The sequence below is a fragment of the Phaseolus vulgaris genome, chromosome 11, assembly GCF_000499845.2.
Source record: "Phaseolus vulgaris cultivar G19833 chromosome 11, P. vulgaris v2.0, whole genome shotgun sequence".
In the NCBI taxonomy this organism is placed as follows: Eukaryota; Viridiplantae; Streptophyta; class Magnoliopsida; order Fabales; family Fabaceae; genus Phaseolus; species Phaseolus vulgaris.
The window spans coordinates 28433234-28505322 of NC_023749.2; the positions used below are offsets into that span (position 1 = coordinate 28433234).

Below are 72089 nucleotides of genomic sequence, written 5' to 3' on the forward strand. Positions count from 1 at the left end.
GTGACTACCTGGGTGCCAACTCATGCGCCCCAGCCTCTAGTCACTCGCCCTGCGAGTGTATCAGCCTTCCTCTCGTACCATGCACATGGATTACCCCTGGGTGTGGCCCTCTCCCGGGTCCTATCTATCCCAGGGATTCTCCAGAGGTGGCGTGGGTACTTCACGAGTCAGGTTACTCCCTACTGGTACTGGGGATATGGCCTTGAAGCCACCTTTCTCCTCTCTTGATTACTGTTCTGTGGTACCGGGGCCCGAGGCCTCCTCGCCCGTACTGTGGCCTCTTATTGTGTCGTCCCCTCCACGGTCTTCCTTACCCGTGGGTATCGGGGGATGGCAGTATCGACGCCTGAATCTGGTGACGCCCACACATGGCGACACCCACACCTGGCGATGCCCACACCTAGCGATGCTCAAAGCGGTCAACTCTGACTTTCCTCCTTGGAACCCCCCTTGGTGGGTCCCGCCATATGTTTGACTTTGACTTTGACTTAGGTCAACGCCTGGGGACGGATCAGTACAATCCCTAACGTCGATATCCGAAGACATGTCGGTAATATATATATATATATTATCGACAAGAAGCAATAAAATTAAATTGGTTTACTTCAAGAATTGTCCAACTTTTACAGAATAATAAAAAAGTAACTTTCAATATTCATATCTGATCCGGTCGGTCATCGGTGGTTGATGACGTCAGCAGAAGATGATCACGTGGGCCACCCGTAGGGTGACGCGTGGACCGGGTGACAGAGAGATCAGGGAGCAGATCATCCAAAGAGGTGATCGGTGGTCAGTAGCCAAGTGGCCACCGACAGATCAGTCGGCAGAGAAGTCAGGGGACAGATCACCCAGAACGGTGATCGGTGGTCAGTAACCAAGCGGTCACCGACAGATCAGTTCCCAGATGAACACCTGGGGGCAGAACGCGAGAAGCAGTAGGGCACCGATTAGTCATCGAGTGCATGGTCGTCAGGGTCTCATGTCACACGCAGTTAAGCTGGGACTGAGGTTCCCAGCGAGAGCGTTACGCACGAACCTCGCATGAACATATCTCAGAGAATTGTGCATGAGGGTGGCATGAGGGAGCTAGCGAGTCGGTCAGTGATTGGCGACTCCCTCAACCCGTTACGTGCATGACATCGTGAAGGGGGAATCGTCAACGCCAGAGAGCAATGCTTGGTGAGTGTGCCTAGACCAGCCACACCTGGCGTTCTCCTGAGAGTATGCGATTTACCCAGATAAAAGGAATGCGCTAAGTTACTCCGCAAGGGAATAACTTAGGCACACAGAGAGAAGTGCTAGAGCCCCTCAAGTAGTGACACGTGTGTGGTTAGTTGCATGCCTCCACGTGTCATCATCCGAGAGGGGCGCGGTCCAGACAAAGGTGCACTCCGTACCGCTATAGGTACAGACAAGCGCAGACACGCGCAGACACTCCCGTTCTACTGATTCTGGAGGTACGTTGCCACAGAAAAGCACAACAGGGTTCTGACACATGACAGAGAGGCATAACAGAATTCTGTTAGGCGCAGATACAGAGGGAGGCATAAAAGAGAATCAGGGGGAGATTGAGGAGAGAGTTTTTTACACACGCTGTTTTTACACACATTATTTTCTCTAGTGATTCTGTGATCTAACTTGAGCGTCGGAGCGCCACCGGCCGCAGAGGCGCCACTGTGTCTTTTTCAGGTTCTCAGAGAGGCTATCTGTGGAGCGGACTTGGAGGGCACGTGGTGTCAAGCTGGTGAGGAAGATCGTGACGAGGCAACGCTCTTGCGCTAAGTCAACAGGCAGGATCATTTGGCGCCCACCGTGGGGCACGTATAAAACGTGATTCCCAACCATAGTTTGTGTTGGTGGTGCTTCGAGTGTTTTCTGTTCAGCTGCTCGCTATCTCAGTCGACTCCTGGAGTTTTCACCGTTTGTTTGGAGTTCTTTGAGCTGCTGAGTTTGCTGAGGAAGGATGAGGACAACGCGCTCCAGTTCAGTTGCGCCATCAATCGACGAAGATGTTGTGTCCATGACGCAAGTGATGGACATGATGAGGACGCTACAGGAGAACGTGGCTGCATCGCGTTCTGAGCAGGAAAGGATGCACGAGGCGCTGGTGGCCTCGCAGGCAAGGAACGAAGAGCTCAACAGGATCAACGAAGAGCTGCGAAAGGCCCTTCAGGAGCGGGAGGAGCGTGCGGCAGGGGACAGATCTGCGCCCCCATCCCCACCACGCAGCTTTCCTATGCCATTTTCCCAAGAGATCATGGACTCAGTAGTCCCGGCTAGCACTGTGGCAGTGAAAGCGTCTTTCACTGGGGTAGAGGACCCTGAAGCCCATCTCACGGCGTTTCATACTCAGATGATGCTCTCAGGGGGCTCAGACGCGGTGTATTGTAAGGTGTTCATGAGCACCTTGAGCGGAACGGCGTTGGACTGGTTCGTCAGTATACCCACTGGCCATATTACCACGTTCCAACAGTTTTCCAAGATGTTTGTTGAGCGGTACATAGTGAACAAGGCGCCACCTCTGGTGTCTTACGACTTGTTTGATATAAGGCAGTACCAAGGGGAGTCCTTGAAGGATTTCCTGAACAGGTTCGGGGCTCGGATAGTCCGTTTGCCAGGAAAGGACGAGGAGATGTTCGTGCACGCCTTCAAAAAGGGCGTATTGCCTGGGCCCTTTAGTGAGTCGCCCATTAGGAGCCACCCCGCCACGTTCGCCGAAATCCGGCGACATGCTATGGCTCACATCGCCGCCGAGAGCGAAGTCACCGAGAAGAGAGGAAATGTGGCTCCCGCTAAACCGCGCACCCAAGCAAGGGTACAACCTCAGAGGGTAATGGAGGCGGCGGCGGGAAAGAGGGATCAAAGGGCGCGTCACCCTTACGACCCTAAGAAAAATAAAAGCAAGGGACCAGGGCGCCCCAGGGAGAGTAATCGCCCCCCCAGGTATGAGTTTGTGATGGGTTTGGCTGATTTGATCGCCATCCCAAACATAGCTGCCAGGATCAAAGTGCCTGAGAAAACGACAGAGAAGATCTTGGGGGCAAAACCAGACGCATGGTGCGAGTTCCACAAGAGTTTTGGCCACTCTGTCAATTCGTGTTTGGCTTTGGGGCACCAGCTCGCCGAGCTGGTCAAATGTGGTTTCCTGAAGGATTACTTGCTAGAGAAGCAAGCGGACCAAGCATCAGGGTCTCAACCAGCGAGCAGCGGAGGGCAACAGCACGAGGTGCCTATCCACGGCGAGATCCACACCATAGCTGGCGGATTCTCCGGCGGGGGGTGCACAGCATCGCAACGAAAGAGGTATGCGAGGTCGATAATGTCGGTAGAAGTCTTTGAAGATCACTCGCCTGATGTGGACATCACGTTCACCAAGGAGGACCGCAGGGACGTGGTGCCTCACAACAACGACCCTATTGTGATCTCGCTTGTCACGGCGGGAAGGACCGTCCACCGGGTGCTGGTCGACCAAGGAAGCTCAGTAGACGTGATGTTTTAGCCAACCTTTGAGAAGTTGCAGTTGTCCCCTGATCAGCTAAGACCATATGGAGGCTGCTTGTACGGTTTTGTCGGCGACCAAGTAGAGGTGAGGGGGTATATCGAGCTAAGGACGACCTTCACTGACGGTTTGGCCTCACGAACGGAGAAGGTCAGGTACCTCGTTATAAACGCCCCATCAGCATACAACATACTGCTGGGGAGGCCAACGCTCAACAGAATAGGAGCTGTGCCTTCGACAAGGCACATGAAGGTCAAGCTGCCATCTATGGAGGGTATGATCATCACTATTTGCTCCGACCAGAAGGAGGCAAAGAAGTGTTATGAAAATAGCCTTAAGAAAAAGAGGTCCGTATGCCACGTAACCATGACGCCTCCCCCTGGCATGGAGCCGGAGCGCGAACACCGACGAGCTTCGGATGCGGCATTAGAGGTGGTCACTGAGGACGACGTGCCAATGGGGAATGTAGAGGCGAGGTCGGAGAGGAACTGCTCAGAGACCGCCAGAGAAACCGATATCGCGAGGGCGCTGATCGCCAGCGAGAGGAAGCCTCAGCCGGTAGAGGAATGGCTCGAGAAGGAGATCAGTGGTAAGGTGTTTAAGTTGGGAAGAACCCTGGATAGCAAGACGCAAGACCAGATCGCCGAAGTAATTAGTAGACACTTGGATGCGTTTGCGTGTGCTGCTTCTGATATGCCGGGGATCGACCCCGATTTCTTGTGCCATCGTTTGGCAATGGACCCCCAAGTCAGACCCATCCGCCAAAGAAGAAGAAAATTCAATTAGGAGAAGAGACAGGCGATCAAAGAAGAGACACGAAAACTACTTGCAGCGGGCCACATCAGGGAAATCCAATATCCAGAATGGCTCGCCAACGTCGTCCTGGTCAAGAAGAGCAGCAGAAAATGGCGGATGTGCGTTCACTTTACAGACTTGAACAAGGCCTGCCCGAAGTACTCTTACCCTTTGCCAAGCATTGACGCCCTGGTAGACAGTGCATCAGGGTGCAAGCTGCTCAGCTTCCTGGATGCCTTCTCGGGGTACAACCAAATCAAAATGCACCCCATGGACGAAGAGAAGACCGCTTTCATGACGGAAAGGTCATGTTATTGCTACAGGGTGATGCCCTTCGGGTTGAAGAATGCAGGGGCCACGTACCAAAGGCTGATGGACAAGGTGATCGCGCCCATGCTCGGAAGGAATGTGCAGGCATACGTCGACGACATGGTCGTGACGTCCCTGGAGAAAGACAAGCACGTCGCAGACTTGGAAGAGCTGTTCACCACAATAGCCAGGTACAAGCTAAAACTGAATCCTGAAAAGTGCGTTTTTGGTGTAGAAGCAGGGAATTTTCTGGGGTTTCTTCTGTTAGAGAGGGGAATTGAGGCTAACCCCGAGAATTGCGCCGCCATTTTGACAATGAAGAGCCCCGCCAATGTGAAGGAGGTGCAGCAACTCACGGGGCGGATGGCCGCTCTGTCTCGATTCGTGTCGGCAAGCGGAGAGAAGGGCCACCCATACTTCCAATGTTTGAAGAGAAACAACAGATTTGTTTGGACAAAGGAGTGTGAGGAGGCCTTCGTAAAGCTCAAGGAATATTTGGCGAGCCCTCCAGTTCTGTGCAAGCCCCAAGACATAACACCCCTCAGGCTGTACTTTGCCATAACTGAGAGGGCGATCAGCGCAGTGCTAGTGCAGGATCAGGACCAGACCCAAAGGCCTATATATTTCGTTAGCAAGGTGCTGCAAGGCCCGGAGGTAAGGTACCAGGCCCTGGAAAAGGCAACATTAGCGGTTGTATTCTCGGCGAGGAGATTGCGCCATTACTTTCAGGACTTCACGGTACTGGTGATGACTGATCTGCCGATCCAAAAGGTTTTGAAGAAGCCCGATGTGGCTGGAAGGATGGTGAAGTGGGCGGTCGAGCTTTCGGAGTTCGACATCAAGTATGAACCCTGGGGATCAATCAAAGGGCAAGTCTTCGCCGATTTCGTGGTCGAATTGTCCTCCGAGGTGGCACCAAACGTCGAGGGTGACTTTCGCTGGGTACTCTCTGTTGATGGGTTGTCCAACCAGCTGGGCAGCGGGGCTGGGGTTATCTTGGAAGGGCCCAACGGAGTGTTGATAGAGCAGTCATTGAGGTTCGCTTTCAAAGCAAGCAACAACCAAGCAGAATATGAGGCTTTGATCGCTGGAATCTTGCTGGCCAAGGAAATGGGGGCGAGAGTGCTGATGGCCAAGAGCGACTCGCTGTTGGTCACGGGACAGGTAACTGGCGAGTTCCAAGCCAAGGACCCGCAGATGGCAGCCTACTTGGAGTACGTGCAGGAGCTAAGAAGATCTTTGGCTTCGTTTGAAGTGGTGCACGTGCCAAGAGAACAGAATGCCCGAGCTGACTTGCTAGCCAAGCTCGCCAGTTCGGGCAAGGGGGGTAGGCAGAGGACTGTCATTCAAGAAACTTTGAAAGCGCCTCGAGCATTCGTGGCAGACCACCAAGTTCTCCACGTTTGTAGATCAATGGGGAAGACCGGCGAGAAGTCATAGGTCCCTAACGCAGGAAACTCTGAGGGCGCCGAGGGTCAGAGCGCGCCCAGCAGAAGAAGGGGGAAGACCGATGCAGATTTGCGCTGTCCACGAGCCAGACACGTGGATAACGCCTTACCAACGTTATTTAGCGGATGGTGTGCTTCCAGTGGACTCAGCTGAGGCCAGAAAAATAAAGAAGAGCTCCAACAAGTTTACCCTTATTGACGGCGAGCTGTACAAGTTTGGATTCACGCACCCTCTTCTTGTATGCATACATGGAGAGAAGTGCACGAGGATTATGGCTGAGCTCCATGAGGGAATTTGCGGGAGCCACATTGGAGGTCGATCGCTGGCGACAAGGACTATCCGTGCGGGCTATTACTGGCCCACGATGAGGGAAGATTGCAAGAGATACGCCCAGCGTTGCAAGCAATGCCAGCAGCACGCCGATTGGCACAAGGCGCCCCCAGAAGAGCTGAAGTCGATTTACAGCCCCTGGCCGTTCCATACTTGGGGAATTGACATTCTGGGACCCTTCCCATTGGCGATCAGGCAGATGAAGTACTTGGTGGTGGCAATCGAATACTTCACCAAGTGGATCGAAGCGGAGCCAGTGGCCCAGATCACCGCACACAAGGTCGAGAGCTTTGTATGGAAGAACATAGTGTGCCGGTTTGGTGGGCCTAAACGCTTGGTGTCAGACAATGGAACTCAGTTTGCAAGTCACCTCTTGAAAAAGCTGTGCGAAGAGGTGGGGATACAACAGGTGTTTGCATCTGTCGAGCACCCACAGACGAATGGCCAAGTGGAGTCTGCCAATCGGGTGCTGCTGAGAGGTTTAAAGAGAAGATTAGAGAAAGCTAAGGGATCGTGGGCTGAGGAGGTACCCCGCATAGTTTGGGCATACCATACCACTGAGCAGTCTGGAACCCACGAGACCCCCTTTAGTCTGGTTTACGGATGTGATGCGATGATTCCAGTCGAAATCCAGGAAAGCTCGCCGAGATTCCAGAACTTCGTGGCGGAAGATTCGAACGAAGAAAGAAGAATGAATCTGGATTTGCTGGATGAGGTCAGGGAGGAGGCGAGAATGAAAGCCGAAGCGGTAAAGAGAAGAGTTGAGCGAAGGTACAACTCTAAGGTAACGTCAAGGCAGTTTAGAAGCGGCGACCTGGTGATGAGGAAGGCCCATCAGTATGAGATGCAGAACAGGTTATCGCCCAAGTGGACGGGACCGTTCAGAATAACCGAGGCGCTCGGGAATGGCGCCTACCGCTTGGAGACGTTAGAAGGAGGGGCGATTCCTCGCACTTGGAACGCAACACATCTCAAGTCGTATTACAATTAAAGCCTTGTAAGTAAAGACGAATATGAAGAGATTCGAATAGTTTCTGTAAAAACAATTTCAAGGGGGCACTCTTTTTTCCCTAAGGAGGGTTTTTAATGAGGCCACCCAATAAAGAAGAGTTTTTCAAAGTTTAAAGCTTCTATGTTTGCATGCTTACGGCTTCGAGAGTTTTAGGAAAAAGGCCTTATTATTCGTATGTGATCTAGGGCAACAGTAAAATCGTATTGCATGCTCTCAGTTAAAAGTTTAAAAGTCCCCATCGCTCTTCGGCGATCGGCGGCACAGTTAAAGTTTTAAAGTCCTCATCTCATCGTCTTTCGGTGATCGGAGGCACCAGCAATGATTAAAGACCTCAACGCCCTCGCGCGTCTTGAGGCGAGAAAGAGATAAAGTCCTCCTCGACTTTGTGCGAGTGCAGGCGAGAACAGATTAAAAGTCCTCAGTGCATCCAGGGAAGAGGAGATGTAACCCCTGGGCAAAGTAGAGGCACCAGATAAAGTCCTCCTCGACTTTGTGCGAGTGCAGGCGAGATCAGATTAAAAGACCTCTCTGCACCAGCAGATAGAGGCAAGATTAAAAGTCCTCAGTGCGTCCAGGGAAGAGGAGATGTAACCCCTGGGCAAAGTAGAGGCACCAGATAAAGTCCTCCTCGACTTTGTGCGAGTGCAGGCGAGATCAGATTAAAAGACCTCTCTGCACCAACAGATAGAGGCAAGATTAAAAAGTCCTCAGTGCATCCAGGGAAGAGGAGATGTAAACCCTGGGCAAAGTAGAGGCACCAGATAAAGTCCTTCTCGCCGTTGAGCGAGTTCAGGCAAAATGAGCTGAAAGGTCAGGGGTGTTTGTGACCTTAGATGGTGGGAAGGGAAGGAAAGTGCCTTTCCCCCTTTAAGTGAAACGTCAACGTTGACCCAGTAAAACTAGATCATTGTTCTGAAACTCAGGGAGGTAGAGAAGGATCCGAAAGGTGCCTCTATCCCCAGATGAAGGAACAATGATCAGGTCAGGAAAAGAAGAAAGGTAACGTCGCCAAAACCTTATGGCGTGAAAGTTGAGACAGTGAAGGGGTTGTGCGGCGAGTACCAGATCAGAAGAGTTCCGGGCGATGACAGAAGTAGGGGGGACTTCACTTGGCAGATCAGGTAAACTGTATTTTAATACTAGTTTGAGTCAAAACCTGCTGCCTAGTAAGTGATTTCATGTTAAGGTTTGTTGCCTTAAGTTCACAAGTTTCATTGAACGTCATCGCCGAAGAGTTGATAGTTGCTCAAGTTTACTTTGAGTTAACAGTTTGCCAAGTTTGTTATAAGGCTAAACAATTCGCTCGAGTTAAAAGCAGTACATGGAGGGTCAAGTTCAAGTATTGCTGAGTTCACGCAGTTGAGCGAGTTTCACCGAACAAGGTATCACCTCTGACGATCGATGTCCTCTACGCACTTAGCGCTAGAGCGACAGAGAAGCAAAGTGAAGTACGAAGACTGATTAGTTGTCGGTGGGTACACTGCCCGAAGAACGACGACTGATGAGTTGTCGGAGGAAACTTTTCCAAACAAATTCTCACACAACAAGCTGAGGCAGACAGACTACGCCTAGTCAGTCATCTAGTACAAAGCTATGCATAAGAACTGTTAAGTATAAAGCTAAGGGAGTAGCTAGTCGTGATCAAGTAAAGGCCAAGATCAAAGAGTACCAGATCGCGCTAAACCTAAGTTAGTTAACAGTTAGTCGTGTGCAAAGAGGAAGACAAAGCTTAAGAAAATGTGAAGAGAAAGGTATGCGGCTGAAACTAGTATATATTATGCAACAAAGTTTATACAAGTTCCCAGTGCAACAAATGGTGCAAAGGTGTAAAATTACAAAAAGAGGAAGAACTCAAGGAGGAGGGATGAGTTTTCCATCTACCACTTCGTGATAGATGCTGAACTGGGAGAGGTCCAGATCCGGAAGAACGCATTTGATCTGCTCGAGGGCCAGCTCGAACCCATCGGCAAGGGCTTCAGCGCCCACACCCAAAGGTCAACTTTCTCCACTTCGAGCTTTTGCTTGGAGGCCTCTGCAGCATTCTTCTCGGCGGTAAGGGAAGCAATGGAAGAAGCAGCTTCTTCCAATTGGCCCTTTGCCTCAGACAGCTTGCTCACCACCTCCTCAAGCTTCTTCTCCCCAGTAGTGGCTGTTTCCCTGGCAGACTCGAGATCCCCCGCCAGTTGTGAGTTCAGTTTGCGTAGGGAGGAAGTCTCGGCCTCCAGGTGGGTCACCTTGCCCCGGAACTCGCAGTCCAAGACATTGATGGCTTGCCCCATCAAGATCTCAGTCTTGATAGTCTCTTGGACCTGCGCTAGGTACTCTCCCTTGGCTTTCTCCACCATACCCCTCATCAGCTCCACAGATCCTTGGGCAGCCTCAAAGTCACTTTGCAGTGACTCCTTGTCATGCTCAAGCTCCTTAATCCTTTTCTCCATGATTAGCTGCTTGCGGTGCTGGGTGGAGAACTCCAGGGAAAGCACTATCTACTTCTCCAGATGCATGTCCACCTCCTCCCCATTCCACTCGATGAGCTCCCGGCTGCGAATGAGCTGTCGAACCAGAGCGATGACCCGGCTGAAGTTCTCATTGGTTGCTCCAGAGCCGCTTGGTCGAGAGCTGGCCCCCCCACCTTCAGCGGTAGCGGCGGAGGTTGGCAGTGGTGGTGGCGACACGAGAGGTCCCGGGAGATCCCCCGAGCGAGCAGAATCGCCCCCAGCAGGTGGAGTGGATTGACCAAGTGGTTGGCCTGCTGGGGAAGGAGATGGCGATCGGGGAGTTGGGGATGGCAGTTGTTGGGGAGAGGGAAAGCACGATGGCACTGGGGCAGGTTGAATAGAGGGGGGCGAGGGTGAACCTTCCTCTACCTCCACTACCTCAATCTCCCCAGGCTGAAGAGATGAGGACCCCCCAACAGCTGGAAGCTTCCTCTTGCGGTGAACGAGAGGAGAGCCAGAGCTCTCCTCTTCAGTTGAAGGAGCGGGAGCAGCAGCAGCAGCAGATGAAGGAAAGGCCTTCACCAGCTTCCTTCTTTTCCTTCCTGGCTCGGGGCCTTCAGCTGGCGCGACCGAGAGAGGAGGGGCAGCAAAGCTTTCCTCCTTTCCTTCCCTGACATCGTATCTACATCGAAGGGAAAAGAGAAGAGTTAGATGGCATGGTTATACAAGTGAGTCAAAATGTATGCAAGCAAGCATGAGGATATGCAAGTACCCTAAGAGGTGAAAGAGGAAGAGCCTACCTATGTATTTTTTCAAAGCCAGCACATCAAACTCATGTTTGATGAGAAGGGCAGAATTGTACTTGGCCCCCAGGAACAGCCCACATAGCTCGCGCTCGTAGGGGGCCATGGCTTCAAGATCCCGGGGTTTCTTGAACTCAACCCCAAGAACCCAGTAGAGGGGGTACCCCTCGGGCAAAGTTGGACTTTGTGGGGTGGCAGATATCATGTAGAACCTGCCTTTCCAATCTTTGAAGGATTGCTGATACAAGCCCAAGAGCACCCGTCCAGCAACCCCATTCAGACTAACCCAGGACCTGTCCCCAGGGTTCTTCGCCTCGAAGAAGTAGAGGAACACATCCACGGAGGCGTTATGCCCGAAGTAATTGCAGAGAATTTCAAATGCCCGGATGAAAGCCCAGGCATTTGGATGGAGTTGGCAGGGTGCGACGTTCAGCTCCATCATCACCTCCTTCTCGAAAAAGGTGAAGGGCAGGCGCAACTTCAACCTCTTGAAGACGGCGGAGTAGACGAAGGTGAAGGGCACCCCATTGGTGGCCCTATCGTCCGCGCAGATGGGCATCCCACGAGGAGGAATGCAGACGCGGATGTTGAAGTCATTTTCCCGATCAATGGCACAAGAGGGCTCATCCGGGTCGCTGCTCAGGAGGGATTTTAGGTGCCCCTGCGGCAATAAGGTAGAGGTTTCGGCGAGCAACGCCAGGGGAGCCCAGTCATAGACCCTGGCGTTGTCATGGTAGGAGGTGGCAACGGGTGGTGGCGGAGCTGGAGCACTTGCGGAAGGCTATGCACCAGAAGACGAGGCCATGATTCGAGCGGTTTGTTTCAAGCGAGCCATTGATAGATAGCTGCAGTGGAGGAAAAGTGAAAAGTCAGAATGAATGGAAGGTGAGGGAATGATGAATAGTTCGGTGAAAAACAGAGGAGGGGAAGGAGAAAGAAAGGTCCAGGTGGGAAGAAGGAGAAGCACAGAGCGGAGTGAAGAATGCGAAAACCCTAGCGTGGGTCGAGAAGAGGAAAAACGGAGAAGACGAATGCAATCGATGAAAAGAACCAAAATGGACCAAGAAAGAAGAAAAACCATACCTTAGAATGATCGCGAAAGTTCTGAAGGTAGAAAGCCGGAAGAAAGGTGGAAGCGCAGAGAGAGGATTCGCAGAGAGTTTGGGAGTTGATTGAAGAAGATGAAGAAACAGTAAAGGCGCGCGCCTATTTGAAAGAAGGGAAGCGCTAGCGACACTCCACGCTGACCGTTGATGCGCCCACGTGTCGCGAGATTAAGGGAGGTAGTCGTAACGTTAAAGGGCAGCACGTGAGGTAGCACGTGATGTGGCCCCACTTGCCACGTGGACCGAGGGCGCGACCACTTAGTCTCTTCGCTGAGAACGAGTTCACAGCTCGAGACTGAGGGGCTTGTGATCCGGTCGGTCATCGATGGTTGATGACGTCAGCAGAAGATGATCACGTGGGCCACCCGTAGGGTGACGCGTGGACCGGGTGACAGAGAGATCAGGGAGCAGATCATCCAAAGAGGTGATCGGTGGTCAGTAGCCAAGTGGCCACCGACAGATCAGTCGGTAGAGAAGTCAGGGGACAGATCACCCAGAACGGTGATCGGTGGTCAGTAACCAAGCGGTCACCGACAGATCAGTTCCCAGATGAACACCTGGGGGCAGAACGCGAGAAGCAGTAGGGCACCGATTAGTCATCGAGTGCATGGTCGTCGGGGTCTCATGTCACACACAGTTAAGCTGGGACTGAGGTTCCCAGCGAGAGCGTTACGCACGGACCTCGCATGAACATATCTCAGAGAATTGTGCATGAGGGTGGCATGAGGGAGCTAGCGAGCCGGTCAGTGATTGGCGACTCCCTCAACCCGTTACGTGCATGACATCGTGAAGGGGGAATCGTCAACGCCAGAGAGCAATGCTTGGTGAGTGTGCCTAGACCAGCCACACCTGGCGTTCTCCTGAGAGTATGCGATTTACCCAGATAAAAGGAATGCGCTAAGTTACTCCGCAAGGGAATAACTTAGGCACACAGAGAGAAGTGCTAGAGCCCCTCAAGTAGTGACACGTGTGTGGTTAGTTGCATGCCTCCACGTGTCATCATCCGAGAGGGGCGCGGTCCAGACAAAGGTGCACTCCGTACCGCTACAGGTACAGACAAGCGCAGACACGCGCAGACACTCCCGTTCTACTGATTCTGGAGGTACGTTGCCACAGAAAAGCACAACAGGGTTCTGACACATGCCAGAGAGGCATAACAGAATTCTGTTAGGCGCAGATACAGAGGGAGGCATAAAAGAGAATCAGGGGGAGATTGAGGAGAGAGTTTTTTACACACGCTGTTTTTACACACATTATTTTCTCTAGTGATTTTGTGATCTAACTTGAGCGTCGGAGCGCCACCGGCCGCAGAGGCGCCACTGTGTCTTTTTCAGGTTCTCAGAGAGACTATCTGTGGAGCGGACTTGGAGGGCACGTGGTGTCAAGCTGGTGAGGAAGATCGTGACGAGGCAACGCTCTTGCGCTAAGTCAACAGGCAGGATCAATATCAAACCAAAATATAATAACGTAGTTTGGTAGAGTTAGAAATAACAAGAATCAACCATATATATATATAAACTAATTAGGAGGGAAGATGTGTTTTCATAGAATGCTTTATAATAATTCTTCCAAAATTTTACAAAACCCTATCGAGCGAAAAAACTAACGTGTTTCATATTTTAAACCATTTATTTTTTTAAAATGGTGTGAAATAAACACTAATTCAAAAGTACCAAGTCATATTAGTTTCGGACATTTTCCTGTATTCATATATAGTAAAACAAAATTATTTTTTATTGCTGATAAATATATATATATATATATATATAGTAAAACAACTACAAAGATATATTAATTAAAAGTTTGATATTAGGGAAGATATGCACATGAATCAATTAGCAATTTGTTTCAATTTAATCACTAGTTTTGAATCAAGTATTGAATATGTAATTGTGTTTAAAAAATAATAAAAAGATAAGTTTTAGTGTCATAATAAAAGTTTATTTAAATATGTCGATATGATTTGTCATCCATGATAAAATATTATTTTTACAATAGTTGAAACAATCTGCCATTGTAAAAACCTTGCATGATATAATAAAATTAACTCTATACCGCACTTTCCGCTGAATGCATGGAAAGAAGAGGAAGGTAGGGAACCAAGAAAAAGTAAGAGAAATTAAGAGAAAAAATTAACTCCAGTTTTTTGCATGCTTAGAAAACTTAGCCAATTGGGTAGTGCTACAAATATGCATTGCAGGGTGAGTGAAAAGTGTGCATTAATTTATTTTAACCTAAAGGCTAAAAGCCTATTTGTACTAATATATATGCTTTTTTTTCACTGGAAATTCTCCTTTTTAAGCCAAAGGCATGAAGCACAACACATCAGAGATGAAACAAACTGTGCAATAATGGACTCCAAAGCTTGTCCTTTGCTTTGCCCCCACTACTCCACAACCCTCCCTCCTTTTATCAAAAATTAAAGCCACCATTTTCAAAAGGGGTCAGCTTTCAGCATTCAAAAGAATATGCATGGATATCTCTCCTTTCAACCCTTCAATAGTTTTCTAACAGCAAACCTTTTAGCCCTCATCAAGCACTCAATACCCACCTTTTCCTCTCTGCAAAGTTTCCAGATACTAATTCTGTTCCTCCAATTCCAACTTCAACATCATACATCTTTTTCTTTTATTGCTATTTCCCCATTTCACATAGAGGAACAAAATAAACATCAAGATACTTAAACTTCACAATTAAATATCAACTCAAGATTTTTTCACACTAGATTTACTTACACATCTCTCTCTCTCTTTTTTTCCTTTTCTTCAACACATTATTATTCTCTGTGTTCCTTGCAAAGTGTACATTCTCAAATGAGTGTGGAAAAAACCATTTTCATTGAATACTTGTCCTCAAATCAAATCCACCCTTTGATTGATGAAGTGCGGCAAATGGTTTTGCACACCAACACCAAGGAAATCCCTAAATTGCCCCCCTCCATTTTCTTCATTGAGTACGTGTCTACGTTTGGGAGGGTGCATTTGTGACAAGTCAGATGCAGAGTTATCTGGTTCAGTCCCAAGAGTGCTGAGAACTAAACTTGAACCATACATGCCACTAAACTTGTTACTGATATTCCCATCTTGACCTTGGGTACTGCTACCACATTTCAAACCTATGCTCTCAAGCCATGAAGGGTCACTTGAGCTTGATCCGATTTGAGCAGCTTTTTGCAACAAAGCTGTGGCTGACATGTTTGCTGTTGAACATGTTTGACGGGGTTGGTGTTGGGAACTATACAAAGAAGGAACACTCGAGTTGACTAGGGGAAGTGATGTAGTTGTGCTGGTTGTTAGCTTTTGGATGTTACTGTCATTGGAAAGTTTAGTTCCAAACACCCAACTTAGTTGATAGTTTGAAGGTGGAAAATTTGAGCATTGGACTAGTGAGTTGCCACCATATGCTGTTTCTGAGCTTGTGACAGACCCAAGTTGATGAATCTCACTCAAATTGTTGTTGACCATTGTTTCTTGAGCCTGAGGAGATGTTTGACCCATCCAAAGGGGTAGTCCCCTAGATGTTTGATTGCTTGTTTCTTCTGTGCTTGAAACTGGCTTGAAAATTGAAGAAAAATGGGTAGCCATGTTAGGGCCTAGGGAAGTTCCAATTACGTTGTAACCAATGTTACGCCCTAAAGAAGCGTTAATGTCAGACGATGCATTTACCCTTGCTGTTTCTTCTGCCAAAGCATCACAGAAGGCCCTGTGAGTGATGAAACTGTCCCTCCTGCTCAACCAAAAGTATTGGTAACAAAAACCAAAGGTCATAATAATAATCATCTAAATAGGCAAATCTAGATGTGTTTGTTTATCCACACCAAGTGTGTAGTACAAAATAGTAACAAAGTAAATATTTATTGGCTAGATTATTTCTTGAAAACTTAAATACACGCTCAAAGGTTATGTAATGTATAATTTATAGTAATAAAATGTTGCTTCTCCATTTTGGTGCATTGTAATTCGTGACGACTTAATCTCACTAAGATAGGTTTGTTTATTTATTTTCTAATTTGTAATTACTCAAATAATGCTATATGGTAGCATCGTGGCTAACAGATAGTTAGTTTTGGATTTTAATGCAATATTCGTACGAAGGTGAAAAGAAACGTCTCTAACATTAACTCAACAAAAGTACAAATGGAAGTATATAACATGATAACATGACTAAGACATTATGACTTGTGCGATACTAACTACCCTATATATATTGCCAAGGAAAAACTGAATTAATAATTACATAATAGGTAAGTAAGATAATTCCAAATTAAGAAATTTTGTCGTTTAGGGCTAAGGCTTATCAAAAACTTGTGTGGCTTCCTTTGTTTTGAACTAACCTCGTTCTCTCTTTCTCTCCAGAAAGCCAAATACAAAGCATCAACCCAGAGAGAGAGAGAAAGAGAATTGGTTTTAGACCACTATATATAGTCTGTTACCACTTTTACAAACCAAAAAAGCTTGATCCTATAAGATTGGTAAGAGATTTGCCATGAGAAAATTCAGATGAATAGGTTAACTAGTTACCTTGAAAAGATAGTTCCACAGTCACATTTGTATTCTCTGGTACCACAGGTCTTGGAGTGTGCTTTCCAATCCGACTGCACCGCATAACGCTTTGAGCACTTCTCGCACTTCCACTTCTTTTCACCGTGCTTTCTGCAAAAGTGCTTCTTTATCCCAGTTAAATCCCCAAGAGCCCTTGAAGGGTCGTGGTGGACACAACTTTTCTCTGGACACACATAAACCCTCTTCCTTGCTTCCTTCCCCGTTCTCTGCTTAAGCTTCCAAGGAAGGTTGTGTCCTCGTCGATGGAGTTGAAGATTTTGATCCCTCTGGAAACCTTTCCCACAAGTTTCACACAGGAATCTGTTGGTAGCCATGAGTGTCTTTGGTGATAAGGCTACAACTTCAGCTTCAGGATCTGTGCAAATAGAAAGATTCACATATTAAATCATTTGTCTAACCATTTGCTTTTGATGAAAAAACAAATTGACTCTGAATATACACTGCAACGTCAAAGAATTGGTGATGGAAGCTGTTTTTTGTCATGTCAAAATAAAACTAATGAATTGCTTAAAAAAATTACAAAGAACTTTTCATTGCTAATTTTAAATTTTCTTGTAATGATAATACCTATGATGGTAAAGCTTATGCAAGAGATACTAATGAAGAGAGAATAGAGAGGGTGAAGAAGAAAGAAACAAGCATGCCTGGGTTTCCTGGGAGGTTTCTCTTCCTCTTCAAAGCAGGAGGAGGATTGCTACTATTTGATGCAGCAGAAGCAGTTAGGTTCTGAGGAAAAGCATTTGTGATGATTTCTCCTTCATCCATCTTTCTCAGCATCTTGAAACTGTTTCTGATCAGATTCTGAGTTTGACTAAAATTAGAATAAGAAACTGACACACAGAGTTGAGTGAGGGAAGAAGTATTAGTGAATGAATTAAGAGAAAACCCAAGAGAATGGGCAGGTAGCCTTGTTAATTATATATGCCTCCAACCCTAAACAGCAGAAAGTGGTATATGCAAGATGGGATCTCTCTCTCATGTAATTTCAGTTGATTTAATTATCTACTTTTTAGGTGGAATATAATAAAATAAAATAAACCAAGATGCTGTTGGAGGCGGTGAAAAGTTAAAGAGGAAAGAGAGAGATAAAGGAGGAGGCAAAGAAAGGGAGAAGAAGTGAAGCAAAGGTGTATGATGACACATATGATGAGATTGGAAGAAAGTTAATCTCCATTTGGAATGATTATCCCATAATTGCTGTTGTTCTATGGTTTACTTTAATCCTTTCTCACCCAATAAGCTTTTCTGGTTGTTTGTTTATTTTATAGTAAGAAATATCCCTATGCTTTTACTACATATAAATCGTGTGTATCTGAAGCCAGAGTTTATATGTATGTATGCAGTATATATATGGTAATGCTGAATTAGCTAGAAACCAGAAACAAGCAGAAGCAATGTATATGGTATTTCATCACTTTGTATAATATGTACCCATCAAACTGTCCCATCCAAATCATTCCAAATTTTGTATGTTTTACAAGTCTTTCAACTTTTCTTTTTGGCAAAGTTATCTTTTAGCTTTTTCATTTCTATAATGGTTATGATATTTCCAGACAAATTAAAAAAACCATTAACTTAATTATTTAAAATAATATTTTAACATTTTTTATTTTATTTTTTAATTTAAAATTCTAATATATATTATTATATTATTAAAGTAGATTTTGATGGTCGGTAATGAAAAATTCTATCGAATGAAAATTATCGACAAAATTCTGATTGACAAAAATTCACATTAATATGTTTATCGGTAATTTACCGACAGAATTATTAATATTATTATTTTAATTATTAATATTATTATTATTATTGTTAAAATTATTAGTAATATTATTAGTATTATGATTATTTTTAATTTTAATGTTATTATAAATATTTTATTATTGATATTAATATTACTATTTTTATTTTCATTATAATTACTATTATTATTATTCTTAATATTATTGTAATTACTATTATTATTATTTTAATTATTATTAATATTGTTAATATTATAAAAAATAATATTATTATTATTGTAATTATTAATATTATTGTAACTATTATTAATAGCATTATAATTATTATTACTAATAATATTGTAATGATTATTAATTTTATTAATATTAACATTATTACTATAATATTAATAATTTCTATTATTAAATTTATTCACATAATTTATTGACAGATTGTGTTCGTATTTTATTTCCGATAAATTTTATTGACGGATGTTGATTCACATTTAATTATTTTTTTAATTTTTATATTTTTCAAAAAAAACCATTGCTAATTATTGATGAACAAAAATATATTAGTAAAATTTATTCATATTATTATTAATAAAAAAATTAAATTAATTTTTAAATTAGTATTTAAATTAATTAATATAATAAATAATTATTATTTTTATAAAACATTAGTTTTTATTTAATGATTTTTTATATATATAATAACTCATTATTATTTTTTTTAGACGTTGTACAAGTTTCGCTAAACACCATTTTTGCGCTAGTGATAGTGTCTTATCCAAGAGTTTGGTTGAACCATACGTCATTTGACAATCAAAATATATATATATATATATATATATATATATATATATATATAATCTTTTGTAAAATAAAAAAATTAAGTAATTTAATTAATATGAGAAAAGATAATAATTTGATAATTTAAACAATTATTCAAATATCTTTACTTAAACCAAATACGCTTTTTTATTATTTATGAGTTTTAACAAAGAAATTTTGATTATAGATGGTTAAAGTTGTAGCTGAAGTAAAAGAGAGGGAAAACATAAAGTTATATTGAGAAGTTAGAAAAGTAATTATAATGTTATGTAATGATTTAACAATTTCATCGATACTCATTTTCAAAATAGAAAAATGAACTTGTTAACTTGTATTGAGATAATGTTTTACCCGCACCTCTAGAATAAGGGGATATATTAACAAAATACTTTTATGTTTGTTAACTCCTGAAGGAAAATCTATAAATATATAAAAGGGATCTCGAGACCTTGAAGAGAGGTAAGTTTTAATCTGGTGAAACTACACTTATATAGATACTCTATATTCAGATATTCATAGTTATATGATCTTAGTGACTTGATCATCAGAGTCTTGTCAACAAGTGGAACTCCCCTCACTGTGAATTATTAGCATTCCAAAGCAAGAACAAGAAAAAAGAATGTCAGCCCGGAGTCCACCACCAAGGTTCGATAGGTCAGTCGGCGAGAACAAGAACCAAAGTAGATAATAAGTATGAAATACTTCAAGTAAAACAATCATAGGGATATAAATCATATGATCCATTCATATTTGTACAACATGTAGAGCAAGTTTATGACACAAAATATCCAAAGAGATACCAAGGTTACAAGCTCGTAGTAGAATAATTGATAATATAATAAGTCAAGCATGAGACTCCATACCAAAATGATGAACTTCTACAACTTCAAGCAATGATACATGTTGATCTAAACTTCATTTATGATTCTCTTGCTAATGTTGATGGTGGGAAGAAGAAATAGATATACAATTAATAAATCAAACAAACATAAATGAAAAGTATGAGGAGGAATATATTTAAAGTCAGGGTGCCATTGATAGTGATTTTAATGACACATATACCTCTTCAGTAATTCATGCGTTAAAATTGCTTATATACCTTGTGTTAATTATGTTTTACATGAACAGGATTGTGATTTGTAATAATTATATTGAATGAAAGGCAGATAATAGTCACATTTGGATGTAGAAAACCCAATCAGGTTTGAGACTTTTTTTTATCATGATTTGTTTATTTCTTTATTGAAAATTGATCATTCCACTTTGATTACACTATTACTTGTTATATATGCAATAAGTTTCACTTGCATTTGACACCCAAGGAGTAGAGGTGGTGGTCATGGACTACCTAATCATGGTGGTTGAGGTGTTCATGTTGGTGAGGAAGCTTCACACAACACCAATCTCTCCTTTTTGTTCTTCCAAGAACCATGGAGTCTACATGTCTTATCTATGAAGGACCCTCACTTCCTACAATTCAGTATCAAGATGATGAACATTTTGTAGGAGAATAAACTCCTACTCAATTCAGAATCAACCTTTGTCGATACAAAGGTCACTTACACTTGCATATGAGTCTATCAATGTAATTGATCAAAGACCTCAACTTCATCCAGAAAAAGGAGAGTAAGTATATTTTATTTTAACTATTATCCTTCAATATGTCATTTTGACAATATGTTTGAACATATATTAACACCAGAAAATGATCCTTCTACTGTAATCTCACACATCATCAAGCAAAAGTTTGATGAACCTAGTCCCACTTGAAAGAAGGTTCAACTTGAGGCTTGAGAAAGATGGTTTGAAGAGTTTAAGATAAGATCAATTATTGTTACATTTAAAATTTTATTTTATTACTCTACTATCTTTGTTTCCTAACTATTTTTTCATGCAGAAAGAGTATATGTTAGCTCTGAAACAAGAGCAAGTCATAAGGTCCAGTTTTTATACAAAATGTTCGCATATTTTAAAACTGCAATGAAAAAAGTTCATAATGGTTGTACCGCCCTGGTAGTCGGAAGTGATGACGTGGCATCCAGCTACAGTATAGGCGTGTTGACAAGGCGCCAGGTTGGCGGAAGGGAAGGAAGTCGGGGGGCTCGTGAAGTCGCCAGTTATTAAGTTGGCGTGTTCCGATCTCCAGCATACCAGAATCGGCGATCACCGGGTTAAAGATGAAGTCGCCAGATGTAAACTCAGGCGACCTAGTGATTGGAGATCGCCAGAGCAAGCACATCGCCAGAGATGAAGGTGGGACAGATTATGAAGGCGGCCGGCGAGACCACAGGGAAGGTGTACGAAGGCACCCTAACTTGCCAGTTCCAGTAGAGATCGCGCTCCCAAGTTAGCTATGCACTGGGCAGTACCATGCATAAGTAACTTAGCAAAATGAGAGTAGAAGCAGCGCCCAAGTCAAGGAGGCTCCAGATGGAGGCACGTGTACGACTAGATGCGAGCCACGTGTCCAAGTCTGTAACTGCCAGGAGAGAGAAAGTAGCCAGGTATATAAGAGTTCTCAACGAACTTTCTGAGGTACGCACGTTCAGATTACACTCTTTACGCTTGCGAGTTATAGAGCTTACTGTGAGAGAGAATTTGCACGGTTCCTGTTCTCTTAGTATTTGGTGATTCGGTCACTGACTTGGGCGTTGGAGTGCGATCGGCCGCAACGGCGCCGCTCTGTTCCTTTGCAGGTTCTTGAGGTGGATCTCGAAGAAGAACGGAGGTTTGAAGCGGTGCGCACGTCGATCCTTTGACGAGGCAGTTTCCAGTGTTCCGGTCAACAGGCAGGATCAATGGTCAAGATAAGGGGACATGGATTCCACCCCTTCTCAAGCAACCTTGGTCAGACATTGGAGTTTTATAGAATTTCAGAAACAAGAGTGTCATTGTCAAGGAAAATCAGATTGTTGAGAAAGGAGTATCAATCTATTGTGGTGGTTCCAAATCTACTACAACTCACTTTGAGAAAATGATAATATTATTATATTTTTATATTTATATATATATATATATATTTAATTTAAATATAATATATTAGACATAGGTATTCAATTTTATCTTGTCTTTAAATATATATTAAGGAGCTTCAACAACAACCAATTGTCTGGGAGGCCGTAGAGAGAACAAAGAAATTACAGATTGGAGAATTGGTCAACGATAAGATTCCTGAGCTTGTGACATGTTTAATTTTAAGTTATAATTTAATTTTTGTCATATGTTTTGTTCTCAAGAATCACCTTTGACTTAATATTTTAGGAGAAATAAAGCCATATTAAGAGGAAGTCCAACATTGATGTTCATGCTTGAAGGTTCATCTTGATAAATTTCTCTTGTTGCCTCCATTGTATGGACTAGTTTCAATGAAAAAAGGTTTACTACTTCAAAAAATGTTCATTCTACTACTAGCCAAGCTCTAGTGGTTCATCAAGAAAAATGTTATGTTAGGCCTTTTAATCCTACTACCAGTGGAGATGATATAGGAGACCATACTACTGATGATAGACCAAAGGATCATCAGTTGCATGTTTAATTGTATAATAACTTTGAATCTTGCATATATTTGCTTAGAATTATTTCCATTATGATTCTATGTTTTGTGTTGGATTCATGTAATATGTTTTACTTTTAATTTTTGATCCTGCCGGCAACTCGAACGTGGAGGAATCGCTTCACAGCACTCTTGGTCCCGCCTACGCGACTGGCGTTTTCTACAGGATCACCCTCAGAACCTTCTCTAGGATCTCCAAACGTGACCTGCAAAACACACAGACGGCGCCTCTAGCGGCCGTTTGCGCTCCGACGATCAAGTTAGTCCACAGAACCACCAAAGACTAGAAAACTAGTAGTGTGTGTGAAAAACTCTTGCTCTCTGTTTTTCGTATCCCCTCACTCTCACCCTGATTCTCTCTTTTATGTCTCTTTCCCTGCTTCTGGGCATAACAGCATTCTGTTATGCTTTTCTGGCATGTGTCAGAAACTTGTTATGCTTTTCAGAGAAAGCGTACCTTCAGAATCAGCAGTGGGAGCGTGAGAGTCTGTGTATGTCTGCGCGTCTCTGCGCTTGGCTGCGCCTGTCTGTACCTTTAATGGTACGGAGTGCTCTTTTGTCTGGACCGCACCCCTCTCAGAAGATGACACGTGGAGGCCTGCAACTCACATCTAACCACCCACGTGTCATTTACTGGAAGGGCTCTAGCGCTTCTCTTTGTGTGCCCAAGTCACGCCCTTGCGGAGTAACTTAGGATATCTCTCTTATCTGGGTAAATCGCATACTCTTAGGAGAACATCGGGTGTGGCTGGTCTAGGCACACTCACCAGACGTTGCTCTCTGCGTAGGCGACTTACCCTTCACGATGCCACGCACGTAGTGGGTTGAGGGAATCACCAATCACTGACTGGTTTACTAGTTCCCTCAGGCCATTCTCGTGCATGATTCCCTGAGGTGTGCTCATGCGAGATCCATGCGTAACGCTCTCGCTGGGAACCTCAGTCCCAGTTTAACTGCGTGTAACACGAGACCCTGATGACAATACACCCGATGACTGATCAGTGTTTATTCGTTTCTTCGCGTTCTGCCTTCAGGCGTTAGTCTGAGAACCGGTCTGTTGGTGGCCACTTGGCTACTGACCACCGATCACCGTTCTGGATGATCTGCCCCCCGACCTCTCTGCCGCCTGGTCTGTCGGTGATCACTTGGTTACTGACCACCGATCACCGCTCTTGGCGATCGTCCCCCTGACCTCTCTGCCACCTGGTCCACGTGTCACCCTGCGAGTGGTCCACGTGGTTCTCTGATGCTGACGTCATCGACTACCGATGACCGATCGGATCACAAGCCCCCCAGTCTCGAGTCGAGAACTCGTTCTCAGCGAAGAGACTAAGTGGTCGTGCCCTCAGTCCACGTGGCAAGTGGGGCCGCCTCACGTGCCACCTCACGTGCTACTTCTTTAACGTTTGGACTTCTTCTCTTAATCTCGCGACACGTGGCCCCATCAACGGCCAGCGCTGTGCGTCGCTAGCGCTTCTCTTATTCAAATTGGCGCGCCCTTTCACTGTTCCTCCATCTTCTTCATTCGACTCCCAGACTCTCTGCGAACTTCTCCTTTGCGCACCCATCTTTCTTCAAATTCTCTGCTTCCCAAACTCTTGCGATCATCCAAAGGTATGGTTTTTCTTCTCCCTGCCCCTTTTTGGTCATCTTTACCGATTGCATTTATCATTCTGGTTATCATGCATTCATCTTCTCTATTTCCCTCTCTCGAACCCGCGCTAGGGTTTTTTCATGCCCTCGCTCTGACTTCTGCTTCTTCTTCTTTCTCTTTTCACCTGGGCATCTCCTTCTCCTTTCCCCTCTCTGTTTTCACCGAAACATTCATCATTCCCTCTTCTTCCATTCATTCTGACCCTTTCGTTTTTTCTCCATTTGCAGCTATCTCACGATGGCTCGCTTGAAACAAACTGCGCGCATCATTGCCTCTTCTTCTGGTGCACAGCCTTCCGCGAGTGCGCCAGCTCCACCACCGCCTGTGGCTACCTCCTTCCACGACAATGCCAGGGTCTACGAATGGGCTCCCCTGGCATTGCTCGCTGAAACCTCCACTCTACTGCCCGAGGGCCATCTTAAGTCCCTGCTAAGTCGCAATCCTGATGAGCCTTCCTGCTCCTTCGACAGGGAGAATGACTTCAACATTCAAATCTGCATCCCTCCTCGAGGGATGCCTATCTGCGCGGATGAAAGGGCCACCAATGGGGTGCCCTTCGTCTTTGTCTACTCCGCTATCTTCAAGAGGTTGAAGCTGCGTCTCCCTTTCACCTTCTTCGAAAAGGAGCTGATGATGGAGCTAAACGTCGCGCCCTGCCAACTCCATCCAAATGCCTGGGCCTTCATCCGGGCATTTCAAATCCTCTGCAGCTATTTCGGGCACAACGCCTCTGTGGACGTGTTCCTCTACTTCTTCGAAGCGAAGAACCCTGGGGACAGGTCCTGGGTCAGCCTGAACGAATCCTTCAAAGATTGGAAGGGCAGATTCTACATGATATCTGCTACCCCTCAAAGTCCAAGTCTGCTCGAGGGGTACCCCCTCTACTGGGTTCCTGGAGTTGAGTTCAAGAAATCCAGGGACCTCGAAGCTATGGCCCCTTATGAGCGCGAGCTGTGCGGGCTGCTCCTGGGGGCCAAGTACAATTCTGCTCGTCTCATCAAAGACGATTCGATGTGGTGGCCTTAAAGAAGTATATAGGTAGCCCTTCATTTCCCTCTTAGGATACCTGCACCTTTCCATGCATGCTTTTATGTGTTTTTTAACTTACTTGCATACCTTGGTCATCTAACTCTTCCTTTTTCCATCTATGCAGACTCAATGTCGGGGAAGGACAGGAAGCTAGCTTTACTAGAGCTTCCCAAACGTAGGGGAGCCAAGGGCACTGGCTCCTCTTCCTCTACAACTGAGCCCATCGCAGCCCCCCCACTCTCGGTCGCGCCAGCTGGAGGCCCCGAGCAAGGGAAGAAAAGGAAAAGGCTGGTGAAGGCTTCCACTTCAACTGCTGCTGCTGGCTGCTTCAACTGAAGAGGAGAGCTCAGGTTCTCCTCTTGTACACCGCCAGAGGAAGAGAGCAGCAGTCGAGGGGGCCTCATCTCTCCAGCCTGGAGAGATTGAGGTGGTGGAAGTGAGGAAGGATCTTCCCTCCTCCCTGCGCTCAAACTGCCTCTGAACCATCAACCTTCCTTCTCCAGGCCAGCAGGCCTCCAACTCCCAACTGCCATCTTCCCCCCAGCAGGCCAATCACCTGGTCCACCGCTCATCCTGCTGGGGGGTTCCCAACCACCCCACCACTGCCAATCCCACCGCACTGCTGAAGTGGTGGGTCCAGCTGGGCCCAAGCGCTTCTGGGGCCACCACGAAAATTCAGTAGGGTCATCACCCTGGTCGACAACTCATAAGCAACCGGGAGCTGTCGAGTGGAGTGGTGATGAGGTGATATGCACCTGGCCAAGCAGGTAGTGCTCTCTCTGGAGTTTTCCACCCAGCATCGCAAGCAACTAGCTCTGGAGAAGAGGGTGAGGATCTTGAGCACGACAAGGAGTCACTGCGAAGTGACTTCGAAGCTGCCCAAGGATCGTTGAGTTGATGCGGGGCATGGTGGAGAAGCTAGGAGGGATACCTAGCGCAGGTCCAAGAGACCATCAAGACAGAGATCTTGATGGGGCAAGCTGGTTAGTCTTTGGACTGCACGGTGGTAGAGCTGCGGGCCGAGACCTCCTCCCTACGCCAACTGAATTCTTAATATGGGGGAGCTCGAGTCCACCAAAGAAGCAGCTGCAGCTGGGAGAAGAGACTGAGGAGGTGGTGGGCAAACTGTCCGAAGCTGCCTCCTCCTTGCTGCCATCACCACTGAGAGGATGCTGCGGAGGCCCAAAGCAGAAACTGGAGGCGGAGAAGCTGATTTGATGAATGTGGGAGCTGATGCCCTTACTGATGGATTGAGCTAGCACTCGAGCAAATCAGATGCGTTCTCCCGGACCTGGACCTCTCGCAGTTCAGCATCTATCATGAAGTGGTAGATGGAAAGCTATCCCTCCTGCCCCTTAATCTTTTCTCTTCTCTGTAAATTTAACCTCTGCACAATTTTCTTATTACTCTGAAATTGTATAAGACTTGGCTGTGAATACAAATCTCAATGCTTCTTTTGTTGCATAAGTTTCTTCCTTGTATTTTCTTTGAACTTCACTTATCTTTATGTGCGCGATTAACTCTTAGCTAGCTTAGGTTCAGCGCGATCTTGGGCTTTACCTTTCCTTTCGCACACGACTAAGTGTTAATCAGCTTAGGCTTAGCGCGATCTTAAGCTTTGTCTTTCACTTTGCGCACGACTAAGTGTTAACCAGCGTAGGCTTAGCGCGATCTGCTTCTCTTATTCTTTCACTTCTACTTGATCACGACTGGCTATTCCCTCAGCTTAGTGTTTAACAGTCCTCGTGCACTGCTTTGCACCACTAGCCAATTACTGACGACTCATCAGTGATCGTTCTTTAGTCTTTACTTAGCTTTCTCTGTCGCTCTAGCGCTAAGTGCATGGAGGACTTTGACATCGATCGCTCAAGGTGATGCCTCGTCTTGGGGAAAGAAAAGTGTTTCTCGCTAACCCCTCTTACTTTCCCCAAGGTCCTCACCCTTTGGCGGGTGGAGTCGCTCATTCCCTGCCTCACTCCTGGGGTGAGAAGGGTTTCGGACTAAGAGTCTTACTGGGCCAATATTGGTGTATGCCAAGTGGGTAAGGACGTTTTGTCAAAGCCTTTCCTTTCCCTCCTTTGGTCTTACTAGCACCCCTGGCTTTTCAAACCTTTAACTGCTTGCGCCCACACCTGGGGTGAGGAAGACTTAGATCGGCGCCAGTACTTGCGCCTAGGGCAAGTAGGGTCTAACCAATCACCTGCACTTGCACCTGGGGCAAGGAGGATTTTAACTTTTAATACTTGAGCACACTTTATATGCTGGAAATTTTTCTTTAATTGGGTGGCCTCGTTAAAAACCCTCTTTAGGGAAAAGAGTGCCCCCTTGTCTGTTCAACTGTTTCCACCACATACAAACATGTGTCTTTTAGCGCGAGAACGCCATTACTGTACAACTTTAACTGAAATAAAATTTTAAATGGGTGGCGTTCCATGTTCTGGGGATTGCTCCTCCTTCCAAAGTCTCTAGGCGATAGGCTCCGTTCTCTAATGTCTCCACCACTCTGTACGGGCCTGTCCACTTTGGGGATAACTTGTTCTGCATGTCATTCTGATGCGCCTTTCTCATCACCAGATCACCTTCCTGGAAGCGCCTGGGCCTCACTTTAGAGTTGTGCCTCCGCTCTACTCTTCTCTTCACAGCTTCAGCACTGACTCTGGCCTCTTCTCGCACTTCGTCTAGCAGATCCAGATTCACCTTACGCTCTTCATTGGACTCTTCAGCAACGAAGTTCAAGAATCTGGGGGAGCTCTCCTGTATTTCCACAGGAATCATGGCATCTGTCCCATAGAGAAGGCTGAAGGGTGTCTCATGGGTGCTGGACTGTGGGGTGGTGTGATAAGACCATACGATTCTGGGGACCTCCTCTGCCCAGCCTCCTTTGGCCTTGTCTAGTCTTCGCTTCAGCCCCCTGAGCAGCACTCGATTTGCTGACTCCACCTGCCCATTTGTTTGTGGGTGCTCCACTGAAGCGAAAACCTGTTGTATCTTTAACTCTTCACACATCTTCCTCAGCTGATGACTTGTGAACTGGGTGCCATTTTCGGAAACCAGCCTCTTGAGTATTCCGAAGCGGCAGACAATGTTCTTCCAGACGAAGTGTTCGACTTTCTGTGCGGTGATGTGTGCAACTGGCTCTGCCTCCACCGACTTGGTGAAATATTCGATGGCCACGATGAGGAACTTCATCTGCCTTGTCGCCAGGGGAAAGGGTCCTAAGATGTCAATCCCCCATGTATGGAATGGCCACGGGCTATGGATGGACCTCAACTCCTCAGGGGGTGCCTTGTGCCAGTCTGCATGCAGTTGACACTGTTTGCATCGCTGAGCAAACCTTACGCAATCTTCCTTCAGCTTTGGCCAGTAGTACCCCGCGCGGAGTACTCTACTTGCCAAAGCGCGACCACCTACGTGGCTTCCGGACACCCCCTCGTGCAGCTCAAACATGAGTCTGGTGCATTGCTCGCCGTGTACACAGATCTGCACAGGGTGAGAAAATCCAAATCTAAATAGGCTTCCATCTATAAGAGTAAACTTACTTGAACCCCTCTTTATTCTTTTTGCCTCTGCCAGATCGAGCGGGAGTACACCATCTTCTAAGTATAGCTGGTATGGCGTCATCCAGGTGTCGGGTTCCTTCTCCGCATGGACCTCCATCGACTCATCGGTCTTTGAGGGTCGCGATCTCACCCTCGGTGCTCTTAGCGTTTCTTGGATCAACGACCGATGACCGATCGTTAGACGCTCCATTGACCTGTATACATGAAGCACCTGGTTGTCTGATACGAACGCGCGCGGCACCTTCAGGGTCTCCTGAATGACAGTCCTCTGCTTCCCCCCCTTGCCTGAGCTGGTCAGCTTGGCAAGCAGGTCTGCTCGGGCATTCTGCTCTCTTGGCACGTGCACTAACTCAAACTCGGCGAAGGACGTCTTCAGGAGCTGCACATACTCCAGGTAGGCTGCCATCTGGGGATCCTTTGCTTGGAACTCCCCGGTAACCTGCCCGGTGACCAGTAACGAGTCGCTCTTGGCCAGCAGATTTCTTGCTCCCATTTCTCTTGCTAGCAACAGTCCTGCGATCAGGGCCTCATACTCCGCCTGGTTGTTGCTAGCTTTGAAGGCAAAGCGGAGGGACTGCTCGATCAGTACCCCCTTTGGTCCTTCCAGGATGACTCCCGCGCCGCTTCCCTGCTGATTAGAGGAGCCATCCACCGATAACACCCATCGGAAATTTAGCCCTTCTGTAGGTGTCGCGATTGATGATAGCTCGACTACGAAGTCCGCGAACACCTGCCCCTTGATCGGTCCTCGGGGCTCGTACTGAATATCATATTCTGACAATTCTACTGCCCATTTGACCATCCTGCCTGCTACATCAGGTTTCTTCAATACGTTCTGGAGAGGCAGATCAGTCATCACCACCACTGTGAAGCTGTGGAAGTAATGCCTGAGTCTTCTGGCTGAAAACACCACCGCCAGAGCAGCCTTCTCGAGGGCCTGGTACCTTGTTTCAGGGCCTTGCAGCACCTTACTCACGAAGTAAACAGGCCTCTGGGCCTGGTCCTGCTCTTGCACCAGGACTGAACTGACTGCTCTCTCCGTAACAGCAAAGTATAGACGAAGAGGGATGCCTACCTGGGGCTTTCGCAAGACTGGTGGGCTTGCCAGGTACCCCTTTAACTTGATGAAAGCCTCCTCGCACTCCTGTGTCCAGAGAAATCTGTTGTTGCGTTTGAGACACTGGAAGTATGGGTGACCCTTCTCCCCTTCAGCGGACATAAATCGGGACAGAGCTGCCAAGCGACCGGTGAGCTGCTGCACCTCCTTCACCGTCGTTGGGCTCCTCATTGCCACGATCGCCGCACACTTCTCCGGGTTAGCTTCGATTCCCCGCTCTGTCAAGAGGAAACCCAAGAACTTCCCAGCCTCCACACCGAAAATGCATTTCTCTGGGTTGAGCTTCAGCCTGTACTTGGCAATGGTGGTGAATAGCTCTTCCAGATCAGCTGCATGATGCGTCTTCTCTTGGGACGTAACCACCATGTCATCTACATAGGCGTGCACGTTCCTTCCCAGCATGGGCGAGAGCACCCTATCCATGAGCCGCTGGTAGGTAGCCCCCGCATTCTTTAACACAAATGGCATGACCTTGTAGCAATAGCAAGACCGTTCCGTCATAAACGCAGTCTTGCATTCATCCATTGGGTGCATCCTGATCTGGTTATACCCCGAGAAAGCGTCCAAGAAGCTGAGTAGCTTTCCCCCCGAGGCGCTATCAACTAGAGCATCTATACTGGGTAAGGGGTAAGAATCCTTGGGGCACACCTTGTTGAGGTCAGTCAAGTCCACGCACATTCTCCACTTGCCGCTTGCCTTTTGAACCAGCACCACATTCGCTAGACACTCGGGGTACTGGATTTCCCTGATGTGCCCTGCGGCCAGGAGCTTCTGCGCTTCGTCGTGGATCACCTTCCTCTTCTCCTCGTTGAACTTTCTTCGCCTCTGACGCACGGGTCGAACCGTGGGGTCCATCGACAGACGATGGCAGAGGAAATCGGGGTCGATTCCTGGCATGTCGGATGCTGACCATGCAAAGGCATTCATGTGCTTCTCAATCACACCCATGATCAGCATTCGCTCTTCTTCAGCGAGGGATCCCCCTAACTTGAACTTTCTTCCCCCGACGTCCACTTCGACCCATCCCTCAGCTGGGTGGGGCCTTCTCTCGCTGGCGATGACCGCCCTCGCGATCCCTGGCTCGCGAGGGGTGATCGCGCCTTCCTCTTCTTCTTCGACTTGGGCTACCTGGGAGCCCCCCACCGCAGCATCCTGCATCCTCTGAGCGCCTTGTGTCTCCCTGACCGCCAATCGCTGTTCGCGCACTCCTGGTGGTGGTTTTGTGGTGACGTGGCACACACTTCTCTTTTGCTTCAAGCTGTTGTCATAACAGCGTCTTGCCTCGGCCTGATCCGACTTGATGGTTATCACGGTTCCCTCCATCGACGGCAGCTTCAACTTCATATGCCTCGTCGATGGTATTGCACCCAGTCTATTGAGTGTTGGCCTACCCAACAAAACGTTGTACACAGAAGGGGCATTCACCACCAGGTACTTTATCTTTTCAGTGCGGGCTGTCGTTCCGTCAGTGAACGTTGTCCTCAGCTCAATGTATCCCCGCACCTCTACCTGATCCCCTGCAAAACCGTATAGACAACCAGTATAAGGTCTTAACTGATCAGGGGACAACTGTAGCTTGTTGAATGTTGGCCAGAACATGACATCCGCCGAGCTTCCCTGATCTACGAGTACTCTATGCACTCGTCTTTCTGCTGTGATGAGAGAAATGACCACAGGGTCGTTATCGTGCGGGACAACGTCCCGTAGGTCAGCTTTCCTGAAGATAATGTCCACTTCAGGGTAATGACTCTCATTCACTGCATCTAACGCCATCACCGATCGAGTGTATCTCCTTCTTTGTGAGGCTGTGCATCCCGCACCAGAGAAGCCTCCCGCGATCGTCTGCACTTCCCCGTGCACAGGGACTTCATGCTGTTGTTCTCCAGTTTGGGATCCTGACGCGCGATCACCCTGCGGCTCACGCAGGTAATCTGCTAGAAAACCAGACTTCACCAACTCTGCCAGTTGGTGTCCCAGCGCCAAACAGGAATGAAGTGTATGGCCAAAGGCCTGATGAAACTCACACCATTCATTCTTCTTCCTTCCAAGTACCTTATCTGTCTTCTCTGGTACTCGTAATCTTGCTGCTACAGCAGGAAGGGCGATGAGATCCGCCAATCCTACCATGAAGTCGTATCTCGGGGGTGCGTTATTCTCCCTTGCACACCCCTTGCTCTGGTCCTTGCCTGGTGCATAGGGACGAGGTTTTTCCCGCACCTTCTTCCCTTCCTTGGCCTCATGCACCCTTGCTTGCTGTGGCTTTCCTTGCCCTCCACGCGGTCTGGGTGGTGCAGCACTTCCCCTCTTCTCAGAAACCTCTGTTTCTGCCACTATGTGCGCCACCGCACATCGTCGAATCTCTGCAAAGGTGTTGGGATGGCTCCTGATGAGAGACTCGCTGAAAGGGCCAGGCAGCACACCCTTCTTAAACGCGTGCACCAGCATATCTTCATCTTTGCTGGGCAGTCTAACCACTTGTGCTCCAAAGCGGTTGAGGTAGTCTTTCAGCGACTCACCTTGGTACTGGCGCACGTCGAACAGATCGTAGGACACCACTGCAGGTGCCTTGTTGACGATGTATTGCTCAGTGAAGAGCTTCGAGAACTGAGAGAAAGACGTGATGTGTCCTTCTGGTAGGCTTACGAACCACTCCATGGCGATTCCGCTGAGCGTACTCATAAACATTTTGCAGTAGACAGCGTCTGAACTCCAAGACACCATCATCTGGGTGTGGAACGCCGTCAGGTGCGCTTCCGGGTCTTCTACCCCCTTGAACGATGCTTTGACCCCCACCAGGTTGGGAGGCACCATGGTTCCCATGATCTCAGGGCAAAATGGCATGGGGAACGCTCTTGGAGGTGAGGGCATCCTAGACACCCTTTCGTCAACCACGTGTTCCCTCTGCGCTTGCAGCGTCCTTCTCAACTCCTCGTTGACACGATTCAGCTCGTCGTTCCTGCTTTGCGACGCAGCTAACTCCGTCTGCTTGACGAATGTTCATGCTTGCTCGCTACCAGGGCCATAAGGGAACACAAAGGGGATTCATGTTCCTATGATCACCGGGCCTTCGCGAGGAGGCATGACGACGACATCGCTGTGCTCCCTTACACTCTAGGGGAGCCAGTATGTGGAGACGAACGGGCCAACGAAGGGGTCCCCTTCTTTTACCTTTACCAGGTGGTTTTCAAGACCATCGGAGTGCGCCTACCCTTCTCCTGGTTCGAGAAGGAACTGCTGACGGAGATCAATGTCGCTCCGGCCCAGTTATACCCCAACAGCTGGGCCTTTGTCAAAGCCTTCGATATCCTCTTCGGGTTTCTGGGTTGTGCGCCCTCGGTTGACCTCTTTCTTCACTTCTTTGAGGTGAAGAGGCAAAGACACAACCTCTGGATAACCAGGTGGAAGTCCGGGGATACCTGGAGTTGAGGACTACGTTCACGGACGGAGAGGCCTCCCGTACCGAAAGCATCCGGTACCTGGTCGTGAACGCCAACTCCGCCTACAATATTTTGCTAGGCGGGCCGGCGTTAAACCGTTTGAACGCGGTGTCCTCCACACGCCACATGAAGATGAAGCTGTCAGACCTCAGTGGTAAGGTGATAGTCATCAGGTCAGACCAGGAGGAGGCGAGAAAATGCTATGAGAACAGCCTGAAAACGAAGAGAAGCGTTTTCATGGTATATGAACGTCCGCCCTGCGCGGACACGACGATGATTGAGGCGACACCCGCGGGGTCGACGCCTATTGAGGCCATACCGGCAAGGGCGGCGTCCGAAGCAGACGCACCCATGGAGGAAGGTCCTAGCGACGTGGCGCCCGTGCAAGAGGCGGCGCCCGTCGAGGATGAGAGCAGAGAACAGCCAGCCACCAACGCCGTAGAAAGGGAGATTGGTGGCAAGGAGATTGGTGGCAAGACATTCAAGTTAGGGAGTTTGCTGAGTCCGGGAGAGCAGGAAGGGGTGGCAGAAGTGATTTCGTGCCACCTGGATGCCTTCGCATGGTCCGCCTCGGATATGCACAGTATCGACCCCGATTTCCTGTGTCACCACCTCAGCATGGATGCCACGGTCCGCCCCGTGCGCCAGAGAAGGAGAAAGTTCAACGAGGAGAGACAGCAGGTGGTGAAGGACGAAACGCAGAAGCTGTTGAAGGCTGGCCATATCAGGGAGATTCAATACCCTGAGTGGCTTGCCAATGTCGTCTTGGTGAAAAAGGCGAATGGAAAATGGAGGATGTGCGTGGACTTCACAGACTTGAATAAGGGGTGCCCAAAGGACTCGTACCCGCTGCCCAGCATCGACGCCTTGGTGGACAGTGCGTCCGGCTTTCATTAAGGTGTTGAGTTTCCTAGACGCCTTCTCCGGATACAACCAGATTAAGATGCACCCGAGAGATGAGAACAAAACTGCATTCATGACTGAGACCTGCAGTTACTGCTATAAGGTGATGCCTTTTGGGCTGAAAAACGCGGGCGCCACGTACCAAAGGTTAATGGACAAGGTCCTGGCGCCGATGCTCGGGAGGAATGTGTACGCCTATGTAGACGACATGGTGGTGGCGTCGCAGGATAAGGTGCAAGACATGGCAGATCTGGAGGAGTTGTTCGTTACGATATCCAAGTACCGCCTCAAGTTAAACCCTGAGAAGTGTGTTTTCGGGGTTGAGGCCGGTAAGTTCTTGGGTTTCATGCTCACGGAGAGGGGGATAGAGGCGAACCCCGACAAATGCGTGGCGATTATCGCCATGCGAAGCCCGGCGTCGGTAAAGGAGGTGCAACAGCTGACAGGGCGGATGGCGGCGCTCTCAAGGTTTGTTTCCGCCGGGGGAGAGAAGGGGCATCCATATTTCCAGTGCCTCAAGAGAAACAGTCGCTTTGCGTGGACTGATGGATGGAGGTCCTATTCCACGCAGTTGGAATGCAGCCAACTTAAAATTTTATTTCAGTTGACTTATGTAAGCAGTTATGTAACAATTTAGTTGAAGGGGATGCTCTTTTTCCCTCTCGGGGGTTTTTTAATGAGGTCACCCAAATAAAAGGTAAAACCAGTTTGAGAAAAAGAAGTGTCTTGGTTTTCATCCTTTATCTTTCTCCGTTTGAAGTAATGTGATGCGTCGCCAAAAAAGAAGGCGTCGCCTAGGCCAAGGCATCGCCAAGAGAGAAGGCGTCACCCAGATGAAGGCGTCGCCCCGGTGAAGGCATCGCCCCGGTGAAGGCGTCGCCTAGATGAAGGCATGTGCCGTTGGAAGAACAGGACGAAAGAAAAGCGCGCGGTATACGAAAAACATGCAAAGTAAAGTGGCGTTGCAAAAAATCAAGTATGATATAGAAAAGTTGTTGTTACAAGCAATGTTCGATACAATGGGAGTAGCACAAATGGAGCAAACACTACAGATCATGCAAAAACACGAACAAGCCATTTCTCAGTGGCCATCGGAATCAGCACTGGAGGAAGGCGAAACCCCATTGCTAGCCCGCAAAGCTCGAGTAAGTCGTGTCCTCCTCTCTTGGTTTATTTTTGAGCCTGCACCAAGGGAGATAAATGTGTCAGAGACACCATGAAACAAGACAGACACGGTTAGAAAGCAACAAAGGCCGAAGTTTCTAGGGCAGCGACTCTTACATATCTACTTTTCGAGAGTTCCAGCGTTGAACTCTAAGCTGATCAAAGTGGCAGAGTCAAAACCTCCCGCCTCAGCAAGAATCCGGCAAGCTATTTGATCACTTGGAGCCAGCTTCTTGAAGGGTTTGGTTTTGAGGGCCCTTGCCTCTCTCACCCAATACAGCGGAAACCCATCCAGAGCGTCGGGAACAAGGTCAGTGCAGCAGATCTTGAAGAACCGGCCTTTCCACCCGGTGAACGAGTTCTGGAAGGGTGTGAGGAGAACTCTCCCGGGAACGTTACTGAGAGTTACCCAGAGGTTGTGTCTTTGCCTCTTCACCTCAAAGAAGTGAAGAAAGAGGTCAACCGAGGGCGCACAACCCAGAAACCCGAAGAGGATATCGAAGGCTTTGACAAAGGCCCAGCTGTTGGGGTATAACTGGGCCGGAGCGACATTGATCTCTGTCAGCAGTTCCTTCTCGAACCAGGAGAAGGGTAGGCGCACTCCGGTGGTCTTGAAAACCACTTGGTAAAGGTAAAAGAAGGGGACCCCTTCGTTGGCCCGTTCGTCTCCACATACTGGCTCCCCTAGAATGCAAGGGAGCACAGCGATGTCGTCGTCATGCCTCCTCTCGAAGGCCCGGTGATCATAGGAACATGAATCCCCTTTGTGTTCCCTTATGGCCCTGGTAGCGAGCAAGCATGAACATTCGTCAAGAAATTCATTCGAAGCCCAAGGGTACAAGTCCTTGGGATTGACCCTGGGGGAAGCAGCATGAGAAGACATTCTTTATCAAGATCAGGGATTGTCGAGGGTGTATGGCCTGCCGGAAGTGCAAGGGCCGAGTGGGGGGAGCAAACGCTGGAAGAACCCTTCGTGAGAAGAGAAGGGGTGCAAGAAGAGAGAGTGCAAGTAGGTTACGAAGAAGGCTGAAATGATGAGAAGGGTTTCAGAGTTTGAAGAGTTAAATAAAGCGGTTAGAGCGCCAAACGAAGCAAGTAGAAGTATTGCAGTTAGGGCATTAAACAACGCGAATGGATGCACCGCACGATCGAGCCACGTGGCAGAAGATGAAGGGATGACCCTGGCACCGCTGGTTAAACTCAGAGAACGTCGTATCAACAGAATATCCAGTGGTACGATGCGCCGTCGAAAGTGGGTCAGGGGCACAGCAGGAGTCAGGACTCAGTGGAATGACTGAATGTCCCATCAGCCATACAAGAAGCGCCACGTGGATCAAGTCGAATGACTGAACGTCCCATCAGCCATACAAGAAACGCCACGTGGATGGCACGGACAAAACCTTGAGCTCCTCGCTGTCATCAAGCGTCGACCAAGGCAAGGATCAAAGTCAATGTCAAAGTAAAGATAACGCCCGAGGCGTCGCCCAGAAGGACGTGAAGGGCAACGCCAACATGAGACGTCGCGGGCGTCGCCAACCCAAATATCAGCAGGGTCGCCTCCCCGATACCCACAGGTAGGAAAGACTGTGGAGGGAGACAAAATTGAAGGGGGCAGAGTTAGTTGCTGGCGTCACCTCCCCGATACCCACGGGTAGGAAAGACTGTGGAGGGAGATAAGACCGCCAAACGCCAGCGAATTGCTGGCAGGGTGTTCCCCGATACCTATGGGAAGGAAAAACCATAGAGGGAACGACCCCTCCCCGGAGCACTCGACGTTTTAGACACCCGGGGACGATACGACGCTGCTGTAGCAGGCCTCTCCTTAGGCGTGGGCTCCGGGGGCTAAGGATCAAGGAGAGAACCGTTTCGGTGTTAGAGACACCCCGTGGACGATACGACGTCACTAGGTGAGCCTCTCCATGGGCGTGAGGGTTGGCACGTGACCTTTCCCGGGCATACAAGGCCGTCCAACGAAGTGAAAGAAACGGGTAAAACATAAACAAAATAACCGAAGCGCGCGAAGGCAAAGAATGAGAGTAAGAGCGCACAGGCAGGATTTTATATCGCGAAAGCACAGGAGTAATCATACAAACACCCAGAGTTGTAACCAGAGTACAGATGATTCGAGGAATTACAAATTTGGCAGAGAAGGTTAAAACAAGTACAAAGGAAGGGGCAGATGATCGAGGGGACGGCTCAATCGTCTATCTCCAAAGGCACGACCTTTCCATCAACAATGTGGTGAGTGGAATCGCAGCTGGAAATGTCGATCCCCGGGTTCGTGCAGACTGCTTGAGCCAAAGCCTCTTGGAACCCCTCCTCAAAAGTGCCCGCCATGTCTTGGATGAAGGCCTTTTTGTCCTTCTCCAGCTCCTCAATGGCGGCGTCCCCAGAGGCTACCTGCTTCTCCAAAGCCTCCTTCTCCACGCGAAGCCGACTTACCTCGACCTGTAGTTTTTCATAGTCAGCCTGGAGAAGGCCCATAGCCTTAGCCTGTGTGGCTATTTCCCCCTCCATCCGCTCCAGCTTGTCAGCCTGCTCACAGCAACGGTCCTTCAAGTCCTTTTGGACTTCTGCATCAGCTTTGACCAATTCTTGAAGGCCCGTTAACTGAACTTGGAGGGCAACTTCCCGAGTATAAAAGTCAGCCTGGAGCTCCAATGCCTCTGCCAGTTGTCTCTCAGCTTCTGCTTTGGACTCTTGCGCCTGCTTCAAGGAAGTTTGGTAAGTTTCGTTCTGGCGTCCCAGGGTTCTCTTCTCCTCCTCCAGAGTAGTCACCTTTGTTTCCAAGGCCTAGAGAGTTTGAGCTTGCAGGACCGCGTTTCTGGCCTGGGCGCGCCATTCAAGGGCCACCGGCAAGAAGGCCCCCAAGTAGAAAGGCATGCCTTCCTTCCTGTCGGTACCCTCTGGCATAGTTCCGCCACTGAAGCCCCTCATCAGATGCATGATTGGGGGAGGGATGGCGATGAAATCGGGGGCGGCAGCGACGGGAGCAGGGGAAGCAGTGACTTCTGCCGGCGGCGGAGGCGAGGCAGATTCGGCGCCTTCGTCCCCTTCCTCTTGGAGTGTCGTGGGGGGAAGTGAGGTCGCACTTGGGGGGTTGTCCATAAAGGAGTTCCCTCCCGGGGGCGACGCCTCTACTAGAAGAGGAACCCGCGCAGATTTTCTCCTCTTGAAGGGTGCCACGCCTTCCGAGTCTTCATCATCCGATAAAATTTCCAAGACCCGTTTCCCTTTGTCAAGGGGTGTTGGAGCCGGAGATGAGGCCGCGGCTAGGGGAACAGCGGCAATGGGCAAGGGAGAGTCAGAAGTCTGAAGTGCCTCAGGGCTATGTGGGGACGGTGGAGATGAGCCCAACGGGGTTTCGGCAGTGATCGGAGGTGGCAGGGACAGAGTTGGTGGAGGAATCGGATCAGCAGCAGGGGCGGAGGAGGCGCCCGCCTTGGCGGCACGAGCCTCCTTCATTGCTTTCGCAAGCATCATCCTTTTAGAGGCGTCCATCACTGATCCTGCATCGAAACAGACCAGACAACAGAAATTAGGACCAAAGCAACTATACAAAATTACAAAGCGCATAGAGGCGTAAGATGCAAGCAACATGGCACAATATAAACGAGCAGAATAGGCTGTGGGAACAAACATCCGGTAGCAGGGTGTTCACAACAAGAAGGATGAGGGGAGAGTCCCCTTACTAAAGTAGGTGGTCAGGGCGTGAGCATTGTACTCGCTAGCAACAAGCTTCAAGGTATCAAAAACGATCCCCAGCCTGGCCAAGGCTTTGCTTACCTCCCTGTCAGCGGGAGATAGCTCTTCCAGGGTTTTGGCCCTGAGCAGCTTAAGGCGCTCCGTCCAGTAAAGGGGAAAGCCATCTAAGGCTGTGGGATCGTGCTTAGCGCTGCACACTCTAAAGAATTTCCCCTTCCAGTTTTTGTAAGAGTTTTGGAAGAGGGAGAGGAGGATTCTGCCCGCGATCCCGGAAAAGCATACCCAGAAGCTTTTCCCCTGCTTTTTCACCTCAAAGAAATGCAAGAAGACGTCTATGGATGGGAGGATGCCCAGGTGTCCACAAAGAATTTGAAAACCCCTTACAAACGCCCAGCTGTTGGGGTGGAGCTGGGCGGGGGCGGTATTGATTTCAGTGAGGAGTTCTCTCTCGAAGGGGGTAAATGGGAGACGGACTCCTACGCGTTTGAACACTGTCTGGTACATAAAGAAGAAGGGTTTCCCCTTTCTAGGTCTATCATCCAAACAGACAGGCTCCCCAGGCCTGCCGGGACGGACGGATATATGGGCGTCGTGTGTGCGGCAGAAGGCGTTAAAGTTGTACAAATGGGGATCCCCACGATGAGCTTCCAGGTCCTGGAAGGAAGTCAGGCTGGTGCATTCGCTCAGGAGCTCGTCGGGGCCCATGGGTAGAAGGCTTTGTAGTTGGACTTGGGGGTCTTGGGGGAGGAATCAGGCTCCGCGTTCGTGCGCGTCATGGTGTAAATAAATAGCTGGAGAAAGAAGAAAGGAAAAGGGTTTTAGCAAGTGTAGCCATGACAGGAAGGGGAGTGAACCCCAGGAAACATCACCCACGCGAGAAAACCCAGAGAAGGAAGGAGAAGCGGAAGAACGCAGTAATGCACGAATGACAACAGTCCCAGGCAGTTCAATGAATCATACAATGCGACGAAAGGGAAGGGTCGTGAGTGTTCGAAAATCATACCTTTGCTATCGAAGGGAAGGTGGAAGAAGAGCACAGGAAGGAGAGAACAGTAATCGCAGAGAAAAAGGGTTTGAAGATGACGAACAGTGCAGAGACGCAGAGGGAATGAATGTAACAGTAGGGTGAGCGCGGGGTTTGGGGTAACTTAAACGTTACATCTTGCAACCCAAGAGGCGCTAACTAAGAGCCGTGAGATCGTACCACGTGTCAAAGGATCAATCGCCCAAGGGAAACGCAAGGGTCTCTAGAGGCTGGCCGTGCGATGGGCCACGTGGCGCACGATCAAGGGTAACCCCGAAAGGCGCTATCATTCCCGTTTCAGAGGATGTCCAATCAACCATTAAGAGCGCTCCTGTGGTTCGGAGAGTGTCACGTCAATAATTCGAGAATTGTTGAGTCAGCAGGGAGCGACACGTCATCAGAGTGACACGTGGACGGCGTGGGCGAGGCCTTAGTCTTTACGCTGAAGACAAGTCTTCGGCTTAAGACTGGGGGGCTTGTGTACCGTTCCGTACCCGGGCGTTGACTAAGTCAAGGTCAAAGTCAACACAGGGCGTCGCCTAGGTGAAGAGACACTAAGTGCCAGCGTCGTCAAGAAAGAAGGCGTCGCCAAGGCAAGGCGTCGCCTAGATGAAGGCGTCGCCGAACCAGGGCGTCGCCAGATCAAACATTACCAAAGCAAGGCAATCACAGTGTGGTTCCCCGATACCCATGGGTAGGAGAGACCATGGAGGGAGCGACGCCGTGGGAAGGCCCCAAACCCTGGATGACCAGGGAACAAGAGTTGGCACCCAAAAAGTCACCCCTAGCACAGTAGCACTCACAGGCGGGAGGACTCACACGTAGAAACGTCCCCAGATGGGCAGAAACGCTTCCAGATGGGGTCAAGGCGTCGTGAGGCCCTCCACGTGTACGACAGCCAGGTCAGAATAGAAACACCCTTTAGTCAGGTGCCAGGTAATCAAGTCATTCAATACTGTTTCCGTTTCGAGCGTTCAAGTACTATGATGGCTCCCAAGCGTTTCAACGTCTTAAATGCGCTACGTTTTCTAATTAAACGCTTTAATGAGTGCGTTACGTTTGTAATTAAAAGCGCTTTAAGGCGCTTTAAATGCTTGGGTAGTTTAAATAGCGCGGAGAATGTTGGGAACGGGGTTCGAACTTTTGGCAAATTGACCAGAGAACTCTCTAGTTGCTTGCTCGTGCCTTGAGGTTACGTACAAGGGACTGGGGAAAAGATCTTTGCCTGAGGGAGAAAACATACACACAACACACAGTTCTTTTTACCACCTTCAGAGTGCCATACGCGGTGCTCAGAGACGGAGGTGCAAAGTTTTGGTGTTTCTTGCTGGCTGACTTGAGCGTCGGAGTGCAAACGGCCGCTAGGGCGCCTCTTTGTCCCCTCTTTTGCAGGAATCCACAGGTACCCAGTGGGAAGGAGTCCCTAGCTGACGGTTGAGGTCGCGCACGAAGACGTCCCGGTCAACCGGACGGAACAATACATTAGTGAATTGCTGCCAAATTGTGCCAATTTCACTTCTTGCCCAAAACCTCCTAGGTTAGGCTTTTGATCTTCACAAACTTCCCCTTTCCAAGTAGAGTTGGCCTCACCACTCTCAAATCCTACCTCTCATGCACCTTCAAGGTCACCACCACTCTTAGGAGGACCTTGCTTCATCTTCAATCCATGATGCTTCTGCCATTCACCAACAAATTCCGAAAATATGAAGGCACATCTCCATCAATTCATATCATTTGCTGTAAATTCCTCATGCATGGATGGGGCTGTAATTCCTTGGTCCATTCCACGAGGAGAGGAGTTATGCATCTCATAACAAGATGCTTTAGCAACTTCCACCGTGTCATCTTCGGGATGTGGAAGAGCATCATCATCTTCGTCTGGATTGCCATGGTTTGATCCTTCATGTTCCATTCTTGGAACAACATTCTGTTTGTACTCCCATGCATTCTCCTATTTTTGAAAATCCATTTTGGTGAGAGTATCATTGTCTATCTTACTGACAAGCTTAATAGTCTCATTTCTATCATCAATGGTATCCACCTCAAAATAGCCAATTAGTTTGGAAACAAAAATGGCATACGAAAATTTATAATTTGTGAGCCTTATGGATTTTAACATGTGTTCCATCATGATTCAAACCCAATTGATTTTAATTCGATTCATTATACAATATATCATTAAATCTTCCTCATGAAGAACATCATGGTTACTACCTTTGTGTGTGAGTTGCCATGCAATGATGTAAGTCAGGACACAAGGGGTTAAATTCAGATTACCAACTATGTTGTTCTAAACATCATTTGAAGTGGTCAGCTTGACCCCCTTAACATACTAGACCAGATTCCTCCCATCTACAGTGAGATTTCTGTAGAAGACCTTTATCAAATATATATATATATATATATATATATATATATATATTTCTAGTCATTTCCAGAAAGTGTTTTAGCCTTTGATGTTTAAGGACAACTCTTGGTTCTTCCAAGTTTTCTCTTTTCAGCCAAGAGAACTCTAGCACCTTTGGAATGTTGATCTGTTTCCTGCTCGTCTCATGCATGAATGTTGTCATAGCTTCTACATCACCAGCAAACCAATTCTCAAGTACACCTGGGGTTACTGTTGGGTTGCTCTCGGGCTCTTCTCTTTTTGTGTGAGAAGGATGTCAGTTTGGTGCTGCTTTATCTGCACATAATAGAGATAAAAATACTAGAGACTGTGTTAGAGAAAATAACTAAAATACTATCAGTAGAATGCTGATAGAAAACCACAACGTGAAATAGTAACATGGACAGTTTAGGGAAATGTAGTTAAGTGCATGGAACAATTGATTCAAACACAGGTTTATATAGAAGGCAATAGGATCAAAAAATGGAGTGTGAAGTTAGAGAAAATATCACGAAAACAGATGTTCTACAAATTTTATTTTTTAGTGTGCAACAAAGTACAGTTTCGGTTAAAACAAGAATATATTGGGAATCCATATTTCAAATTGAATTTTATGACCCAATCAATGGATTTCTTCAGTTAGGATTTCCTAGACAATGTTATCATCATCTGTTGGTCAATAACTGCCCCTTAATGTCAGTCAATGGTCAATAGAAAAGAATATGTTTCTCTTTCCTAGTCATGCATGGGACCCTGGACCTGAAAAACAACATGTTAAATAGGAAAATAACAGGTTATAATTTTACTACATAAAGCATTTCATGGTTATTATGCCTAATTCGTTTCCCATAAAATTAAACCTATCTTTAGCAATAGGTTTTGTGAAAGGATCAGCTAGTTACAATTTGATCCTGCCTGTTGACCAGAACGCTGGAAACCGCTTCGAACCTCCGTTCCTCTTCGAGATCCACCTCAAGAACCTGCAAAGAAACAGAGCGGCGCCGCTGCGGCCGATCGCACTCCAACGCCCAAGTCAGTGACGGTATCACCAAATACTAAGAGAACAAGAACCGTGCAAATCCTCTCTCACAGTCAGCTCTACAACTCGCAAGCGTAAAGAGTATAAACTGAACATGCGTATCTCAGAAAGTCTGTTGAGAACTCTTATATACCTGGTTGTTTTCTCTCTCCTGGCAGTTACAGACCTGGACACGTGGCTTGCATCCAGTCGTACACGTGCCATCATCTGGAGCCTCCTTGACTTGGCGCTGCTTCTACTCTCATTTTGGCTAAGTTACTTATGCATGGTACTGCCCAGTGCATAGCTAACTTGGGAGTGCGATCTCTACTGGAGTTGGCGAGTTAGGGTGTCCTCATACACCTTCCCTGTGGTCTCACCGGCCGCCTTCATAACTTACTTCTCCTTCATCTTCGGCGATGTGCTTGCTCTGGCGATCTCCTGAAACTACATCTGGCGACTTCATCTTTAACCTGGTGATCGCCGATTCTGGTAAGCTGGAGATCGGAACACGCCAATTTAACAACTGGCGACTACACGAGCCCCCCGACTTCCTTACCTTTTGCCAACCTGGCGCCTTGCCAACACGCCTATACTGTAGCAGGGTGCCACGTCATCATTCCCGACCACCAGGGCGGTACACAAGCCCCCCAGTCTTAAGCGAAGACTTGTCTAGCGAAAAGACTGAAAAAGTCACGTCAACACCGGTCTACGTGGCACTGACGCAGAATTCCAAGCGGTTGTACCTTCTGCTGCTCTGACGCTCCACCAAACCCCTCACTCATCGCTCGACGCGTCGCTTCATCAACGGCTCTCTTCAGTTGCCGTTTGCGCTTCCTAAACCCATTTCGAAAAAACCCTTAAACCCATTTTCACTCAACACTGTTCCATCACTTTCCCTCGCATTCACGAACGCTCTAACTTCCTTCTGCGAAAAACTCTCAGCGCTCTCCAGCATTCTGAATCACCATCAACCTTCATCGTCTTCCTGATCATCAAAAGGTACCTACTTTCCTTCTTCTGCTGGTTTTCCTTGCATTTTAACCGATTCGCATCATCCTGTAACTGCCTGGTGCATACGCTGTGGGTTGTTTTTCCATTTCTCCTTCTGCGTAACTTAGGGCTTCGTCAATCGTCGCAACGAACCTACATTCGTTCGTTTTTCACCTTCCTTCTATGATCGAGTCAGCCTCTGTAACCCCCGATCATTTTTCCTTTCTTCTTCCTTTGCAGCTGCTACCATGACTCGCACAAAGATCACCCCGAATCCTCCTCCTTCATCACGAAACCTCCCTTCACAAGCACACGACCCACCACGAGTTCGTGGCGCTTCATCTTCGCAGGCTGAAAGGCCTGCGTCTTCCCGTCCTGTCCTGGTCCAGGCGACTCCACCTATCACTGGAGGAGCCCCCGTTCCCTTGCCAGACTTTAAAACCTTGTATCCCTGGGCCAACTCGACCCTTCTGAGGGAGACATCCTCTGTGAACACTGCGGGAGCAGTTTTGCGGCTGACTAAGGGGGACGAGCTTCATCAATCATTTCACAAGGAGCACGACGAGAAGATGATGGTGCTGCCTTGCCCCCCCGATCTGCCTGTTTGTGCCGATGACAAAGTAAGCGCCGATGGGCCCTTCTGCTTTGTCTACACGACCTTATTCAAGAAGGTGAAGCTCAAGTTCCCTTTCACCCGATTCAAGAGGGAACTTTTTACCGAGCTCAACATTGCCGCCGCCCAGCTTCACCCCAACAGCTGGGCGTTTGTTCGAGCTTTTCAAGTGATGTGCGACCACCTGGGGTTGCCCGCATCGGTGGACGTGTTCCTATTCCTCTTCGAAGCCAAGCACCCAGGAGACCGCCTGTGGGTTAGCTTGAACGCGATTGCTGGGAGGTCCATCTTTGCTATCTTCCAGCAATCCTACAAGGACTGGAAGGGGAAGTTCGTCCAAGTGCGCGCGAATGACAAGGACGCCTCCCTTCTCGACGGCTTCCCCTTGTACTGGGTGGACAAGGGGAAGAAAGAGTCCAAGAGCTGTTTCAGGAGACCCAGAAGTCCTGACAGCATGGGAGCATTGGACAGAGATCTCTGTCTCTTCTGGAAAAGGGTGGCGGACGCCAACATCACTTTCCTTACCACCACCTTGATCTGCTTCGAATTTTACGAAGACCAGTTAGAAATTCGAATAGGTTAGGACATTAAAAACTGTTGTTTTAATACTGTTTCTGTTTAGCTGTTTCTGGGCGTCTTGTGCGTTATGCGCAAGACTTTGGTTTTATCTTTCCTGCACATATCATCTGCTTGTGTACTACCTTATGCACTTATTTTTTCTTTGAGTTGACCCATGCATTTTCGTTCCATGTAGACAACATGTTGGGCAAAGGCATGCTCGCTGAACTGAAGGCGCTCGCCCGAAACCATGGGTTGGCGACGGGTTCTCAAACGGTGCCCAACTCGGTGGTGGAGATAGCCATCGTCCAAGGGCGATCACCACCCAAGGAACCTGCCCAACGCAAGAAATTGGTCCTCAAGAGACCTAAAAGGAAAGCCCCTCAGGTGATCCACGAGGAAGAGGAAGAAGATGACGAGGCCACCGAAGACGGTTTGGTCTCAAAGAGGAAGAGGGTGGCACCTTCTTCACCGCCTGCTCCACCTCCTCTTCCAACCTCCACACCTCCATCGATGCCTGCTCCTCCTCCATCATCGCCACCCCCACGGGCTCCTGCCTCACCAGTCCAAGCGGTCCCACTGGCCACTGCGCCACCTGCAGTTGAGGCCCAAGAGCCAAACTTCATGGAGGACCCCCAAGCGCCTCTACACCATATGTGTCAGCTGGAGGGGGTCCCCCTTCAAACGCCTCAGCTGTAGAAGCTGTTCCAATCGGGGACGAGGTTGCTCATACCTCTCCGATTCTAATCACCGAATCCCCGATTCCGTCGCCATGCCAGGAAGCGCCCACTGAAGAACCTGCTAAGGAAGGTGGCGGCGAGAACCAACAACAGGCTCACCTGGTGCCTCTACAAGCAGCAAACCTCCCTTTGGAGGTCACAAGGATGTGGGAGCCTCTAACTGCCAAGCTGAAAACCATAGCGGAAGATATCCCGGCGATCATAACCAGAGCTGTGGAGGGCTCAACCAGGAGGCTCCAAGAAGACCTCTTCAACCTCAAAACCGAAAACAGCACCAGGAGGGTCGAGGTGGAGAAGTTGTCTTTCAGCCTGACGCTCGCAGAAATCGAACACTCCCGAGTGGAGGATGCAATGAACACCGAGCTCAGGCTGGCGCGCAAAGAGGCCACTGACCTTCGCCACAAGGTGCATCAACTTGCTCAAGAGAAGGTCGAACTGGAGAGCAAGATCGTGCCTCTTCGCGTCAGGGTGGTTGACCTGGAGGCTCTCATGAAATTGGAGCAGAGGTCAGTCGACCGAGAGAAATTCCTTGGGCAAGTGGAAAAGGCGAGGGACGACGCCATAGCTGATCTTGCCGAGGCCAACAAAGAGAAGGGAAAGGTGGCTGCTGAATTGGCCCAAGCACAAGCGGAATCCAAGAAGGTCACTGAAGACCTTCTCTAGGCTCAAGAGACCAACGAACAACTCAAAAAACAGGTTGAAGAGCTGGAGCAACAGAATAAAGAGCTGAAAGAGCAAACTGAAGACCTCAAGAAGCGGATTGAGGAACTTCAGAGGCAAATTGAAGAACTCAAGCTAAACTCTGCTCAAATTCTGGCTGCTGGATTCGAAGCTGCGCGGGAACAATTTGCTTGCCTATTCCCCGACCTGGATCTCAGCATGGTGTCGCTGAACAATGAGGTGGTGGATGGAAAAGTCGTTCCTGCTGAAGATTAATCAACTCTTCTTCATCTGCTACCTTTGTGCTTTCCCTTGTATTATAACTTGTAATAAACTTTTATGTCCCCTCGCATATATGTTCCGAACTGTTATTCACTGCTATCTGTTAATGACAAAGGTTTACGTTTTTCCTTTTATAACTTCTTCACTCGCTTCAACTTTCCTTGCTTGTTTAATTTCAAAGGAATGACTTAGGAAAACTGTAGGTACAACCTTTGACTTAACTGCTTCGGATCACTTCAGCCCTAAGCAACAAACACTTAACAATTCGTAACCTTAAGGCAATTAACCTTATCGTAAAAATATCCTTCAAGCAATGAACTGTAACTCAGTTGTTGGCTTAACCACCGCTCCACTCGACCTGCTTCATCAAACAGGTCTTTTAACCTTCCCGCCGCTGTTCGAGCTCTTCCTGATCGCCAAAGACTGTTGGTGATATCAGCTTCTTTCTAGCCCCGTGCTTTAGCCATTGTTTCTTTGTCTGGGGGTAGAAACGCCTTTTGGGATCCTTCTTTGCCTCCCTGAACTTCAGAACGAAAGACCGGGTGACTAGGCGTTCTCTTCGAACCTACCTTAGCCACCTTCCAAACTTCTTCCACCCTCTGCACCATACCTGAACTCGTTCGAGACGAGAAGGATTTTATCTTGCCTAAGCTCGCATGTAGGCGAGAAGGTCTTTAACTCGCCTGAACTCGCTCATCGGCGAGAAGGTCTTTAACTCGCTTGAACTCGCTCATCGGCGAGAAGGTCTTTAACTCGCCTCTACATTGCCCCAAGGGTTACATCTTCTCGCCCCCAGAAACACGGAGGACTTTTTACTGGCGCCTCTACATTGCCCCAGGGGTTACATCTTCTCGCCCCAGAAACACGGAGGACTTTTTACTGGTGCCTCTACATTGCCCCAGGGGTTACATCTTCTCGCCCCTAGAAACACTGAGGACTTTTTACTGGTGCCTCTACATTGCCCCAGGGGTTACATCTTCTCGCCCCCAGAAACACTGAGGACTTTTTACTCTTCCTCGCCTGCACTCGCTCGACGGCGAGGAGGTCTTTATCTTGCCTCAGAACGCGCGAGGGCGTTGAGGTCTTTCATCCGGTGCCTCCGATCGCCGAAAGACGATGAGGACTTTAAAAACTTTAACTGGTGCCTCCAATCGCCGAAAAACGATGAGGACTTAAAAACTTTAACTGGTACCTCCAATCGCCGAAAAACGATGAGGACTTGAAAACTTTAACTGGTGCCTCCAATCGCCGAAAAACGATGAGGACTTAAAAACTTTAACTGATGCCTCCAATTGCCGAAAAACGATGAGGACTTAAAAACTTTACTGATGCCTCCAATCGCCGAAAAACGATGAGGACTTAAAAACTTTTACTGGTGCCTCCAATCGCCGAAAAACGACGAGGACTTAAAAACTTTACTGATGCCTCCAATCGCCGAAAAACGATGAGGACTTAAAAACTTTACTGATGCCTCCAATCGCCGAAAAATGATGAGGACTTAAAAACTTTTACTGGTGCCTCCAATCGCCGAAAAACGATGAGGACTTAAAAACTTTACTGGTGCCTCCAATCGCCGAAAAACCATGAGGACTTAAAAAGTTTACTGGTGCCTCCAATCGCCGAAAAACGATGAGGACTTAAAAACTTTAACTGGTGCCTCCAATCGCCGAAAAACGATGAGGACTTAAAAACTTTTTAGAAAGCACGCGATATATCTTTACTCGCCTTAAATCACGTACAAGTGACAAGGTCTTTCTTCAAAACTTTTGGAAAATAGCACACATGCAATCTGAAAACGCCTTGTACTTTGAAAACTTTTCTTTTATTGGGTGGCCTCGTTAAAAACCTTCCTTAGGGAAAAAAGAGTGCCCCCTTCAGACTGTTTCATCAGAGACATTGTAATATGACTTTGTGTTTGTCTTTACTTACAAAGCTCTTAACTATAGTACAACTTCAGGTGTGTGGCGTTCCAGGTGCGAGGAATCGCCCCTCCTTCCAGCGTCTCTAAGCGGTAGGCGCCGTTCCCGAGCGCCTCGGTTATTCTGAACGGTCCAGTCCACTTGGGTGACAGTTTATTCTCCATCTCGTACTGGTGGGCCTTCCTCATCACCAAGTCGCCTTCTCTAAACTGCCTTGGCATCACCTTCGAGTTGTATCTTCGTTCAACCCTTCTCTTCACGGCTTCAGCCTTCAACCTCGCCTCTTCCCTGACCTCATCCAGTAGATCCAGGTTCAGCTTTCTCTCTTCATTCGAGTCTTCCTCTACGAAGTTCTGGAATCTCGGCGAGCTCTCCTGGATCTCCACTGGAATCATGGCATCACACCCACAGACCAAGCTGAACGGGGTCTCATGGGTTCCTGACTGCTCGGTGGTGTGGTACGCCCAGACTATACGGGGCACCTCCTCAGCCCAACTTCCCTTGGCTTTCTCAAGCCTTCTCAACAACACCCGATTAGCTGACTCCACCTGGCCATTTGTCTGAGGGTGCTCGACGGATGCAAACACTTGTTGAATTCCCACCCCTTCGCAAAGCTTCTTCAACAGGTGGCTTGCAAACTGCGTCCCATTATCCGACACCAGGCGTTTAGGCACTCCAAACCGGCACACGATGTTCTTCCACACGAAACCTTTGATCTTGTGTGCGGTGATCTGGGCCACTGGTTCTGCTTCAATCCACTTGATGAAATACTCGATCGCCACCACCAAGTACTTCATCTGCCTGATCGCCAGCGGAAAAGGTCCCAGGATGTCGATTCCCCAGGTATGAAATGGCCAAGGGCTATAGATCGATTTCAACTCCTCGGGAGGTGCCTTGTGCCAATCGGCGTGCTGTTGGCATTGTTTGCAACACTGGGCATATTTCTTGCAATCTTCTCTCATCGATGGCCAGTAGTAGCCTGCACGGAGAGTCCTCGCGGCCAGGGCTCGACCCCCAACGTGGCTTCCGCGTATAACCTCGTGGAGCTCTGCCATGATCCTCGTGCACTTCTCGCCGTGTACGCATTCCAGGAGCGGGTGAGTGAACCCAAACCTGTACAGATCGCCATCAATCAATGTGTACTTGCTGGAATTTTTCTTTACCTTCCTAGCTTCTGTCGGATCCAGTGGGAGGAGGCCATCTGCCAGGCACCGCTTGTACTGTGTTATCCAAGTGTCTGGCTCATGGGTGGCGCAGACCTGCATCACATTCACCTTCTCTCCTCGACATGCTCTAATTCTCGGCGATCTCAGAGTTTCTTGCGTCAAGGACTTATGGCTTCTCGCTGCTTTCTTCGTCGACTTGCTTATCTGAAGGACCAGGTGATCTGCTACAAATGCCCTTGGCGTCTTCAGAGTTTCTTGAATCACCGTCCTCTGCCTACCCCCCTTGCCTGAGCTAGCGAGCTTAGCAAGCAAGTCAGCTCGGGCATTCTGCTCTCTGGGCACATGTACTACTTCAAAGGAGGCAAAGGAACTCCTCAATTCCTGCACATATGCCAAGTAAGCCGCCATTTGTGGATCTTTAGCCTGGAACTCGCCTGTTACTTGCCCCGTGACCAGCAGCGAGTCACTCTTAGCCATCAGCACCCTAGCTCCCATCTCCTTGGCCAGCAAAATTCCGGCGATCAGCGCCTCATACTCTGCTTGATTGTTACTCGCCTTGAAGGCAAATCTCAAAGATTGTTCGATCAGCACGCCGTTGGGTCCCTCCAATATGACTCCAGCACCGCTGCCCTGCTGGTTCGACGATCCATCCACTGAAAGTACCCAACGGAAATCGTCTCCTTCAACCCGCGTCGCCTCTGATGAGAGCTCAACCACGAAATCTGCAAAGATTTGCCCCTTGATCGGGCCTCGGGGCTCATATTTAATATCAAACTCTGACAACTCTACTGCCCACTTCACCATCCTTCCCGCAACGTCAGGTTTCTTCAAGACCTTCTGGATGGGCAGGTCAGTCATCACCAGTATTGTGAAACTATGGAAGTAGTGGCGCAACCTCCTCGCCGAAAATACCACGACCAGTGCAGCCTTCTCCAGGGCCTGATATCTCGTTTCTGGGCCCTGCAACACCTTGCTCACAAAATAAATAGACTTCTGAGCCTGATCTTGATCCTGGGCGAGCACCGCACTCACCGCCCTCTCAGTCACAACAAAATACAACCTGAGAGGGATTCCCACCAGCGGTTTGCACAGAACCGGCGGGCTCGCCAGATACTTCTTCAGTTTGACGAAAGCTTCCTCGCACTCTTTCGTCCAAACAAACTTATTATTGCGCCGCAGACATTGAAAACAGGGATGCCCCTTTTCTCCGCTAGCTGACACGAAGCGAGATAGGGCTGCCATCCGACCTGTTAGCTGCTGGACTTCTTTCACCGTAGCTGGGCTCCTCATCCGTCTGGGTTGGCTTCTATTCCTCTTTCAGTCAAGAGGAAACCCAAAAACTTTCCAGCCTCCACGCCGAAAATGCATTTCTCCGGATTGAGCTTTAACTTGAACTTGGCGATCGTCGTGAACAATTCTTCCAAGTCTGCAACGTGCTTGCTTTTTTCCTGCGAGGTCACGACCATGTCATCGACGTACGCTTGCACGTTCCTTCCCAGCATTGGTGCAAGTACTCGATCCATCAGCCTCTGGTATGTGGCCCCCGCGTTCTTCAGCCCAAACGGCATCACCTTATAGCAGTAGCACGATCTCTCCGTCATGAAGGCTGTCTTCTCTTCATCCATGGGATGCATCTTGATCTGATTGTATCCCGAGAAGGCATCCAGGAAACTCAGCAACTTGCACCTTGCAGCACTATCGACCAGGGCATCAATGCTTGGTAAAGGGTACGAATCCTTTGGGTAAGCTTTGTTCAGGTCGGTGAAATCGACGCACATGCGCCATTTCCCGTTACTCTTCTTTACCAGCACGACATTTGCCAGCCATTCAGGGTACTGGACTTCCCTTATGTGGCCTGCAGCGAGGAGTTTCTGTGTTTCGTCCCTGATCGCCTGCCTCCTCTCCTCGTTGAACTTTCTTCTCCTTTGTCGCACTGGTTTCACCAAGTTGTCCATCGCCAGATGATGGCACAAGAAGTCGGGATCAATCCCGGGCATGTCCGAAGCGGACCATGCAAACGCGTCCAGATGCCGCTCAATCACCTTGGCGATCTGGTCCTGGAGCTCGACCTCCAAAGATCTTCCCAGCTTGAAGATCTTTCCTTCGATCTCCTTTTCGAGCCACTGCTCGACAGGTTTTGGCCTGGATTCTCTGGCGATCACCGCCCTGGCGATTCCCTGCTCCCTCGCTTCCTCAGGGCGATTCCGCTCCTCTTCCTCCTCCCGACCAGCATTCTTCTCCCCCAGCTTAGCGTCCACCATCTTCACATCTCTTCCGGCGGCCTCCTCTGTTACCGTCGATCTGGGCTTCACACCGGGAGGTGGGGTGGTTGTTACATAACTCACCGACCTCTTGTTTTTCAGGCTATTCTCATAGCACTTTTTCGCTTCTTTCTGATCAGACTTGATCGTGATCACCACCCCCTCCATAGACGGCAACTTTACCTTCATATGCCGGGTCGACGGGATTGCGCCTATCCTGTTAAGCGTGGGCCTTCCCAACAGGATGTTGTATGCTGAAGGAGCGTTCACAATGAGGTACTTGATTTTCTCCGTCCTCGACCCAGCCTCATCTGTAAACGTGGTTCTCAGCTCAATGTACCCCCTGCCCTCCACCTGGTCACCGGCGAACCCATATAGGCACCCTCCATAGGGCCTTAGCTGGTCAAGGGGCAACTCCAGCTGCGTGAAAGTCGGCCAGAACATCACGTCTGCCGAGCTTCCTTGGTCCACCAGAACTCTGTGGACTTTCCTTCCCGCTGTAACCAACGAAATAACTATGGGGTCGTTGTCATGGGGCACAACGTCCCGAAGATCCTGTTTGGTGAACGTAATGTCCACTTCCGGCGAGTGATCTTCAAACATATCCACTATCATCACCGATCGCGCGTACTTCTTCCTCTGCGATGCGGTGCATCCACCACCCGAGAAGCCCCCTGCAATGGTGTGGATCTCCCCGTGGATAGGCATCTCGTGTTGCTGGGCTTCTCCACCTGCTGGCTGGGAACTCGACGCTCCCCCCGTCCTCCTGTCCAGCAGATAGTCATTTAGGAACCCGCTCTTAACCAGATCGTCGAGCTGATATCCCAAGGACAAACACGAGTCCAAAGTGTGGCCAAAACATTGGTGGAACTCACACCAGGCATCCGGCTTTGACCCCAGCACCTTGTCGCCCACCTTCTCAGGCGCTTTCAACCTAGCAGATATATTAGGAATGGCGATCAGGTCCGCTAGCCCCATGACAAATTTGTGCTTAGGCGGGCGATTGTATTCCCGGCGTGCTGGTTGCTGGCGCCCCTGGCTCCTCCCCTTGTTCCTCCTGTCGTAAGGATGGCGAGTCCTCTGGTCCTTCCTGGCCGCCGCCGCTGTTTCCAGCACCCTCTGCGGCTGGATCCTGGTCTGGGCATGGCCTGGCGGGAGCCACGCTGCCTCTCTTCTCGGCGACTTCACTCTCGTCGGCGATGTGAGCCACCGCGAGTCGCCTGACTTCAGCAAACGTCGCGGGGTGAGCCCTGATCAAGGCCTCGCAGAATGGTCCTGGCTGCACGCCCTTCTTGAAGGCATAGACCAGCATTTCTTCATCCTTGGCCGGCGATCGGACCATCTGCGCTCCAAAGCGATTCAGGTAATCTCTGAGGGACTCTCCCTGGTACTGCCTTATATCAAACAGATCATAAGACACCCTGGGCGGTGCCTTATTCACGATGTACTGCTCAACAAAGATCTTCGAGAACTGTTGAAGATTGGTTATGTGGCCGTTAGGCAGGCTCACAAACCACTCCATCGCCGTTCCCTGGAGCGTACTCACGAACATCTTGCAGTAGACGGCGTCTGACCCTCCCGACAGCATCATCTGCGTATGGAACGTGGTTAGATGAGCCTCTGGATCCTCCACGCCGGTAAAGACAGCCTTAACCGGAACCACGCTCGTGGGAATAGGCGTGTCAGTAATCGCCTGAACAAAAGGCATTGGGAAAACACGAGGTGGCGTCGACGGCGCCACCTCTTCAGCAGAAGAACGCCCTTGCTGCTCCCGAAGAGCTTGACGCAGCTCCTCAGTCACCTTGCGAGAGGCGACCAGGTCCTCATGCATTCTCGCCTGCTCTACGCGTGAGGCCTCCACAGTTGCCTGCAACGAACGCATCATCTCTGCCATCTGCGCCATGGTCATGGCGGCGGCGCCTTCGTCAGCAACGGGCGCAACTGGACTTGAACGATTGCTTCTCATTTTTCTCATGAACTCAGCGAATCTCGGAATGCAGCGAACGACACCTCAACCACGATCGATTCAGCGATCAGTCGGAGAAAACTGTGCGAAACTGCGCAAGAGAACTCAAGAACACCGTAAACCTTCAAAGAAAACCACGACTTCACCAGAAACCAGCGCTTCCCCACGGACAACCAAACGAGCGAAAGAACTTCGAACTCCACCAAACAAATTACGCGCAAACAGCAGTAAAACCTCACCTCACCGATCGAAAACCCAAACGAACGGTATAAAACGCGAACTCACCGAACGAAACTCAAGCAAACAGCGAGCGATGGTTGCACCAGCACACAACCACGCAGAAAACTTCGAAAACCTCCAAGAACTCACGCTGTGGATGGGAGCAAGTTTTACACGGCCCCACGGTGGGCGCCTGATGATCCTGCCTGTTGACCAGAACGCTGGAAACTGCCTCGTCAAAGGATCGACGTGTGCACCGCTTCGAACCTCCGTTCCTCATCGAGATCCACCTCAAGAACCTGCAAAGAAACAGAGCGGCGCCGCTGCAGCCGATCGCACTCCAACGCCCAAGTCAGTGACAGTATCACCAAATACTAAGAGAACAAGAACCGTGCAAATCCTCTCTCACAGTCAGCTCTACAACTCGCAAGCATAAAGAGTATAAACTGAACATGCGTACCTCAGAAAGTCTGTTGAGAACTCTTATATACCTGGTTGTTTTCTCTCTCCTGGCAGTTACAGACCTGGACACGTGGCTTGCATCCAGTCGTACACGTGCCATCATCTGGAGCCTCCTTGACTTGGCGCTGCTTCTACTCTCATTTTGGCTAAGTTACTTATGCATGGTACTGCCCAGTGCATAGCTAACTTGGGAGTGCGATCTCTACTGGAGTTGGCGAGTTAGGGTGTCCTCATACACCTTCCCTGTGGTCTCGCCGGCCGCCTTCATAACTTACTTCTCCTTCATCTTCGGCGATGTGCTTGCTCTGGCGATCTCCTGAAACTACATCTGGCGACTTCATCTTTAACCTGGTGATCGCCGATTCTGGTAAGCTGGAGATCGGAACACGCCAATTTAACAACTGGCGACTACACGAGCCCCCCGACTTCCTTCCCTTTTGCCAACCTGGCACCTTGCCAACACGCCTATACTGTAGCAGGGTGCCACGTCATCACTCCCGACCACCAGGGCGGTACACAATTCAATTCCTATGTATTTAATTTCACAATTCCCATAGGCAATGTGTTCCCGTAGAAAATGGTGTCTTATCTCAATATGCTTAGTTCTATAGTGCATAACTAGATTTTTAATCAGGTTAATAGCACACATATTATCACATAAGATAGGTATCCTACTTAACACAATACCAAAGTCACTTAACAATTGTTTTAACCATAGAGTTTGGGCATAACAACTTCCTGTTGCAATGTATTCTGCCCCGACTGTGGAGAGAGCTACACATGCTTGTTTTTTGCAGTGCCAAGATATTAAGCTTGACCCAAGCATATGACAAGTTCCACTTGTGCTTTTTCTATCAATTTTACAACCTACAAAATGTGAGTTAGAAAAACCAATCAAACATAAAGATACATTACATGGATACCATAGACCAACTTCTTTGGTTCCTTGTAAGTATTTCAGAATTCTTTTAGCATTAAAATGTGACTCCTTGGGTGCAGATTGGAACCTGGCACACATACAAACAATAATCATTATATCAGGTCTACTAACTGTTAGATACAATAAAGAACCGATTAAACCTCTGTACTTAGTTTGATCAACCGGCTTTCCAAAAGGGTGTTGATCAAGATGACAACTTGTAGAAATATGTGTGCTTATTGCTTTGCACTGATCCATCTATAATTTCTTCAAAAGGTCTTTGCAATATTTGGCTTGATTTTGAAGTTCCCATCTTTTAGCTGTTTAACTTGCAGACCAAGGAAATAATTAAGGTCCCCCATCATAAACATTTCAAATTCTAATACAATCCAAGCCAATAAGGAGATGATCAAGGACTCACATGACCATTCACACTATGAGATGTCATCTCAACTTTCAAGTGAAGACCCCACCAAGGATCTAGCCGACCTCACCCGAAGAAGAAATGGGCAAAGATCAGAACATCAAATGTTCTTCCTACTAGTCTTCTTACGAATAAAACAAGTTGTAAATAAATTTGGCTCACTTTAGGGGTCCAAATAGCAAGATAGGCTAGAATAGGTGCCTTTAACACAATAGAGGTGTACATATCATTTTAGCTTGTTTTTGACCTAGTTTCTAGAAGAACAAGCCTAAGGTGTGCTTTGACTTAGTCAAACCCTAAAGGCAACCCCATTTTTAGGTTTCCCATCCTACCTTTGCTTATTGTTTTCCAAGGCACCATCTCCTATAAATAGGGTGCCATACTCCTTGTATTTTACATATTGAATTTGAATAGAAAAGTTACTCTGCACAATTTTTGTGACGTATTAGTGAGACTTGTTTCCTCTTAGCATTAGGTCTCATCTTGAGTGATTGAGAGCTCTCAAGTGGCGGCCATCAACATTTATCTTGGAGGAAAACCACACTCCAAGTGGCTTGATCCACCGCTCTTCCATCACATAAGTTTTTCCTTCCTTCTTCTTTTCCATTCTTTCCATTATTCCATTTATCTTTGTGTTCTTATGTTCTTATTTTCATCCATTTTCAATTCGACTTTCATTATGTTCTTGTGTTTCCTTCCATGCTCCTTTACATTTCGCCCTTCATCATCAATCACCGTATTCTTGTACTTTTCCTTTGCCCTCTAGAAGTAAAACTTACACGTACTTAACCACTGGGTTAAGTTCGTGTCCAGTGGGGATCTTCTTTGGGTTCTCACCATATAATTGCTAAAAAATCTCAATATAAGTAAAGTGTCACATTTAAAATGAAGCAACCTAAAATTAACTCACATCATATGGTATTCAGAGCTTAGGTTTTTTGAGCATATTTACATTGAGTTGATTTGGCACTTTACTTTTCTTGCAGCTTTAAATTCTTTCCTTTACATTCAAGCAAATTTAAATTCTTGCCTTTACATTCAAGCAATTTTAAATTCTTGCCTTTACTTTCAGTAGAAGTAAATTTAAGTTCCAAACATAATTTTCAAGTGTTCATTTAATTTGAATCCCAAACATTTTGTAATAATTAGAGGTAAATTAAAATATGCATGACAAAAATTATGGACATCTTATTTCCATAAATAAAAAAACAAGTATAAAAAAAGAGAAGTTGCACAAATTATTTTGTTCCAATCTTTTCAAGAGCAACATTTCGAAAATAGTGGATTCATTTTATTTGGCAAATTGATTTCAACCTTGTGAAATTTTTATCCTTTTGCTTTGACAATTTCTAAACAAAACAAAACTTCATTGTTAAAGGTTTAGTAAGTGTCTTAAAGTCTTTTGTGTGCTTCTCTTGCTTTTCTTTCTTTAAAGTTTTGTCATCATCTCTTTTTCCAACTTGGTTTAGCTTCTTTGTTTTGAGCTTTTCTTTTGTCTTTTAAAATTCTTTAGTTTTGTTGTGGTTCTTTTGAGATCAAGTGTTAAGGACTTTGTCCTTTTTCATTTGAGAGCTTGCAACACCAAGATAGACCTTTGTTGAGAAAAAATTCTTTTTAAGTGCTTTGTTCAATTCTCTTCTTTGCTACACAAAAGAATGACACAACTAAGGAAAGAGTTATTAACTTTTCTTTCACTAATTGTTTGTTCTCTTTGTGCAATTTTTATGGCTAATCTTTCTTCGGGGGAATCATCCAAACCTCAATCTCCCCAAAAGCCCTTTCTTATGGGTGAGCTTGCGACAACCAAAAGAGCATTAGCCCAAAAAGAAGAAGACATGTGACAATTGGAAGAGAGCTTGCAAAGGCTTGAAACGGCACAAACAAGACAACCAAGAGGAAGGAGGTGGGAGCAAAGAAGAGCCTCAAAGAGTTACTCCCATTATGGTAGCCAAAAAGAAGAGCAAGAGTGGAGGATGCACCAATATGATGAAAGGTGCCACCTACACTAACCATCCAAGCCCTCTTTCCCTTTTATTAAATTTCCAAGTATTAATAGGGAAAGTGATCCCGATGTATATCTAGGATAGGAAGCTAAGGTAGAACAAATTTTCAATATGTATGAGGTCCAAGATGACCAAAAAGTTAGGTTAGCTTCCCTATAATTTTTAGACTATGCCATGCAATAGTGGCACAAACTTGTAATGGACATTGGACTACACAAGAGGCCAACCACGGTCTCTTGGGATGATTTAAAGTTATGCATGTGTGTGGTTTGTTCCTCCTCATTATAGGAAGGAACTCTTGTTGAAGCTCCAACGACTTCACCAAGGACCTAGGACTGTAGATGAGTACTTTAAAGATCTTGAAACTACTTTGACTAAAATTGACATGCACGAAAATGAGGAGTCAAATATAGCTAGATTTGTAACTGGTTTAAGAAGAGATGTGGTAGAACTTTATGAGTATTCCTCTTTGGAAAAGTTGGTTCACCTAGCCATCAAGGTTGAATCACAATTTTTAATGAAAACTTCTTTCAAAACAACTCATAATGATGGCTTCTACAAATCATCATGGAAGGATAAAAATCAAATTTCTTCAAAAACCTTTCCTTCCAATTTTGTAAAAGATTGCACTTACAATCCTAGAGTTTCTCAACCCTCAACTTCTATACCTAAGTCACCCACGAAAACCTCAAGTCGAAAATGTTTTAAATGTCTAGGTTTTGGGCACATAACAACCAATTGTCCTTCAATAAGAACCATGAAGGTCAAAGGGGGGGTTGTCATGAGTGATCATAGCTCTCAAAGGACTAGGTCCCCCTACCTCTTATAGGAACCAAAGTGAGGAAGAGTATGAAATTCCATGAGAGGGAGACATGTTAGTAGTGAGGCCCATGCTTGGTAAAATCCAACAACCTTTTGATGAAAGTCAAAGAGAAAACATTTTTTCACACTAGGTGCCTCATTAATGACAAGTTGTGTTCCTTAATTGTGGATGGGGGTAGTTGTACAAATGTGGCAAGCACAAGAGTGGTGGAAAAACTTGGGTTACCCACCATCTCTCATGCAAATCCCTACAAGCTCAAATGGCTTAGTAAAGAGGGGGAAATCTTGGTTAATAAACAAGTCCTCATGGCCTTCTCAATTGGAAAATATAAGGATGAGGTCTTGTGTGATGTTGTACCTATGGAAGCCACACATATTCTTCTAGGAAGGCCATGGTAATTTGATAAAAAGACTTTACATGATGGCCTTACTAACAACATTTCTTTTAGCTTCCATGGGCATAAGATCACCTTAAAATCTCTTTCTCCAAGAGAGGTCCATGAGGACCAAATAACAATGAAAAAAAAGAGAAAATGAAAAAGAGAAAGAAAGAAAGGATAAAGCTAGTCACAAAATATCATCTTTCACAACTAAATCAATCATATTGACTTATGCCATGCTACAAACTGCACCTCCAAGGTTTCCTTCTTCTCTGTCTTTTTCATTACCAAATAAATATAATTAGTTGACATCTTGGACAAAGAAAATTTGGCATGAACATCAAACACCTCCTAAGGGTTCTCATTTGAGAGGATTTTTATCACCAAGCCCTTTCTTCCCCAAATATTCTTTCCCAACATAGCTTGTAAGAAGAGTTTGCCTTTTTTAACTCCCCAAGCTCAATGAACATAAGTTTGTTTCACATACCACACCATGCACTATCTTATATGTGAACAAACTAACTATGTTATCTGCGGGAGTTCTAAATTCGATGTTGAATTCTCTCAAACCTGGGGGTCATGATACAATCCAAGCCAACAAGGAGATGACCAAGGACTCACATGACCATTCACACTATGAGAAGTCGTCTCAACTTTCAAGTGAAGACCCCACCAAGGATCTAACCGACCTCACCAGAAGAAGAAATGGGCAAAGACCAGAACATCAAATTTTCTTCCTGCTAGTCTTTTTGGGAATAAAACAAAAGGCCATGTCGTGGTCTCTTTGTATGATTTCTTAGACTATGCCATGCAGTGATGGTATAAGACTGTAATGGACATTGGGCTAAACAAGAGGTCAGTCGTGGTCTCTTCGTATGATTTGAAAGAATGCATGCGCACGAGGTTTGTTCCTGCCTATTATAGGAAGGAACTCTTGTTCAAGCTCCAACGGCTTCAACATGGACTTAGTAGTGTAGATGAGTACTTTAAAGAGCTTGAAACAATTTTAACTAAAATTGACATGCATGAAAGTGATGAGTCCAAAATTTCTAGATTTGTAAGTGGATTGAGAAGGGAAATCCAAGATGTGGTAGAACTTTATGAGTATTCAACATTAGAAAAATTGGTTCACCTTACCATCAAGGTTGAATAACAACTTTCAAAGAAAACTCATTTCAAAAACTCTCATAATGATGGCTACTACCAATCATCTTGGAAAAACAAAAATAAATCTTCTTCCAAAAGTTTTCCTTCAAATGTTGAGAAGGATTCGACTTACAATCCTAGACATTATAAACCCTCCACTTCTACACCTACCAAAACCTCAAGTAAAAATTGTTTTAAATGTTTAGGTTTAGGGCATATTGCATCCAATTGCCCTTCTAAGAGAAATTTGATGGTTAAAGGGGGGGGGGGGTTGTCATGAATGATCATAGCTCACAAAGGTCTAGGTCCCCTACCTCTTCTAGATCCCCAATTGAAGAAGAAAGAGAAATTCCATGTGGAGGAGACTTATTATTAGTGAGGCGCATGTTAGGCCAAGTATTAAAGCCTTTTGATGAAAGTCAAAGGGAAAACATTTTCCACACTAGGTGCCTCATTAATGATAGGTTGTGCTCCTTAATTGTGGATGGGGGGAGTTGTGCAAACGTGGCAAGCACAAGAGTGGTAGACAAACTTGGGTTACCTACCATCTCTCATGCAAAGCCCTATAAACTTCAATGATTAAGTGAAGAGGGGGAAATAGTAGTAAACAAACAAGTCCTCATTGCCTTTTCTATTGTTAAATACAAGGATGAGGTTTGTGTGATGTTGTACCTATGGAAGCCACACACATTCTTTTAGGTAGGCCATGGAAATTTGATAGAAAAATTTTACATGATGGCCTTACCAACCAAATCTCTTTTACCTTCCCTGGGCATAAGGTCACATTAAAATCTCTCTCACCAAAGGAGGTCCATGAGGACCACATAAAAATTAAAAAATAAATGAAAAAGAGAAAGAAAGAAAAGATAAAGCGAGTCACGACATATCATCTTACACAACTAAATTAATCATGTTGACTCGTGCCATGCTACCAACTGCACCTCCAAGGTTTCCTTCTTCTTTGTCTTTTTCATTCCTAAAAAAATCTAATTACTTGACATCTTGGACAAAGAAAATTTGGGATGACCATCAAACACCTCCTAAGGGTTCTCACCTTTTGAGAGGATTTTATCACCAAGCCCTTTCATCCCCAAATATTCTTTCCCAACATGGCTTGTAAGAAGAGCTTGCCCTTTTGAACTCCCCAAATATATGGGACCAAACTAATTATGTTATTTGCAAAAGTTCTAAATTTGAGGTCGAATTCTCTTAAACCTGGGGTTGATACAAACCAAGCCAACAAGGAGATGACCAAGGATGCACATTACCATTCACACTTTGAGAAGTCATCTCCCCAATCAAGTGAAGACCTCTACAAGGATCTAGCAGACCTCACCAAAGGGAGAAATGGACACAAACCAGAGCATCAAAATTTCTTCCTTCTGGTCTTCTTAAGAACAAAACAAGTTGTAAATAAATTGGGCTCACTTTAGGGGTCCAAATAGCAAGATAGGCTAGAATAAGGTACCTTTAGCATAATAGGGGGTGTAGTTATCATTTTAGCTTGTTTCTAGTCCTTTAGGAAGGAAAGTTGACATAGTTTCTAGAACATTAAGCCTAGGGTTCGTTTTATACTTAGTCAAACCCTAAAGGCAACCCCATTTTTAGGTTTCCCATTCTACCCTTGCTTCTTGTTTTCCAAGGCACCATCTCCTATAAATAGGGTGTCATACTCCTTGTATTTTTACATGTTAATTTTGAAGAGAAAAGTTACTCTGCACAAATTGTGTGAGAAGTGTGAGGTTTGAATCCTCTTAGCTAGGTCTTATCTTGAGTGGTGTAAGACTCTCAAGTGGCAGCCCTTCACACATATTGGTGGCTACCACACCCCAAGTGGCATGAATCCCTCTCACAACCACTCCATAAGCTACTCTTCTTCCACTCTTTTCAATTCATTTCCATTTCATATATTTCTTTGTCTTGAACTCTTGCTCTTAGTTATGATTTTGATATATGTTTATGGTTAATCATTTGGTTCGGCCATGACCACCATTGATGCACCTTATTTCCATTTCCATTCCTCATTGCATTCCATCTATCACCTTATATTGATTTTTCATCTTTGCCTTTGTGAAGTGAACTTTCACACTTGCTTAACCATTTGGTTAAGTTCGTCTCCAGTGGGAATCTTCCTTAGGTTTTCACCATAAATTGCTAAATTCCCAACTCTAAGTAAAAGTGTCACCATAAAATGGAACCATATAAAAATGAGCTCACATCACTTAGGAAGCGATTTGACTAGTCCTTTTGGAACAAGATAATTCTTAAACTTACATGTCCTTGATTTATGACCGAATTTCATATAGTAAAAACAAGAGAGAGAATACTTTTGAAACTGTTGAAAGAAGAAAAACCTGTTTTTGCTGGAACAAAGAAACTTGACAACTTTTTAACATTCTTCTTTCTTCCTGGATTATATCCTATACCATTCTTATTAAAGAAAGCATTTTGTGATCCAAACTGAGTTTCAAGATTCTCCCTACCCTTAGTGAAATTGGACAGAGTTTTTAACAGATATTTTACCTTCTTTTCCAAACCCTTACAATTTTTACAGGTTTTTATAGATGCATGAAAAAATGTTAATTCAAGGTTAACCAACTCAATTTTAGCTTAAAACAATTTTTTTTTCAAGTGATTTAACCTTTGGTTCAAGTGTGTTATTTGCACTTCTTAGTTTATTCCACATAACAACCAAACCTATTAGCTTCATCATGGGTTTAAAGGCAATTAATAGTTGATCATAGCTTTCTGAATTAGTTGAGTAATTACTAACTGAATCATAGCTTGATTCTTCATTGTTCAGCATGAAGCACATGTTTGCTTCTTCAGTTTTAGTTGATGAATCACTTGATGAAGAGACTTCATTCTCCTCCCAGGAGATACACGCCATTTTTCCTCTACTTTTTTCAACCTTCTTGCTAGCTTGTTTGTCTTTGTTTTGATTGTTTGGAAAATCAACTTTTATATGACCTAGTTTACCACAGCTAAAGCAAGTGTTCTAACTCATGTTCTCTGAGTTTCCTGAACAATGCAGCAGTGGAGAGCCTTGACAAATCTCTGGATTCAGAGATTACAGTTACCTTAGGCTGTCAGCTTCTGCCAAGGAACTTCAAAATCTTGATATTTAACTCTTCTTTATGAAAAACCTTTTCAAGCCCTATTAGATGATTTACAATATGTGTAAATCCTTTTTGCACATCAACAATGGTCTTTTCTGGTTGAATCCTGAAGAGCTCATATTCCTAAATGAGAGCATGTTTTCTTGCCCTCTTCACATCATCTGTGCCTTCATGGGTTACTTCTAGTATTTCCCACATTTCCTTAGTAGAGTTGCACTATGATACCCTGAAAAATTCATCCATATTCAAGGCATAGGTGATAATGTTTTTGTCTAGAAAATCATATTGTTCATTTTCTCTTTTCACTGTCACTCCATTCAGACCAAGCCTTTTTTAATGTTTCATCTTTAACAACATGCACAGGAACAAAAGTTTCATTTACCACAACATCCCAAATTCCCATATCAATAGATTCCATAAAAAAATGTATTTGAATTTTCCATAATGCATAATTCACTCCACCAAACACAGGGGGTCCATTAACAGACGTACCCTCAGCAAGGCAATTTAAACTCAGACATATTGAAATAAAACTTGATTAAGCTACAAGTCCTATCTCTTGATACAAATTGTTGAGATTAGTAGATTGTAAGTTTAAGAGGGGGTTAATAGGACTTAGGGAAATTTTCACAAAAGTACTATTTCAAAAATCCTTACAAAAAAATAACAGATTGATTTAAAGAAAAACAAATTTAATTCTTTATTCTAGTAGGCAATTTCAGAAATATAACAGATTGATTTTAGAATCAATAGATTTTATTTCTGACTTATCAATTTTGATCTTTATCCAAAGAACTGTTATGAACAAAACAGGGATAAAAAACTTGAACACAATGAAATATCAGAGTTTCAATTTTAAAGAACCTTTTAGATAAGATCTTAATTCCAGATTTAAAGGACACTATTTTATCCATGCAACTTCAAAGATCTATTCAAAATAGTTCTTCAAAGATTTATTCTAGAAACAACAAAATGTAAGTTTGCACCAATTTTTCTTTTTCGAACATATTTGATACAAGAGATTAAGAACAATTCTTAATTTAATATTGTTTTTAATACACTTATCTTTATGAGTAAATCAGTCAAAGATCCAGGTTTTCTTGAGTTTAAAGATTGATTAAAATCCTTAGAAACTGGAAGACAGAAAGTGATATATGCCAGAAAATGTTAAAAACAACTAATTCAATTTTAAAACAACATATTTGTTTTATCACAAATATCCAGATTTCAGATTTAAAATGCAGTGAATGAGAGAAGAAAGAAGCACACACATATTTATACTAGTTCACTCAACATGAGCTACATCCAGTCCCACCTTACACTAAGATGGATTTCACTAAAACCACAACAATCTTTACAAAAAGAATACAAACACACTAGTTCTTGAAACCTACAAGAACCAGAAGCACAAACTGAAAAACTCTATTTCAGCTGTTTTTTACTTCAAGAAACACTATCAAGAAGCGAACACTGAAACACTTATTGTACCGCCCTGGTGGACGGGTGTGATGACGTGGCATCCTGCTACAGTGTCGGCATGTTGACAAGGCGCCAGGTTGGCAGATAGGAAGGAAGTCGGGAGGCACGTGTGGTCGCCGATTGTTAAGTTGGCGTGTTCCGATTTCCAGTTCACCAGAATAGGCGATCGCCAGGTTGAAGATGAAGTCGCCAGATGTAGACTCAGGCGACCAAGCAGTCGGAGATCGCCAGAATAAGCACATCGCCAAAGACGAAGGAGAAGCAGATTATGAAGGCGGCCGGCGAGACCACAGGGAAGGTGTATAAAGGCCCTAACTCGCCAGTTTCAGTAGAGATCGCACTCCTAAGTTAGCTATGCACTGGGCAGTACCATGCATAAGTAACTTAGCCAAAATAAGAGTAGAAGCAGCGCCAAGTCAGGGAGCCTCCAGATGATGGCACGTGTACAGTTGGATACGAGCCACGTGTCCAAGTCTGTAACTGCCAGGAGAGAGAAAACCACCGGGTATATAAGAGCTCTTAACAGACTTTCTGAGGTACGCATGTTCAGTTCTTACACTTTACGCTTGCGAGTGAGAGAGGATTTGCACGGTTCTCGTTCTTAGTATTTGGTGATACCGTCACTGACTTGAGCGTCGGAGTGCGATCGGCCGCAGCGGCGCCGTATCGTTTCTTTGCAGGTTCTTGAGATAGATCCCGAGGAGGAACGGAGGTGAGAAGCGGTGCACACGTCGATCCTTTGACGAGGCATTCTCCAGCGCTCCGGTCAACAGGCAGGATCATCAGGCGCCCACCGTGGGACCATGTAAAGCTTGCTCTCATCCACAGCGTGAGTTCATGGAAGTTTTCGAGGTTTTCGGCGTGGTTGTGTGCTGGTGCAACCGTCGGTCGTAGTTTCTTTGAGTTTCGTTCGGTGAAGTTTGCGTTTTGAACCGTTCGTTTGGCTTTTCGATCGGTGTATTCGAGTTCTTTCGTTTGCTTGGTTGATTCGCGGGGAAACGGTGGTTTTTGGTGAAGCTGTGGTTTTCTTCGAAGGTTTGCGGTGTTCTTGGGTTCTTGCGCAGTTTCTTGAGTTTTCTCCGATTGATCGTTGATTCGATCGTGGTTGAAGTGTTGTTTGCTGTATTTCTGTGGTTCGCTGAAGTTAATGAGAAATGAGAAGCAATCGTTCCAGTCCCGTGGCGCCTGTCGCAGCTGAAGGCGACGCCGCCATGACCATGGCGCAGATGGCAGAGATGATGCGCTCGTTGCAGGCAACTGTGGAAGCCTCGCGCGTAGAGCAGGCTAGGATACATGAGGACCTGGTCGCCTCTCGCGCCCGGAACGAGGAGCTCAGCAAGGTAACTGAGGAGCTGCGTCGAGCTCTTCAGGAGCAGCAGGGACGTTCTTCTGTTGAAGAGGCGGCGCCGTCTACGCCACCTCGTGTTTTCCCAATGCCTTTTGTCAGGCGATTACCGACACGCCTATTCCCACGAGCGTGGTTCCGGTTAAAGCTGTTTTTACCGGCGTGGAGGATCCAGAGGCTCATCTGACCACGTTCCACACGCAGATGATGCTGTCGGGAGGGTCAGACGTCGTCTACTGCAAGATGTTCGTAAGTACGCTCCAGGGAACGGCGATGGAGTGGTTTGTGAGCCTGCCTAATGGCCACATAACCAATTTTCAACAATTCTCGAAAATCTTTGTCGAGCAGTACATTGTGAATAAGGCACCGCCGAGGGTGTCCTATGATCTGTTTGATATAAGGCAGTACCATGGGGAGTCCCTCAGAGACTACCTCAATCGCTTCGGAGCGCAGATGGTCAGATCGCCGGCCAAGGATGAAGAAATGCTGGTCTATGCCTTCAAGAAGGGCGTGCAGCCAGGGCCATTCTGCGAGGCCTTGATCAGGGCTCATCCAGTGAAGTTTGCTGAAGTCAGGCGACTTGCGGTGGCCCACATCGCCGACGAGAGTGAAGTCGCCGAGAAGAGAGGCAGCGTGGCTCCCGCCAGGCCACGCGCCCAAACCAGGATCCAGCCGCAGAGGGTGCTGGAAACGGCGGCCGCGGCCAGGAAAGACCAAAGGACTCGCTATCCTTACGATAGGAGAAATAAGGGAAGAAGCCAAGCGCGCCAACAACCAGCACGCCGGGAATACAATCGCCCGCCTAAGCACAAATTCGTCATGGGACTAGCGAACCTGCTCGCTATCCCTAACATATCTGCTAGGTTGAAGGCGCCCGAGAAGGTGGGGGACAAGTTGCTGGGATCAAAGCCGGACGCCTGGTGCGAGTTCCACCAGTGTTTTGGCCACAACCTGGACTCGTGTTTGTCTTTAGGATACCAGCTCGACGATCTGGTTAAGAGCGGGTTCCTAAACGACTATCTGCTGGATAGAAGGACGGGGGGAGCGTCGAGTTCCCAGCCAGCAGGTGGAGAAGCCCAGCAACACGAGATGCCTATCCATGGGGAGATCCACACCATTGCAGGGGGTTTTTCAGGTGGTGGATGCACTGCATCGCAAAGGAAAAAGTATGCGCGATCGGTGATGGCAGTAGACATGTTTGAAGATCACTCGCCGGAAGTGGACATCACGTTCACAAAGCAGGATCTTCGGGACGTTGTGCCTCATGACAACGATCCCATAGTTATTTCGTTGATAACAGCAGGGAGAAAGGTCCACCGAGTTCTGGTGGACCAAGGAAGCTCGGCAGACGTGATGTTCTGGCCGACTTTCACGCAGCTGGAATTGCCCCTTGACCAGCTAAGGCCCTATGGAGGGTGCTTATATGGGTTCGCTGGCGACCAGGTGCAGGTCAGGGGGTACATTGAGCTGAGAACCACGTTTACAAATGAGGCTGGGTCGAGGACGGAGAAAATCAAGTACCTCATAGTAAACGCCCCTTCAGCATATAACATCCTGTTGGGAAGGCCCACTCTTAACAGGATAGGCGCCATTCCATCGACTCGGCACATGAAGGTGAAGCTACCGTCCATGGAAGGGGTGGTGATCACGATCAAGTCGGATCAGAAAGAAGCGAAAAGGTGCTATGAGAATAGCCTGAAAAACAAAAGGTCCGTGAGCTATGTAACAACCACCCCACCTCCCGGCGTGAAGCCCAGACCGCCGCTGCCAGAGGAGGCCGCCGGAAGGGATGTCGAGATGATAGACGCTGAGCTAGGGGAGAGAAATGCTGACCTGGAGGAGGAAGAGGCGCGGAATCGCCCCGAGGAAGCAAGAGAGCTGGGAATCGCCAAGGCGGTGATCGCCAGAGAATCCAGGCCCAAGCCTGTCGAGCAGTGTCTCGAGAAGGAGATCGGAGGGAAAGTTTTCAAGCTCGGAAGATCTCTGGAGGTCGATCTCCAGGACCAGATCGCCAAGGTGATTGAGCGGCATCTGGACGCGTTTGCTTGGTCCGCTTCGGACATGCCCGGGATCGATCCCGACTTCTTGTGCCATCATCTGGCGATGGACAACATGGTGAGGCCGGTGTGACAAAGAAGAAGAAAATTCAATGAAGGGAGGAGGCAGGCGATTAGGGACGAAACACAGAAACTCCTCGCTGCAGGCCACATCAGGGAAGTCCAGTACCCTGAATGGTTGGCAAATGTCGTACTGGTGAAGAAGAGTAACGGAAAATGGCGCATGTGCGTCGATTTCACCGATCTGAACAAAGCTTGCCCAAAGGATTCGTATCCTTTACCGAGCATTGATGCCCTGGTTGATAGTGCTGCAGGGTGCAAGCTGCTGAGTTTCCTGGATGCCTTCTCGGGCTATAATCAGATCAAGATGCATCCCATGGATGAAGAAAAAACAGCCTTCATGACGGAGAGGTCGTGCTACTGCTATAAGGTGATGCCGTTTGGGCTGAAGAACGCGGGGGCCACGTACCAGAGGTTGATGGATCGAGTACTTGCACCGATGCTGGGAAGGAACGTGCAAGCCTACGTCGATGACATGGTCGTGACCTCGCAGGAGAAAAGCAAGCACGTGGTAGACTTGGAAGAAACCATAAGCAGGTCGACGGAGAGAGCAGCGAGAAGCCATAAGTCTTTGACGCAAGAAACTCTGAGATCGCCGAGAGTTAGAGCATGTCGAGGAGAGAAGGTGGACGTGATGCAGGTCCGCGCCGCCCATGAGCCAGACACTTGGATAACACAGTACAAGCGGTGCTTGGCAGATGGCCTCCTCCCGCTGGATCCAACAGAAGCTAGGAAGGTAAAGAAAAATTCCAGCAAGTATACGTTGATTGATGGCGATCTGTACAGGTTTGGGTTCACTCACCCGCTCTTAGAATGCATACACGGCGAGAAGTGCACGAGGATTATGGCAGAGCTCCACGAAGGTATATGTGGAAGCCACGTCGGGGGTCGAGCTCTGGCCGCGAGGACTCTCCGTGCAGGCAAATGAAGTACTTGGTGGTGACGATTGAGTACTTCACCAAGTGGATTGAAGCAGAACCAGTGGCCCAGATCACCGCACACAAGATCGAAGGTTTTGTATGGAAGAACATCGTGTGCCGGTTTGGAGTGCCTAAGCGCCTGGTGTCAGATAATGGGACGCAGTTTGCAAGCCACCTGTTGAAGAAGCTTTGCGAAGGGGTAGGAATTCAACAAGTGTTTGCATCCGTCGAGCACCCTCAAACAAATGGCCAGGTGGAATCAGCTAATCGGGTGTTGTTGAGAGGTTTGAAGAGAAGGCTTGAGAAAGCCAAGGGAAGTTGGGCTGAGGAGGTGCCCCGTATAGTCTGGGCGTACCACACCACCGAGCAGTCAGGAACCCACGAGACCCCGTTTAGCTTGGTCTACGGGTGTGACGCCATGATTCCAGTGGAGATCCAGGAGAGCTCGCCGAGATTCCAGAACTTTGTAGAGGGAGACTCGAATGAAGAGAGAAGGCTGAACCTGGATCTGCTGGATGAAGTCAGGGAAGAAGCGAGGCTGAAGGCTGAGGCGGTGAAGAGGAGGATCGAGCGAAGATACAACTCAAAGGTGGTGCCAAGGCAGTTTAGAGAAGGCGATCTGGTGATGAGGAAGGCCCACCAGTACGAGATGGAGAATAAACTATCACCCAAGTGGACCGGACCGTTCAGAATAACCGAGGCGCTCGGGAACGGGGCCTACCACTTAGAGACGCTGGAAGGAGGGGCGATTCCTCGCACCTGGAACGCCACACACCTGAAGTTGTACTATAGTTAAGAGCTTTGTAAGTAAAGACAAACACAATGTTATATTACAATGTCTCTGTTAAAACAGTTTGAAGGGGGCGCTCTTTTTTCCCTAAGGAGGGTTTTTAATGAGGCCACCCAATAAAAGAAGAGTTTTCGAAGTATAAGGTGTTTCCAGATTGCATGAGTGCTATTTTCAAAAGTTTTGAAGAAAGACCTTGTCATTTGTACATGATTTAAGGCAAGAAAAGATATGTCGCGTGTTTTCTAAAAAGTTTTAAGTCCTCATCGTTTTTCGGCGATTGGAGGCACCAGTTAAGTTTTAAAGTCCTCATCGTTTTTCGGCGATTAGAGGCACCAGTTAAGTTTTTAAGTCCTCATCGTTTTTCGGCGATTAGAGGCACCGGTTAAGTTTTAAGTCCTCATCGTTTTTCGGCGATTGGAGGCACCAGTTAAGTTTTAAAGTCCTCATCGTCTTTCGGCGATCGGAGGCACCAGATGAAAGACCTCAACGCCCCCGCGCGTCTTGAGGCAAGTAAAAGACCTCCTCGCCGTTGAGCGAGTGCAGGCGAGAAAGAGAAAACGTCCTCCGTGTTTCTGGGAGCGAGAAGATGTAACTCCTGGGGCAACGTAGAGGCAAGTAAAAGACCTCCTCGCCGTTGAGCGAGTGCAGGCGAGAAAGGTCCTCAGTGCATCTAGGGGGGAGGAGATGTACACCCTGGGCAAGTTGAGGCACCGGATAAAGTCCTTATCGCCGTTGTGCGAGCTAAGGCCAATTAAAGACCTCCTCGCCGTCGAGCGAGTGCAGGCGAGAAAGGTCCTCAGTGCATCTAGGGGGGAGGAGATGTACACCCTGGGCAAGTTGAGGCACCGGATAAAGTCCTTCTCGCCGTCGAGCGAGTTAAGGCCATTTAAAGACCTTCTCGCCGATGAGCGAGTTCAGGCGAGTTAATGACCTTCTCGTTTATGTGCGAGCATAGGCAAGATAAAATCCTTCTCGTCTCGGACGAGTTCGGGTATGGTGAAGAGGGTGGAAGAAGCTTGAAAGGTGGCTAAGGTAGGTTCGAAGAGAACGCCTAGTCAGCCGGTCTTTTGCTCTGAAGTTCAGGGGGGCAAAGGAAGATTCTAAAACACGTCTCTACCCCAGATAAAGAAACGATTGCCAAAGCATGAGGCTAGGGAAAGCTGGTATTACCAGGAGGTCTTGGCGATCGGGAAAAGGTCAAACACGACGAGAAGATTGAAAGACTTGTTTGATGAAGCAGGTCGAGTGGGACGTTGTTTGAGCCAATGATTGAGTTACAGTTCGTTGCTTGGAAGGTATTCTTATGATCAGGTTAGTGCCTCAAGAGTACCAGTTGTTTAAAGCGATTATTGCTTAAATTTGAAGTGGGTCGAAGCAG

At 47.2% G+C, this 72089-nt stretch overlaps 1 protein-coding gene across 1 annotated transcript; it reads right to left on the reverse strand.

Moving 5' to 3' along the window:
- Nucleotides 1-14345: 14345 nt before the first annotated feature.
- LOC137829846 (zinc finger protein NUTCRACKER-like) lies at nucleotides 14346-17248 on the reverse strand. Its single transcript, XM_068636809.1, is given in 4 exon segments — nucleotides 14346-14637; nucleotides 14639-15467; nucleotides 16262-16658; nucleotides 16948-17248. Coding segments are annotated over 4 exon segments (1398 nt in total). The 5' UTR covers nucleotides 17081-17248; the 3' UTR covers nucleotides 14346-14598.
- Between the last annotated feature and the right edge of the window lie 54841 nt (nucleotides 17249-72089).